At 39.9% G+C, this 58,761-nt stretch overlaps 8 protein-coding genes across 11 annotated transcripts in view; 2 read left to right on the plus strand and 6 right to left on the minus strand.

Moving 5' to 3' along the window:
• The window catches only part of LOC115743717 (alpha-galactosidase 3-like), a 5,926-nt gene extending 3,621 nt beyond the window's left edge, over positions 1–2,305 (minus strand). Inside the window, exons 1-6 of the mRNA XM_030678637.2 lie at positions 2,016–2,305; positions 1,689–1,747; positions 1,116–1,172; positions 1,000–1,034; positions 543–646; positions 365–437 (exon numbers count right to left, since the gene is read on the minus strand). Of these exons, the coding sequence (XP_030534497.2) occupies positions 365–437; positions 543–646; positions 1,000–1,034; positions 1,116–1,172; positions 1,689–1,747; positions 2,016–2,296 (609 nt within the window). The 5' untranslated portion in view covers positions 2,297–2,305. The remainder of the gene's footprint in view (positions 1–364; positions 438–542; positions 647–999; positions 1,035–1,115; positions 1,173–1,688; positions 1,748–2,015) is intronic.
• A 5,666-nt stretch (positions 2,306–7,971) lies between these two features.
• On the minus strand, positions 7,972–8,632 carry LOC115743719. Its single transcript, XM_030678640.2, has one exon. The coding sequence runs from the start codon at positions 8,522–8,524 to the stop codon at positions 8,129–8,131; it is 396 nt and encodes a 131-aa protein (XP_030534500.1). The 5' UTR covers positions 8,525–8,632; the 3' UTR covers positions 7,972–8,128.
• A 13,934-nt stretch (positions 8,633–22,566) lies between these two features.
• On the plus strand, positions 22,567–27,025 carry LOC115743676 (potassium transporter 2-like). The gene is made up of 9 exons (XM_030678571.2): positions 22,567–22,973; positions 23,150–23,381; positions 23,469–23,714; positions 23,814–23,867; positions 24,355–24,615; positions 24,828–24,880; positions 24,977–25,094; positions 25,314–25,568; positions 25,704–27,025. Exons 1-9 carry the CDS (start codon positions 22,935–22,937, stop codon positions 26,825–26,827), a joined length of 2,382 nt encoding a protein of 793 aa, XP_030534431.1. The 5' UTR covers positions 22,567–22,934; the 3' UTR covers positions 26,828–27,025.
• A 108-nt stretch (positions 27,026–27,133) lies between these two features.
• Positions 27,134–31,827, minus strand: LOC115743680 (uroporphyrinogen decarboxylase, chloroplastic). Of its 2 annotated transcripts, XM_048278486.1 has the most exons (7): positions 31,532–31,650; positions 31,084–31,147; positions 30,870–30,994; positions 30,239–30,349; positions 28,612–28,800; positions 27,970–28,095; positions 27,134–27,829 (listed from the first exon to the last, which is right to left on the minus strand). In XM_048278486.1, exons 3-7 carry the CDS (start codon positions 30,894–30,896, stop codon positions 27,314–27,316), a joined length of 969 nt encoding a protein of 322 aa, XP_048134443.1. In that variant the 5' UTR covers positions 30,897–30,994; positions 31,084–31,147; positions 31,532–31,650; the 3' UTR covers positions 27,134–27,313. The 2 variants fall into 2 exon arrangements, with proteins under 2 accessions (XP_048134443.1, XP_030534435.1); XM_030678575.2 differs by lacking the exon at positions 31,084–31,147 and having other exon boundaries at positions 31,532–31,827.
• A 1,144-nt stretch (positions 31,828–32,971) lies between these two features.
• LOC115743681 (5-amino-6-(5-phospho-D-ribitylamino)uracil phosphatase, chloroplastic) lies at positions 32,972–37,425 on the minus strand. Of its 2 annotated transcripts, none has more exons than XM_048279272.1 (11): positions 37,158–37,425; positions 36,944–37,117; positions 36,345–36,413; positions 36,140–36,244; positions 35,702–35,756; positions 35,096–35,169; positions 34,497–34,577; positions 34,270–34,410; positions 33,906–33,971; positions 33,450–33,559; positions 32,972–33,333 (listed from the first exon to the last, which is right to left on the minus strand). In XM_048279272.1, the coding sequence occupies exons 1-11, from the start codon at positions 37,302–37,304 to the stop codon at positions 33,162–33,164; spliced, it is 1,194 nt and encodes a 397-aa protein (XP_048135229.1). In that variant the 5' UTR covers positions 37,305–37,425; the 3' UTR covers positions 32,972–33,161. The 2 variants fall into 2 exon arrangements, with proteins under 2 accessions (XP_048135229.1, XP_030534438.1); XM_030678578.2 differs by having other exon boundaries at positions 36,944–37,066; positions 37,197–37,424.
• A 2,160-nt stretch (positions 37,426–39,585) lies between these two features.
• LOC115743688 lies at positions 39,586–42,111 on the minus strand. The gene is made up of 7 exons (XM_030678589.2): positions 41,699–42,111; positions 41,433–41,600; positions 41,041–41,128; positions 40,874–40,960; positions 40,386–40,430; positions 40,207–40,283; positions 39,586–40,019 (listed from the first exon to the last, which is right to left on the minus strand). The coding sequence occupies exons 1-7, from the start codon at positions 41,764–41,766 to the stop codon at positions 39,971–39,973; spliced, it is 582 nt and encodes a 193-aa protein (XP_030534449.1). The 5' UTR covers positions 41,767–42,111; the 3' UTR covers positions 39,586–39,970.
• Positions 42,112–42,410: 299 nt separating this feature from the next.
• Positions 42,411–46,754, minus strand: LOC115743679 (WEB family protein At2g40480). Of its 2 annotated transcripts, XM_048278631.1 has the most exons (3): positions 46,468–46,754; positions 46,109–46,383; positions 42,411–44,150 (listed from the first exon to the last, which is right to left on the minus strand). In XM_048278631.1, exons 2-3 carry the CDS (start codon positions 46,340–46,342, stop codon positions 42,669–42,671), a joined length of 1,716 nt encoding a protein of 571 aa, XP_048134588.1. In that variant the 5' UTR covers positions 46,343–46,383; positions 46,468–46,754; the 3' UTR covers positions 42,411–42,668. The 2 variants fall into 2 exon arrangements, with proteins under 2 accessions (XP_048134588.1, XP_030534434.1); XM_030678574.2 differs by having other exon boundaries at positions 46,109–46,754.
• Positions 46,755–52,559: 5,805 nt separating this feature from the next.
• Positions 52,560–53,255, plus strand: LOC125315057 (putative protein TPRXL). Its single transcript, XM_048278965.1, has one exon. The coding sequence runs from the start codon at positions 52,560–52,562 to the stop codon at positions 53,253–53,255; it is 696 nt and encodes a 231-aa protein (XP_048134922.1).
• Positions 53,256–58,761: the final 5,506 nt, after the last annotated feature.

The raw sequence follows: 58,761 nt of genomic DNA on the forward strand, positions 1-58,761 counted from the left end.
ATTAGAGGAAAGCATAGCCAGAAGAAAGGCTGCTGCAACTGCAAAGGAAAAATTACCAGACTAATCCAAGTGATGGGCGCAAAATTCTGGGAGCACCACATAAACACTTCATCTACTGGATATCATCACAATGGATAATTGCCTAGACTACATCTCTATGAGATTGTAACACATTAATGTTGAAATATTTAACATTAACAACCAATCAAAAGGGTTCCAGCTGTTTTTGGTCAGGCTAAAACCTACTATTTGTATGCCATAAGAAGCACGAAAGAGAAACAAAAATTCTAATCAGTGCTAGCATACCGACTTAGTGACTCACGGGAAAACACTAGTAACTTCCCCTGAAGAAATAAAGACTCACCCAAGAAGCGAACTGCTTTGCATCGTTTTCTTCATGGTAAAGTGATCCTGGTCGAACTTGACATGTATATATTCTGAAAGAGATGGTCAAGTGGGCAGGAACCAATGGGGTCAGTAGGCGGTCAAAGTATAGAAACAATGTTGTTACTGGTACCTCTTTCAGATGATAAACATCCTACCCAGCATCAGAATAGATACCAAGCTTGAGGCCTTTCTTGTGGACGTAGTCTGCAAGGGTTTTAATTCCTGAGGGAAAGGTTTTCGGATCAGCTACCAATTTGCCCTGCACAGCCATCAAAGCAAAATTAAGAAGAGAGAAGCAACAGCGCAAGAACTGTATTGCGTACTAAAACATTATAAAATCCGTCTCCCCAAGATGATTGAAATGACAATAATTGCTCAGAATAGTACAGATGTCTAGCAGAAAAGTGTAAGACTGAGACACAATGTTAATGTCCCATTTGAAACAACTCACCAAAAGATGACAGAAAGAATTAGAAAGGAGAAACATTGAGCCTGTTAACTAAATGTGTCGTGCTCACTTCAAAATCTAATGATTGTACAAGTAAAGTTCCGCACACTGAAAAGTTAAGATCGTAGTTGGAACTGAGCAAAACCAAAGGAACTGGAACTGACCTTAGCATTTCGTTTGGGAGTAGACCAGCAGTCATCTGCAATCCATTGGAATAAATAAGTACATAACCAGTTATATGAAACGCTATTCTGAGATTTAAAACATCGTAAAAGCATACCTATATTGACGTACACATAACCTAATTTTGCCAGTCCAGTTGAAACAAGTGCGTCAGCTGCACATGGAAGAAACACTCATCAGTACCCAATTTACAGAAGAATGAGTTAAGGGAGAACTTCACCTCTCTTAACAATGAAATGTATGCACTTCAGTCAGTCCATTCCACAGTCTTCACTCGAATGACATCCTAACTATTATTCCCATCAACCAGAACACTGCGACGACAATCCTCATGATAAATGTGTGCCTATCCCACTGACATAAGGGTATATCTCTGCATGCACTTCGCCGGATCCTATGTTCCTACTTCTATTCCCAATATGTCATTTCTGCAGTTGACTCGTTCAGCATGTAAGCTCGAGAAATTCAGATAAACTAGTCACTGCTAAGCCCATCAAATATGTAAATCCAATTCCTGCCCTTTCTCAAATATACTCGAATATTTCCTAAAACTTCTATTCCCCAAAAATGTTTTTCATCGGTCTTTCTTGGTAAGACTACTAGTCATTACATGTAATTCATCGATAATTGCCAACTAAACAAAAGTTTCTATGAGAAAGGCGAGGGATACCTGTTTCCTTGATGACCGTTTCGTTGATATTGCAGGCAAAGAAATTCCAGCTATTCCATCTGCCAAGACATAACGATTTCCCCACATCAGCAAACAATCTAAACAGTGCGCAGCTACTCTCGGAAGACGGAATCCTTCTACTATGTAAGGACCACGCCATCTCAGCTTATTTTCGATGGAAGCGCGATATCTTTTATTCTGTGTTAGCGAATACACTACAATTACTTTATGTATCCTTCTGTCAATATCAATGAGTTCCAATGAATCTTACAGTACACCCGATCGATGGGTTTTAGGATAGAAATAACCGAAGAGAAAGAGACTTGCCCCATCTGAGGAGTTCGAGCCAAGCCATTGTTGAGCTGGAAAATCCCATACTTGGAAGTATCGTAAATCCGATGAAACGACCTGCTGAATCCCGCCTTCTCGTAACCCTGCAGCAGAGGCAGCAGTCTCCCACCAGTCGCCACAAAGACCGCCGATAGAGAAATCACCAGGAGGAGGTGTACGGAGAGGGTGCCGCTCCTCGCCATGAATGCTCTGTGTTCTGTGGCTCTTGAAAGCTTCCTGTGTTGGTTTTTTTTTTTTTCCCCGTAGACGAGGAACATTAACTTGTACGAGCAGCAAGTGCCGTGTAAGAAGTACGAGATAAAAGCAAAGTTTTGTTTTCAAGGCACCTCCTTTATCCGTTTTCCTAATTTGACGGGTAAGCAAATGCTGCTTTCTTGCCATTTGTCTTAAACGACGGGATCCTGTTTCCAAATCTTCTTAATTGTAATTTCTGAAATTTGCAAACGTGCCCCTGTAATTGGCAGGACAATTGTGTTTTCATTTCTTGATTTTGTATCGATAAAAAAAACAAATTCGCAGATTACGCAACGGTGCTTGCATTCGCTTGTATCGGCATGCTTTTGGATCTGGATTTTACTTTTAGCATACTCATTTTTGACACCTCCTCCTTCTTCTTTTTTTTTTTGGTTAATGAGAAATAATAGTACCAATGCATAGGTTGGTAAAACCCATAGTAATAGAACGTAATAAATTTAAGGTTCGGTCAAGATTTGACGAAACCTCTCGAGATTAAATGGGAAAAAATTACCAAAAAAATCGTAAACCTATTGTATTAATGTCAATTCAATCATAAATTATTATTTTTTAATTCAGTCCTAGACTTTTTGTAATTATACCAATTCAGTTTATCCAGCGATATATTATTTTAACATTTTTTGAATTTTTTATATTTTACTTTTTTATCTTTCCTTTTTTTTCCTTTCCTTCTTTCTTCTTTGTTTTCTTCCTATCCTTGATCTGGTCCGTCATCCGCGAATCGGCGAGAGGCGGCCGGCGGGCGAGCAGCGGCAACCTCACCCGGCCAAGGCGAGGCTTGACCTCGCCGTCACCGAGCTAGGCCACGTTGGTCGCCTCTAGCCGGTTGAACAAGGAGAGGAAGAAAACAATGAAGAAAGGAAAAGAAAAGCAAAAAGCAAAATTTTAAAAAAAAATTACAAAATATTAAAATAATATGCCGACGGACAAAGAGCGTCCATGTCAATGTCGGCCGACCAAATATTGGCCGGATGTATTGAATTAATACAATTGTAAAAGATTTAGGATTGAATCAACAAAAAAAAAAAACTTTAACCGAATTGGCACAGTTGCAAAGGTTAGTAATATCTTTTTTTTTTTTTTTGGTTAATTGAAAATAATTGTACCGCTGCATGGGTTGGTAAAACCTATCATAATAGAACGTAATAAATTTAAGGTTGGCTCAAGATTTGATGAAACCTGTCAGATTAAAGGCCATGAATTCAAGGTTTATTTCACATTTGAAAACTAACATATGAAGGAAATCGCCCGAGCTTCTTCATTATAAAAAAGTATACCCATTATTGAGATCCGTATAATGTTGAAAGCATTCGAGGGGAAACATTAGAATTTTAACAAAAGGAAAATGTCGCAAATTCAAGGTTTATTCTAGAATTGGAAACTAACATCTAAATGATATTACCCACTACGGGCATGGCGCGTTTGGTGAGCTTTGAGCTCTTTGGCCTTAAGGCGTAAGCTGGTCGAAGGTTCAAAACCCTCCCAACGCGTTTCTCGGACTTAAGTGGGGGGCCCTTGCTGGTGGGTTGCGGGGCTAGCCTCCCTCCGGGTATAGTCGTCGTCGGAAAGGGTCTTCGCCGCCCTTCGGGTGGTGGTGAGTTGATCCGATTACGGCTGGCGGATTCTGGATTATAAAAAAAAAAAAAAACATCTAAATGATATTGTTCGAGCTTCATTGCTATTAAAAAGTACACCCATTATTAAGTTATGCATGGAACAAACGAAATACGAGATTAGCACGAAGAATGTCGAAAGCACTCGAGATGAAACATCGTAAATTTTAACACAAGGAACAAATGTACTTTATTTTTCCTCTTCTCTTTTTCGGTCAGACACTTATCTTTTTATCTTTTAACCGGGAGGTTTCTTCCCTTGAGAAAAATGTAGTGTTTAGACTAAATTCCAAAAGTTAGGTGCGATGGAGCCTCACTTTCGTCAAATGATTCGATTTTTCTTCCCTTTATTCTCAATGTTTTACGGTGGGAGTAACCAGCAAGCAACCACCCTTTCTTCCACAGAAGAGCGATGATAGTTCGATAGCAATGATAGTTGAAAGTGATCGAGGGTGAGATGGAAAGAATATCTGCTTCCGTGAGGAAAGTCCTAATTGAGGGACATAACGAAGATACGTAAGAGGATTGGGATTTGCAAATTGCAATCAATTTGACAGGAATGATGGGAGAAGAGAAGCGAATTAAGCCGATTATGACTATGTTTATTTCGTTACAAATAAATAATTTAAAAATATTACCCCCCGATAACGAAAACTTAACTGATAGTTAATAAAAAAATATTTTCATTATCAATAATAATTTATATTTAAAAATTTTCGTGGACGATGTAAATTATTTTTCTTTTATTTATTTTTTTAAGCGATGCTGGCAGTTATTTTAAGGAAAATGTCATCGCTTTAATTTTTTTCCACGGAAAAAGTATTTGATTGGTGATTAATTGTTGAGATCAGGGCTATGGTGGATGTGTGGTAGGTCCCACAAGGTCAAGAACGGGCCGCCTCACCAATGACATAAAGACAACAAAGCATAATCTAATCTCGAGGATAAACACGTGAAATCGGAAAAGGTGGCCCCATTCCTGGGAACCTACACGGTACACAAATGTGAGATAAGATAAAAGGAAGCTAATCAATTGTTGATCTTTTCGACCAAAAAAAAAAAAAGTTGTTGATCTTATCTCGATTTAAGCTTTTTGATTACCACTTCTACTTCCCATTTCTACTTCTCACAAGCTCCATGAAAACGAAAAAGTACGATTACCGTGTAAAATGAACACCCGTAAATGGAGGTCGAGCGATCGGATGTGCAATGCGACGAATAAATTGATGGAGTTATTCCTACCATCGGAACTCGGATTTATCGATATAATGACCCCCTTTCAAAATCCTCCTTTATTGCCAAGATACCTGCATTGGGAGCTTAACCCTATATCTAAACAATCAATACCATATTAAATTTAGGGTGTTTTTGTTTGGGTGAAAAGATTTTTCAAGAATAAGCTTCTTGAACTTTCACGCTTTTTGTTTGAGGAAAATGATCGGTCTATTGAAAATCATTTGTGATCGAAGAAATTATGCATGCTTAAAGTTTGAAAAATGAATTTTCTAACTTGAAAATGAGAAAATACATTTTCAGAAAAATGATTATTCAAAAAATATTTTTTTTTATCTTGAAATTTTTCCCAAAACAAAAAGCGGTTGGTGCAATGCTCAAACTCAAAGTCGGGACTCAAAAGTCAAGAGTCCGGCGGCCGGGATAAGATGGAATCGGACTGATTTCTCAACCTTCACGAGCTAGAAAACATGGAAAGCGATAATATAAATTCTACCAAACATGTCCCTCTCATTCTAGACTGGCACGCCACCTGGGGAGAAAAAAAATTTCTGAGCTCGCCATGTGGTCAACCAAAGTTTTTCTACAATTTGGCCGATTAATTATAGAGTATTCGGAGAGCTACCTAATGTACATTGCTATAGGATAATGCGAAATTATCATATCCGTGCAGCATGCGTATTAAACTGAATTTGGATCGTTCGTGATGGTGGATTTCATGTGAGTCTCGGCGGTCTAGATTGTGTTTAGTAAATATAATAAGTTCAATGACATATTTGCTCGTTGTTGACACTCAAAATAACTCGTCCGTTGAGGCACGTGCTGCATGCGCTGCACGCGTGGGAGATCAATATACGTGCGGAGCACGTGAGAGGTCAACACACATGCAAAGCACATGAGGAGTCAATACCTAGGTAGAACGCATGGAGAATTGATACACGTGATACACACATGAAGAATAGGCGTTTCGATAGGGAATGAAAAGTCTCATGCAAAGCACGTGACAGTGTCGATAGACGCTAATTGGTGAAATCATCAAATTTGAGCTCTAGCAAGAAGCCATCCCGCCAGATTCAAGGTGTTTTAAGGGCACCGAAGGATGCAAAAACAGTCTCCTTGAATTCCACGGTGGACGAGCAGTTTCTGAAGCAAAATGAATCCTTAATAACAGGTCAAGGAATCTGTGAAATGTGGGGAACATGAGTATACCTGCTAAAAAGCAGTTACCACCTCAACTATTATAAATACCACCAGGCAACCATAGAGAAAACCCCGAACAAATCAACAAATTTATCTTATCTTTATTTATCGCACTACATTTATTTTTCTTAACTGTAGCTTTCAAATTCTCATCGTCGAGTCAAACTCGGGCGTTTATTTTTATCCCGGATATTGTGCCATCAAGTCAAACTCTAGTGCATTATCGAAACGTATTCAAAACCTTGTCATCGAGTCAAACTCTGACACTATTTTGGGTATGTTGGTTCGTTACCTTTGAAAGGAATTGTGCTTGCCGGACCACTCCATCGAGTCAAACTCTGATTTGGATAACGTTTGTGCACTTTCTTTCAATCTCACCTGTATCGATTCCTTTGGATTTGTACTTGTAGATTTTCACCATTAAGTCGAACTCTGGTCAAAACAATATTTGTGTAATTTTATCGGATTCTGTACAAATTTTGCTTGTTGATTTTTCTGACTATCAAGAACTCTCTTGCCCAAAATCATTACATAATCCCTTATCACATTTAAAAGTCGAATAACAAATTTCGGTGAAAGATATTTTGTCGCAGAGCAATTCCGACGAAACACTCGTAGAATAATAACTAAGATCACCTCGTCGTGCATAATCTATCGTATATCAACATATTTCACGTAATTCTCCTCTATGTTTATCTTGTTACTGCTGACTGAATATTCTTCGATTATCTTACTATTATGAGCTAATGCGCTAACCTCATTTATCCAAATTGTCATTAACGGATGTGTTTTTTTCCCCTCAATAGATCAACTTAGCAAAACCGCAAAACTTGTGACTTGAATCTTGAATTTAGGAGATCCCTTTAATAGATGAGACATATAAAGGGGAAATTCTTCCCCGACAGTACTATTAGGAACGGTACAATTTCAATCATAGACTTACACCATCACCGCGTTTTTTCATAAAACACTCATTGATTGGGAGATCGTAGGGTTAGAAATAACCGATGCTCAGACTGTCAGGCTAGTAGTTTTCTATGTAAAACAAGTTTCTGTTTTTAGTATTATCTAATCTGTCATCAAGGTATGCGTATTCAATAGATTGATTTAACCAAATCATAAAACTCGTGATCTGAATTTTGGACTTAAGAGTGACCGTGATTGATAAATTTCGTTAGGGACATTGAAGTTTTAAATTACTAATAACTTAGTATGGATGTGTCTATTCATAACAGTCCATCGATCCTATAGACTAGGCCCATATAGACGATTGATTGATTATGAAAGGTGAATCCACCTAATTAATGCTTCAGTCGATATTAGTCCACATCATGCATAGATCATGTAATAACTTCTCGATCATTTTGATGCATGACAGGTCGATTTGCCTTTTTTAATATGTCGATAGTAATTGCAAGACATTTAACTGCAAAACAAAGATGTTAGAAAAGAGTGTCATGCAGAAGCAGAAGTCCTTGCAAGAAGAACAACACACCTAGCCTCGTTAGTCTTCGAGAACTAAACATGCCATGTCTACTCTCCCAGAGGGAGAGAAGAACGAAATCATAGAGGCACAGGGAAAGATCAGTACTGAGAAGAACACCCGAGAAGGACAACCAAAAACTGATTACCGTCTGAATAATCTGCTTCATTCTATAAAACTTCTAAAACAGCAAAACCATCTGTCTCTGTCCGGGTCATTATGTAGAATTCAAATGGAAAGCAAAAAAAGAAAAAGTTGGAAGAAAAATCAATCTATTGAGGGTGGTTTTCTGTAACCAAAGAGTGCTAGTTCTTGAGACTGTTGGTGCCTTTACTGGGTCCGGAAGGCGGCGGAGACCCTTTAGGAAGGAAATTCAAGAACATGGGTCCGAATGTTCTGGACCCTCCTCCTCTTCTCGGAAGACCGGAAGCTGTAGGGCTGGAGATCGACCTCGAACCCATCTCCTCACCGGGGACAATTATGCCGAGCTCAGTCACGAGGCCGGCAGGGATCACGACAGCCTCGACTGCGTCGCCGCGGCGGGGAAGAGCGAGATACAAGGCGGAGGCCGGCTCAGGATCAGGTGAAGTTGGCGGCGGAACGATGCGATTCAAGGGCCTGGCAGCTGATGCAACGGAAAGAGCTTGCCAAATTGTGAGCATGATCACGAGAAGGATCTGGGATTTGCATGAGGCTGCCATTGAAAAGCTCTTTGTTTTGCATACACACGAAGAAGTAAAATCTGAAGAGAGAGAGAGAGAGAGATCCGAAGATGGGGGGGAAGTGTTTGCTGTGAGGACGAAGGAAGGTTTGGTCGTTCTTAAAGGAGGAGATGGAGACAAACCCGTTTTATTCTATTTGGCTCGGAAGAAGATGTCAACGGTTGACACCCGCGGATGCTCCACGCGCTCTCGGTGGTGGCGCGGTCACCTAAGCAATTGCGCGTGGGACCAAAGGGTTTTAAATCCTGCGATTGGTCTCATCTTCCCTCTATATTTCCCAACTCTTATGCTTAACTGTTAACTTTCACATCGGAGCCTCAAATTTTTTGATTATGTGCATGAATCCCTGCGTTCATACCCTGAGCATTTACGGTGCGGTTCACAAAATATATATGTCCATATAGAATTTCAAATCGTTTTCTTGTTAAATGTTATTTAAAAGAGATTCTCGTCAAATGTTGAATGTGCGTTTCATACTCCCTTTCTACAGCAAAGCACGGGATCTCACTTCCCGATGAGGTAACTGGGGTCTTAAGCGAGCAGCTCCCTAGATACCATAAAGTTTTTATAATTTTAACCCATATTTCAGTTCAATTGGAATTTGGTTATTCACCAAATAAAAATGCAAAGGTAAACTACATGAGTAATACGAGATAATCGGCTGGCATGTAACATTGTGGTCTTGCAACTCGAGAGAAGATGAGCCGAGGAATTATGTAAAATAGAACTAACTAATACATTGAATGAAAAACTGGCGTCTGTGCATGTAATTTGTTTACTTGTATTGTTCCTCTGCGTTGTTATATTGTCTGACAAAGATTTTTTTTTCTTTTTATCGAAAGTTAATCACATGAACTAAACTTAACCCTAGAGCAAAAATCTTTTCTCCTGCTCTCACAAAACCCGTATCATCAATTCCACCCTGGAGCAAAAATCTTGTAATTGAGAGTTCTAACAAAGAGGTGCAAGGTGCTGATTATAATGATATTTTCTGTTGGATGTAACTCTAGTTTAAAGGTGAATCAAGACAATTCCCGTGTCTCGATTTCTCTTTTTCATCCTTATTTTCAATTTCCCTATGTTTATGCGACTAACCCCAACATTAATTATATAAAGACACATACATACATACATGTATTTGTAAGATATCGGGACGTTTCCATGCATTATAAAAAGCATTGAGAGTCGAAAGCATTCCCTACATTTTGAAGAACTTATGGTTTATTACTTGACTTTAGCACTTTCAACTGCATTATTCAAATCATTATGAAAATTGAGAATACGGCAAGGTGGTGGAACAGAAAAAACTAAAGAGGGCGCGTGGGGGGGAGGGGGGAGAGTTGGGGAATGAAGAAAGAGTAACGTAAGACGTCAAGAAATTTGACTCTCAAGGAACGAAGGAAGTGGACAGATGGGGCCCACCTTGGACTCGTCCACTGAACGACGCCCGCGTTGTAGACCCGCCACTAAACCGGGTCAAGCACACCAAAGCCATACCTCTCTCCCTGCCGTATTGATGCATCGACAAGTTAGGGGTGTGCAACCGGATCGAATTGAACCGGAACCGAACTGCCTAAAAAACCAATTCGGTTCTCGATTCCAACGTGAATATGTCCGCTTCTCGATTTCAAATTTTTGGAATCGGTTTGAACGAGTCCGGTTTTCGATTATAAGTAAAGATCCATCCGAGAAACCAGATCGGTTTTGGAACCGGTTCGTAGCTACAATAAAAAGACATAATTTCTCTAAGTTAAGCTTAACTTTGTCTCACCTCATTTGTTTTTTCTCCATTCTTTATCGCCTCTCTCTATTCCTTGGAGCAATATTTTTAGGGATGAATGAAGTATAGGTTTAAAAATTTATTTTGATGAATTGGGAACAAAGTTTTATAATTTATGTTTTAATTAGATTACGCGTTTGAAATTATTATTATTCATTGTTTATAGTTATGCATGATCACCTGTTTGGCGGATAGGAATTTATGTTGACCATATTTTACTTTGAACCGCTTTGTTGCTCGTATTATTATGTTGTATTAAATGAAATCACAAAAAGGAAAGGAAAAAAAATGTTCTCGAGTAGACCCTAAAATTGGATCGGAAAGACAAGGTAGGTTCTAGAGCCGGTTCCATAAAAACTGGGTAGATTCTATGCTCCAAAAACTGAGAATCGGTTATAATAAGGTAGGTTTCGGGTTCTAGGTTTGGAACCTACCTACCCAAGAACCGATTATCCCTAATTAACATGTCCATTGGCTTGGGATAATAGCGATCGAAAGAGGATTACTCATTTTGTTCTTTTCTTTTCCCCCCCAAACTGAAATCACGTCGCCAGCCAACGGATATCTAACTAATTCGTATTCTGGACATTTATTATCGTCCATGCAACTGTAATGACGATGAGGTCTTCAACCTTAGACGCGCATGTCTCTGGATGGATTGCATTTTTACGGCTCAGATTGAATATCTCACATGCCTAGCAACTCTTATGTTTAAGCACTTAAAAAGGTAGCAACGGCTATTTGTTTTCTCTGTCATTTTTACATTTTACGTTTGCTTGTCGGAAATGATGTCAAGCTCGCCAGCACAACCTTGTCATGTCGTCAATGTACCCGGGGCCGGAGATTTGTCGAATCCAGACATTTCGCAAATGGATTGAGGGTTTTTTTTTTTCTTATATCGACGTGTGATTGGGATTCAAACCTAGACTCAAACTTTTCCAAGAAACTTGAGAGGGAGCCTTGAATAAGCTAACCACAATCATACTTTACTTAATGAGAAGGAGAAGAGAACATAGCCTCCCCTCATGTTCTCGCAGGCGCCGATCTGATTCCATTAAATTAGAATTGGTAATTTTCAGTCCGGTTCCCGATTCTAAAGGTGGAACCGCTCACCGGGACAGACCGGACTGGATTGATTATTTTTCTTTAAAGGTTTCAATTTTATTTCTTGATTTTTTTTTTGTAAGGAAATCACTTAAACTCTTAGGCTGCGTTTGGTCGTCGGGATTTCTGGTCAGAATAGGATTGAATATGATAGGATAAGAAATCTAGGGATTTGGCCATATCCTATCTATCATTTAGTGAACTACGGATTTAAAGTTGGATATTCTCATATCCTATCATATCCCGCATTTGGTAGAAACCGTATATCAATATAAATGACATTTATGCCCTATGTGATGCTATGAAATATTCCGATCTTATTACTATAAAAATAATGTTCTCATACAAAAAAAAAAAATTGAAAATGTACACATTTTATTAGATTTTCAAACCTCTTTGTAAAAAATAAAATAAAATGAAAATAGAAACAAATGAGACAAGAAAGTTAGCTTTTATATGACGGATAAAAGAAATCTTATCCGACCTTATCCTACCCCCTCCCCTAGGATTTTTTTATCCGGGTTATATCCCCCCTATATCCGACATTATACTATCCGGGACACCTACCAAACACGGGATAGGATAAAACATATCATATCCCGAGTTTTATACGGACGACCAAACGCAGCCTTAGTTATTAAGGATACTTCTCAATGTCATGACGTAATTATTTAGCCAAAGATTGAGAAAGGAATGCTTTGGGCAGGCACATGGCTTGGCTTTTATTCACACCCTCTTTTACGGCGGTCTCTCCCTGCCCATTCGATGTGAGACTCTTGGCATGTCTGGATTGTCTCTGTTGTTGTGTCCAGCCTTCTATACGAACTCCTTCAACGTGGGACTCTCGGCTAGTCTCTGTTGTTATATCCAGCCTTCCAAGTGAACGCCTCAAGCCAAGAGTCCCACATGGAACGGCCACATAGAGATTGTAAGAGATGGGGGCCTTAAGCCAGGAGTTCTATATCGAACGGCCACGTAGAGATTGTAAGAGAGGTGGTGAATAAAAGCCAAGCCATGCGACTGCCCAAAGCACACCTTTCTCGGCCTTTTGGCTAAGATCAAGAGTTGTATTTGTTGAGTGAGGTCATGCTCAAACAATTTTTGAAGTGTCTTGATTTTTTTGAAGGTTAAAAGAAAAGACTTAACTTTAAAGAAAGTCGAAAATGCTCAAATAAAATGTAACTTGGTTCTTGAAATTCGGTGCATCACCGCAGTCTTCCATCGGTTTCCATTGGATCAATCCAGTCCTAGGATAAGTTGGTTTGGAAACCGGTCCTACTCATTCGATTCCCGATTCCTAGATGAGACCTAGGAACCAGACCGACTGACCACCCTTGATTTACATCACTATAAAACAAAACGAAGCTTATTACCAATGACTGGTCCATTCTTTCTTATGTTCATTTTTATAAGCTAATTTATCCTTTCGTTACTTTAAAATAGAACGAGTACGTTATGTAGGAGGTCGTTGCTTGAATGTAATTTGACATGATGACAAATAACTACAAGATTTGAATTCTTTGTAAATGTTGAATTGAATCCAAATAAAACTACAACAGTTTTATGTTCACATTTGCATCAAATGACATTTACTAATTCATAGAACAGATGGACAGGATAAGGGAGAGTTCATATGTGGATTTCCTAAGAGAAATGGAATCTGAACATGGAAAGAAAATTTTGCTCTAATTTTGGATGAGAGAGTAAGATTAAGAAATGACCAAAAAAAAAAAACTTGGTATGAAGACAGTTAAAAAGATTATGTTTTTGACATTATCCAAATTTCATCAACGGATGCATTTTTTTCCCCTCAATAGATCAACTCAGCAAAACCGCAAAACTTGTGATTCGAATCTTGGATTTAGGAGAGCCCTTTAACAGATGAGATATATAAAAGGGAAATGCTTCTCTAACAGTATTATCAAGGATGATACAATTTCAACCGTAGACTCACGCATCATCACCCCATGTTTTGCATAAAACACTCATTGATTGAGAGGTCATATGGTCAGAAATAACCGACAGTCAAACTGTCAGGCTAGCAGTTTTCTATTTAAGAAGAGTTTTTTTTTTTTGGCATTATCCAATCTGTTATCAAGGTATGCGTTTTTATTCAATAGATCGATTTAGCAAAGCCATGAAACTCGTGATCTGACTCTTGGACTTAAGAGCGACTGCGATTAGTAAATTTCGTCAAGGGCATCAAAATTTTAAATTACTAATAACTTGGTATGAATGTGTTTATTCGTAGGCCTAACACTCGAAAAAACCTCCAACTTTATCATTTATGATAATTATATCCATTTTTTTTCACAAAAAAACCTCAAACTTTGACTTTTATCCCAATTCTACCGGTCTAATACCCAAAAAAATTCAACTTTAGCATCCATCCCAATTATATGCGAAACTTTTTTTTAGTCCCAATTCTACCCCAAACTTTTATTTTTATCCCAATTCTACCACATTTAGCCTTCCATCCATAATCGCTATTAGTTAATCCTACGTGGCTCGACTTTTCTCGCCGAACTTACCAATGAATCTTCAAAATCTAAAAACAATAGGTTTTAGAGATGACAAGAATTTAGATCGTTCGTCCAAATATTTCCATGTTTAGCCGTTCTTTGGGCTGTTGAGTACCGAAGAGAATGAAAAGTGCTATTTTGAGCGACTCTATATCTCCCGGCAATATATAGGAAAAACAAATAACAAAAGAGAAGTTCGATAATTTTTTCATGTCAGCTTTGCTAAAATGTAATTCATTAACAACGTGAAAATGCCACGTAGGATTAACTAATAGTGATTATGGACGAAAGGCTAACGGTGGTAAAATTGGGACAAAAGTAAAAGTTTAAGGTAGAATTGGGATAAAAATAAAAGTTAGAGATTTTTTATGAGACAAATATTTTTTTGTTTGACATAATTGTCACAAATACTAAAGTTGAAGTTTTTTTTTTGGTATTGAGCCATATTCATGGTCATATAGACCAAGCCCATATAGACCATATAGACGATCGATTGATCATGTAGTTCTGAAGGTGAATCCATCTAATTAATGCTTATGGCCGATGTTAGTCCATATCATGTATAGATCATGTAATAATTTCTCGATCATTTTGAGATATGACAGGTCGATTTGCCTTTTTTTAACATGTCAATACTACTTGCAAGACATTTAACAGCGAAACAAAGATGTTTTAAAAGAGCGTCATGCAGAAGCAGAAGTCCTTGCAAGGAAAACAACACACCTAGCCTCGTTGGTCTTCGAGAACTAAACATGTCATGTCTGCTCTCCAAGAGGGAGAGAAGAACAAAATCATAGAGGCACAAGGCACAAGCAAAGCATCAGCACTGAGAAAAACACTGGAGAAGTCAAAACTAAAAACTGATTATCCTCTGAATAAGCTGCTTTTATTGTATAACTTGTATATCAGCAAAAACCGTCTGTTTCTGCCCTGTCATTACGTATGATTCAAATGGAAAGCCAAAAAGAAAAAGTTGGAAGAAAAATCTATCTATCGAGGGTGGTTTTGTGTAGCCAAAGAGTGCTAGTTCTTGAGACTGTCGGTTCCTTTACTGGGTCCGGAAGGCGGCGTAGACCCTTTAGGAAGGAAATTCAAGAACATGGGTCCGAATGTTCTCGACCGTCCTCTTCTCATCGAATGACCCCAAGCTGTCAAGCTGGAGCTCGACCTTGAACCACCCGTCTCCTCGCCAGACACAATCATGCCGAGCTCAGTCACGTGGCCGGCAGGGATCGCAATGGTCTCGGCCGCGTCGTCGCGGCAGGGAAGACCGAGATTCAAGGCAGAGGCCGGCTCGTGACCGGATGAAGTTGGCAGAGGAAAGATGCGGTTCAAGGGCCTGGCAGCTGATGCAACCGAAAGAACTTGCCAAACTGTGAGCATGATCATGAGAAAGATCTGGGATTTGCATGAAACTGCCATTGGAAAGCTCTTCGTTTGAATGCACTCGATGAAGCAAAATCTGAAGAGAGAGAGAGAGAGTGATCCGAAGATGGGGGGAATGTTTGCTGTGAGGACGAAGGCAGGTTTTTGGTCTTTCTTAAAGGAGGAGAGGGAGACGAACCCCGTTCTATTCTATTTGGCTCGGAAGAAGACGTCAACGGTTGACACATGCGGGAGCTCCACGCGCTCTCGGCGGTGGCGCGGGGTCACCTAAGCAATTGCGCGTAGGACCAAAAGGGTTTTAAATCCTGCGATTGGTCTCATTTTCCCTCTATATTTCCCAACTCTTATGTTTAACTGTTAACTTTCACATCCGAGCCTCAAATTTTTTTGATTATGCGTATGAATCCCTGCGTTCATACCCTGAGCATTTACAGTGTGGTTCACAAAACATATATGCCAATATAGAATTTCAAATTGCTTTCTTGTTTAATGTTATTTAAAAGAGATCCTCGTTAAATGTTGAATGTGCAGTTTATATGCCCCTTCGACAGCAAAGCATGAGATCTCACTTCCCAGTGAGCTAGTGGGGGGTCTCAAGCGAGCAGCTTCCTAGACATCAGATAATTTTTATAATTTGAACCCATATTTTATTGATAGTTTGTGATATATATATATATATATATATATATATATAACAGAGATGTGCAATGTGCTGATTATAATGACATCTTCTGCTGGACGTAACTCCAGTTTAAAGGTGAATCAAGATAAATCTCGTGTCTCGATTTTTCTTTCTTGTTTTTATTTTCAATTTCATGGTGTTTGTGCAACTAACCCCAATATCAATTATATAAAGACACATACAAACACGTATTTGCAAGGTATCGGGACGTTTTCACGCATTATAAAAAGCATTGAGAGTCGTAAAACATTCCCTACATTTTGAAGAACTTATGGTTTATTACTTGACTTAAGCACTTTCAATTGCATTATTCAAATCATAATGAAAATTGAGAATAGGGCGAGGTGGTGGAAAAGACTAAAGAGGGCGCGTGGGGGGAGGAGTGAGAGTGGGGGGGAATGAAGAAAGAGTAACGTAAGACGTTAAGAAATTTGACTCTTAAGGAAAGAAGGAAGTGGACAGACGGGGCCCACCTTGGACTCGTCCACTGAACGACGCCCGCGTTGTAGACCCTCCACTAAACCGGGTCAAGCACACCAAAGTGGCAAAGCCATGTCTCTCTGCCGTATTCATGCGTCAACAATGGGTGTAAAACCGGAACCGGACCGTCTGAAAAACCAATCCGGTTACGTGTCCAATTCCCGATTTCAAATATTTGAAATCGGTTTAAACAGGTCCGATTTTCGATTCCAAGTAAAGACCCTTCTGAGAACAAGACCGATTTTGAAACCGGTTCATAGCTATAATAAAAAAAACATAATTTGTCTAAGTTGGATTGTATTTTTACGACTCGGATTGAACATCTCATATGCATCGTAACTCTTACGTTAAGCACTTAAAAAGGTAGCAACGGCTAGTTGTTTTCCCTGTCATTTTTACATTTTACTTTTGCTAGTCGGAAATGATGTCAAGCTCACCGGCGACCCGATCATGTAGTCAATGTACTCGGGGCCGAAGATTTGTCGAATCCAAGCATTTCGCAAATGAATTGAGGCTGCGTTTGGTAGTCGAGATAAAATTCATGATGTGTTTGGTGCTTGCCCATAATTGGACAAAGTGAAATATAGCTAGGATAAAATTATCCTAAGGAAGAGGTGGGATAGAGGTGGATAGGATTTCTAACTACCTTATTATAAGTTTTTTTTTTCGAATAACAATTTTCTTGAATTAATAAAATTAAAATAGTATTAGAATATAATATATGATTTCTAATATAAAAAATTAAAATTAAAAATAAAAATAATTAAATAAATAAGTTAAAAAGAAAAGGAAAAATAGTGAAAAAATAAGCCAAAAAAAAAAAAATGAAGTAGGCAATAGTGTAATGAGATGTTATTACCATCTCTGTTTGTGTAATTTTTAGGACAATAGATAAAATAGTATGTGAAAATATCCGATTTTATTCACCAAACAATGGATATGATATAGCAAAATCCCCGCATTTCATATCCAATCCTATTCTGTCTAAAAATTCAGATGACCAAACACAGCTCGAGGATTTTATTTTTTTTTTATATCGACTTGCGATTGGGATTCAAACCTAGACTAAAAATTTTTCCAACAAACTTGAGAGGGAGCCTTGAATAAGCTAACCACAATCATACTCGCCTTGAATAAGCTAACCACAATCGTACTTTACTTAATGAGTAGGAGACGAGAACATGGCCTCCTTTATTTCTAGGGGTAAGCAAAAGGAACCAACCTCATGTTCCCGCGGGGGCCGTTCCGGTTCCATTAAATCGGAATTGGTGACTTTCAGATCGGTTCTCGATTCTAAGGGTAGAACCGCTTGCCGGGACAGACCGGACCGGATCGATTATTTTTCTTTAAAGGTTTTAATTTTATTTCTTGATCTTTTTTGTAAATAAATCATTTAAACTCTTAGTTATTAAGGATACTTCTCAATGTTGTGATGTAATTATTTAGCCACAAGATCGAGAAAGGAATGCCTTAGGCAGGCGTATGGCTTTGCTTTTATCAACAACCTCCCTCCTTGCCCATTTGATGTGAGACTCTTGGCGTGTCTGGATTGTCTCTGTCGTTGTATCTAGCCTTCCATACAAACGCCTTCGACGTGGGACTCTTGGCTTGTCTCTGTTGTTATGTCCAACCTTCCATGCGAGCACCTCAAGCCAAGAGTCCCACATTGAACGGCCACACAGAGCCACACAGAGACTGTAGGAGAGGTGGCGAATAAAAGCCAAGCCATGCAACTGCCTAAAGCACAGCTTTCTCGGCCTTTTGGCTAAGGTGAAGTGTAGTATTTGTTAAGTGAGGTCATGCTCAAACAATTTTTGATGTATTTTGATTTTTTTTTAAGGTAAAGAGGAAAGACTTGACTTTAAAGGAAGTTGAAAATACTCAAATAAAATGTAATTTGGTTCTTGAAATTCGGTGCATCACCATAATATTCCATCGGTTTTCATTGAATCGATCGGTTTGGGAATCGGTCCTCTTGGTCCGATTCCCGATTCCTAGGTGAGATCTAAGAACCGGACAGACCGATCACCTTGATTTATATCACTACAAAACAAATCGAAACTTATTACCAATGACTGGTCCATTCTTTCTTATGTTCATTCTTATAAGCTAATTTATCATTTTGTTACTTTAAAATAGAACGAGTACGTCATGTAGGAGGTCGCTGCTTAAAAAATAACTGCAAGATTTGAATGTTTCTTTTCTTCGCAAATGTTGAGTTGAATCTAAATAAAACTACAACAGTTTCATGTTCACATTTGCATCAAATGACATTTAATAATTCATAAAACAGATGGACAGGGATAAGGGAGAGTTCATATGTGGATTTCCCAAGAGAAATGGAATCTGAACTTGGAAGGAAAATTTTGCTCTAATTGTGGATGACAGAGCAAGATTAAGAAATGACCAAAAAAAAAAAACAGTGTCTTAGAAAATTACAAGTTATGATTAAATTAACAATGTTGCGACTTAGGAAAGAGTAATAATTGTTCTTGAAAGAAACAGTAAGTTGTGATTTTAAACCCTTCTATGAATGGAAAAGGATTTCGACCAAAACAAAAATTGAATGGAAAAGGATTTATTGGCCAATTCTATATCTTAAAATGTTGTGGATTAGGAGTGATTAGGGAAAATCGACACCTTGTTGTCCCTCTCCAAATGAAAAACCACTAGATGTAGTCAAAGGACGGAGAAGTCACTAAAAGATTGTTCATGCTATCGACACACGGTGTTCTATATGTACATTGAAACCTTTCTTTTTATACGAGTAGATATTTTTATAAAATCTCCGCCGTTCCAACAGGAGCAATCAATCGAAAAGTGATTCAATTGGACACTAAAAATAGTTTCAGTCCTTATAAACATTCAAATAATAGGTCCTTGAACCTATGTCACCACCATGGTGCGGCATATTAAACACCGTGCAAATCGGCAATTTCTTGATCCTGTGTAAATTCTTAGGTGCCCCAAACTTTATAAGCATGTGGAAATGTTATTTGAATGGGAAAAACCCTATTCCAATTTCCCCACCAAAAAGAGACTTGCAATCACTGACGTCACACTGTCACTCACACCACTCAACCGGTTCTCGTAGTTCTCCCAATAATGGGCCGCGACTTAATTGGACCGGGCCCAACATAAAAGGCCCACTTAATCTGTGTCGTTTAAGCCCCTCATTGATGGGGGCTAATTTCCGTCTGCAGAAGCATTTGGACAAAAGGCACTTTCATATGTAAAAAGTTATTATGAGTGCTATGGAAGTCGCTCTAACATTGATTTATCGGGTGCAAGGTTCGACTCCCCGCTGTCACGGCACTCTCTCGATCTCATTCGGTGGTTCGGGATAAGCTACATAGATACCCTGGTTGCTTGTCGGGGTCTATAGACCCGTTTGGTTCACCCGTATCCCATGATAAGTTTGCGATGATCCAATATTAAGGTACAGAGTAGAGGTGTCAACGGGTGGTTGGCTCGGGTCGACTATGGTCCGACATATATTGACTCATTTAACTCGTTTTGACCCATTTTCATAAGTAAAAACATAATGACTCATGCTCGACACAACCCGCACTCTATCTGTATTACTTAAACACTTCTAAATTAAACAAAATCATGGAATATTTGTTTTTTAGAACTTGTTGAGAAAAATGATATTATTAAAATAATTTCATGCAATACAAATCTATGGAAAACTTTGTAATTTTATTTTTATGTAAAAAATTAAATAAATTTTAAAAAATGTATTTTTTAATTATTTTATTTTATTTTCGTTTTTCTGTGGCTACCGGAAACGGCGACCAGCAGCAGATGATGGGTGGCAGTCGGCGGCGGCGGTCCACTTCTTGAATAGTTTTTACATTTTGTAATTTTAATTTTCTTTCTTTTTAAAATACATAAAATACAAATCAATATACTTGTGACCCAAGTCAAGTCAAACTCACTTAATTTTTTAGATGGGTCGAAAATGGATCCGACTGTGCGACCCATTTTTAAGCCATCAAATCCAACTTTAACTTTTTGGATCCATTTTCACTTGGCCTTTTAAAAACTTACAATCTATATATAACCCAATTGTACAAAATATGAGTAAGAAAATGGGCCATAGGCCCATATTCGCGGCTCCGATACAGAGTGATGCTGAGTCTATCAAATTCCAGTCTACGAAATGAGTAGTTGATGCGGAAAGGAGTGCTAGAATCAGAACTCCGTTTTTTCCTCTGAATCCCGCTTTTGCCGGAATCAATCACGTAACATTATGACTAAAGAAAAGGGCTAAAGTCCCGCTAAGACATCTGCTTTATCGAACTCCTATCACTCCGAATCCAGATCGGCATCTTCCCCACGATCTCTGTCGCCACAGATTCTCAGCTTTCCTCTCTTTTTCAAGAGAGAGATGTACCCACAAGGCCACAAGATAATATATATATAATTCATTATTCTCATCTTGAAGTTCATCCAGAAAGATATCCTTTTTCTCTTTGCTCATTCTCTTGAGAAGAGGGTACGGGCCGACCCATGTCGCGTAACGATCTGCGGCGAGCTCCTAGAACCTTTTGGATCGGGGTAAAATGCCCAGTAGAAGGAACAAGACGCGCGTCGGCAGCTGCGCAACATCCTCCCGAGTCATCGTTCTCACGGCCCATTGTTAAGAAAAATAGCATTATGCAAGAGGTTAGCAGTATGCAATGTGGATAAGATTGTGGATATCGGTACAAATATGTTAGCTTTGATGAACTCAGTGAAAGTCGTGGCGGCGATGCGGATCTAACTCTTGAGCGGCTGAGAAATGGCACCCTCAACATCAGTTATTGACTTGCTACATATCGGGTGGATGGAACTTAAAATCCTTTTTCATTAGTCTTTTTGGCTCATCATGGCATTGAATTCCTGGAAATGAGTTGCGAATGTGGCTTTTCCTTCGTGTTCGCTGGATCAGAATGAATGTCGCTGTCTTGGAGATCAAGGCCATGTGATGGAGGATGAGGCGAAAAAGGACAACTCATCGGAAATTGGAAAAGGACAACGTGGCCAGAAACAGAAGCAATGTCCCCGTCCAAGGACTTGACAGAAAACTGCTCCCTTCTGCTTTTGGCGGAAGCAGCAGCTGCAGCACCATGTTCTGTGGTCACGGGCTTTCTGAATGGCATTACAAGTCACATGGCCCCGTCCATACAAACAGTACCCATAGGTTGAAAATTTCCAATTTTTCTTCGTAATTCTTTAATTCGTAGTGGGTCTGCTTTTCCTCGAGGGACTTGTCTTGCTATGTCCTTAAAGCTGTGATCTTTTTCTTTCGCTTAGCCTGAAATCAAAATTTGCGCTCACTTTCATCTTCTTTTGTGTTTGGCCATGTTTGCTTTGCTCTTGCTCAAGTAATCGACCAGCCCCACTACCAAAAACCACCAGTCAACCAGTCATTCAGCCCGTTTTGGGCGAGCGAAAATGAAATGAAATGGCCACTCGGTTGGTGGGATTTGAATGATCATTATTGCGTCTGGAAAAGAGGAAGATCTCGATAATGGGTCGGCAAGAATCTACGAAAAGTCAATAAGATAAAGATGAAACCAAATAAGCAAAAACAACATGCGCACGGAGTGAGAAAGTGGGCGGTTTTCAATTTATCCCCCCCAAAAATCAGCTTCATTTGGGTTGCCGTCCGCTAGTTGGTGGTGATTCATTCCTTCAGTTTCATCCAAATGGAAATGTTGTTCGAAAACCGCATCGCGTGATGATACTGCGTTTCTGGGTTCATTCCTTCAGTTTCACCCAAATCGTCCTGTTCTGCCTGTGAACATTTTAACTCTGCAGAAAGGGCCCCCCCCAAAAAAATAAAAAAACATGCATTGGACTGTCAAAGTTTGGTTCGCCATTGCTCTTTGCTTTCCTACCTTTGACTTTCTTGTGCGTCGAATGATCATCATGTGGCCGCGTCTACACGTGTCACGTCGGTTTCTATGAGCATTGAGAGAAAAAGAGCAAGAATCTGGACAAGTACTGAAACAGGATTGAATGAGGGCCCTATTGCATTTATGAGACTTGCACCGAGTGTTTCTAATGCAGTTTTTTTCTTTCAAAGTTTCTAATGCAGTTGAGTTTAAATTATTTTGCTTATTTTATTTGTTTTTAACATTGTTCGGTGACTGTTGTGGCTGTGGCCTGGTTTCTTAATTTGCAGTCTTTATGAGCCTCATCTGGGTGTCCTTATAGGTGAACAAATTTGATCTGCTTTTGAATTTTTTGGCCTCTATCCGTGAGAGAAAAGATGGGTGAGACATGAATGGCTTCTGCATTTCAACCACAGTCCTACTCTGGGATGGTCTTATTCTGGATGAGTGCATCATCCTCCAGGAAGATCTAGTGCAGATCCGCAGCTAAGTGTATTAGTCCACATAAAGCATTGCGTACTGAAGATTGAAGAGCTTGAGCTTGACAAGCATGGATCTTGATTATGGGAATTGCTGGAAATCTTCCAAGGTTGGTCTGTTTACTTTTCTCTTGCAAATGACATGGGGGGTGGACTATGGATTTCGAATGCTATAATGCCATGTTGATTCTGTAAAACTTACAGATTACAATTAACAACTCTTTAGTTTACTATGAATGTTGGTCGGAGAATTCTGATATTGGTGCTTTCTGAGAGAAATTTCCAGGAGTCCTGGAAGACAATAATGCTGTTAGCTTATCAAAGCCTTGGTGTGGTGTACGGCGACCTGAGCATATCCCCATTGTATGTTTACAAGAGCACGTTTGCAGAAGACATTCAACACTCGGAAACCAATGAAGAGATATACGGCGTTCTTTCATTCGTCTTCTGGACGCTCACTTTAGTTCCCTTGGTCAAGTATGTGTTCATAGTTCTTCGAGCCGACGATAATGGCGAGGGTAAGCAGTTAGGACATTGCGATAATTCTCGATTAACTGATATTTCTGGATTTCTTATATGTGCAACGGCAATGGTATGTCTTCCAGGGGGTACTTTTGCCCTGTATTCATTGATATGTAGACATGCCAAGGTCAGCCTTCTACCAAACAGTCAGATTGCTGATGAGGAGCTCTCCACTTATAAACTAGAGCATCCTCCGGAGAATAAGAACAGCTCGAAATTGAAAATTTTGCTGGAGAGGCACAAACGCTTGCGCACGGCTTTGTTGATCTTGGTCCTCCTTGGAACTTGTATGGTCATTGGAGACGGGCTACTCACTCCAGCCATCTCTGGTCAGCTATTTCTTTTTTATGTTGATAAAGTTTAATGCTAGACACAGGAATAAGAATTGAAATCTTTCTTTTTTCTTACGTTTTTGTTTTCCGGTGTAGTCTTCTCCGCTGTTTCTGGCCTTGAGTTATCCATGTCCAGGGAGCACCATCAGTGTAAGGCATTCTCAGCTTACATATTATTTACGGAGTTTGCATATCCTCAGCTTGCACATAACATGTGCAAGCATCAGAATACAGCATCTTCCTCAAGCATTAATTAAACAGAACTTACATGTTACATCTTTTGGGAAATTTGTAAAAGCATACTTGTAGTTGAACACCCCTGGCATTGTTTCGACTACGCATGTTCTTGGCCATGTCTACATGTGTTCCCAGCCTAAAAACAGTGACCATTTACCTCGGAAGTTGTTTCTCACTGATGCCATGGCAAGGTCTTCTACAGTTTTCAAATTCTGGGCTCTAATCAGATTACGTCCCTTACAAATAATCTTATTAGTGGAGCAAGCATCTGCAGTTAATTCTCAGTTGTTCCATTCTCTCTCTTCTTTGCATCGTCAGCTGATGTTGCGTACTTTAGAAAGAGGATTAGTGGCTACATTTTTCTGTCTGGTTTTGTAAATCAATTCCCTTTATTGTGCAGATGCCGTCGTTCCTATTACTTGTTTCATACTGGTCAGTCTATTTGCTCTTCAACACTATGGAACGCATCGAATCGGGTTCTTATTTGCACCAGTCGTGTTGACCTGGTTGCTGTGCATTAGTGCCCTTGGCTTGTACAACATTCTGCACTGGAACCCACACGTCTATAAGGCGCTTTCTCCTTATTACATGTACAAGTTCTTGAGGAAGACCAGGATGGGCGGGTGGATGTCTCTGGGAGGAGTCTTATTGTGCATAACAGGTAGTCTTTTTTCTTTTGGCCAGATATAACATGTGTTTTTACTGGCAAAGGCACGGTTTCGATTCTTAAATTTGTTTCATGATACTTGTACGATTTGATGTTCCTTATTTTTGACATTGAACTGCCAGTTTTCTAGTATCTAGGGACTTAAAAGCTCGGTTCACTTTGTGTCTATGACCATCGGATGATGGAAATTGGTTAATTTTATGCAGGATCTGAAGCTATGTTTGCTGATCTCGGTCACTTCTCATACACAGCAATTCAGGTTCTCATCTGCTATTATCAGTCCACATCAATCTTTTGCTTGGGAAATGTTCGATTTTGCCAAAGAAGTCACAGTTCATATTTATTCTGGTTGCAGATTGCCTTCACCTTTCTAGTTTATCCAGCTCTCATATTGGCATACATGGGTCAGGCTGCTTACCTCTCCAAGCATCATGACACCCGAAACCAAATCAGTTTCTACCTCTCAGTTCCAGGTATAGCCCTCCCTCTTCTTCTGAAGTAGAGTTTTTTACCAGACTGTAGAATAAGCTTGTGTGCAGGTACTTGATTTGAACAGAGTATTCATTTTTCTATCAAACTAGTCATGATTCTGTCAAGAAAGTGGCATGAATGCTCATTGTATTGATCTATTTAGACCGTCCATTCTACTGTTAAAAGATGTATAAGCTTAAATGACACAAATTTATCTGCAGAAAGTGTCAGATGGCCTGTTCTTGTAGTAGCCATTCTTGCCTCTGTCGTGGGAAGCCAAGCGATCATCAGCGGGACGTTCTCCATCATAAACCAAAGTCAATCGCTCGGTTGTTTCCCGAGAGTCAAAGTCGTCCACACTTCGGACAACATCCATGGGCAGATTTATATCCCTGAGATCAACTGGATGCTCATGATCCTCTGCATTGCTGTGACCATTGGATTTAGAGACATAAAGCACATGGGAAATGCTTCAGGTAAATCACGGCTTGCATGCCTCCATCCGTGCCGAAAATTGCTTCGTCAAATTGTTTTAGGCCCTGGCAAAACTAAACCTGACCTTAGCTAACTCCTCGTTCAAATCGTGTCGAACTACTTTCTCGACAATGCAGGTCTGGCGTTAATGACAGTAATGCTGGTGACCACATGCCTCACATCCTTGGTCATAATACTCTGTTGGCACAAACCTCCCATTCTGTCTCTCTGCTTTCTACTCTTTTTCGGCTCAATCGAGCTGTTCTACTTCTCGGCATCACTGACCAAGTTTGCCGAGGGCGCATGGCTTCCCATCCTCTTAGCGCTCTTCCTCATGGCCACCATGTTTGTTTGGCATTATGCCTCCATTAAAAAGTACGAATTTGATCTCCACAACAAGGTTTCGCTAGAGTGGCTTCTAGCCTTGGGTCCGAGTTTGGGAATCGCTCGAGTCCCCGGAATAGGTGTAGTTTTCACCGATCTCATCTCAGGAATTCCCGCCAACTTCTCCCGCTTTGTCACCAACCTCCCAGCGTTCCACCGCATTCTCGTCTTCGTGTGCCTAAAGTCAGTGCCTGTGCCTCATGTGCCGCCTGCCGAGCGGTATCTTGTCAGCCGCGTGGGGCCCTCTTCACACCGTTCCTACCGATGCATCGTCCGGTATGGCTACCGAGATGTCCACCAGGATGTGGATTCTTTTGAAGCTGAGCTGGTTGACAGACTTGCTGAGTTCATACACTTGGACTGGACTCAAAGAAATGCAATTGGTTCTTGCGTCGAGGATGATTGTCCTAGTTCCACTGGATCTACGTCGAGCGAGTGTAGATTGGCAGTGATAGGGAAGATTTCCATCACCGGAGCCCCAGACTACGAGATTGGAGAAAGCCTGGAGCCTGCAAGTGTGTCTCTTGGCATTCCAAGCACAGAAAGTTTAGCTGATGTCATAGAAATGGAAACCGTGGGTGTTGTGAACAAGCACGTGAGATTTGCCCTCGATGATGTATCCGAGGCCGATTCAAGGACTGAGATGGCGAAGCAGATGCGGGAAGAACTGGGCGATCTGTTAGCAGCTCGGCAATCTGGGACTGCGTTCATACTTGGACAGTCGCACGTTAAAGCGAAACAAGGATCATCTATTCTGAAAAGGCTGGCCATCAACTTCGGCTACAATTTTCTGAGGAGAAATTGCAGGGGACCAGATGTCGCACTGAAAGTGCCACCAGTGTCTCTCCTTGAGGTTGGGATGGTATATGTTGTGTAAGAAATACCCTCTTATATGTACTAATCAACTCTAGCAGTTTCTCGTATGGACTAATACATTCTAGGAAACATTTTCAAAAGAGAGTTAAAGAAACAGCTAGTGGTTAACAAGTTAGTACACGAGTTCTTATATTATAGAGGAGAACTCTTGGACTGTACTAATCCAGAAAGAAATAACATTGGAGAGTTTCGGACCGTAGATATGCACATTAACAGACCTGAATGTCTTTTGCAAGCTCCTTCAAAACTCAAGCTTGAAAACAATTGCTTGAAACATAAGTTTTCATGGTAGATAGGATCTTACTTATGCGATTCACCTACTTTCTCCCTCAAAAAGAATTGTACAAATTGTATGTGCTCAATATGAGTATCATTTCCCTAAATGGACAGCTAGAGATTACAGACTACATCCAAAGAACTATGGTTGAAAATGAAAAGCAGAACAGTACCATGATCAGTAAGAAGGGATGCTATCTCACATTGGCCGCTAATATCGAATATCTTTTGCAACTTCAAAAAAGTGAGCAACGTTTTCCTCCGGTGTACCTACTTTAATGCCATGACCAAGATTCAAGATATGTTTCCCTTTACCAGCTTTCCTCACAGTATCATGTATCCGCTTGGTAATGAATTCCTTCGAGCCAAAAAGGACCCCCGGGTCCACATTACCTTGGACGGCCACGTCAGCTCCCAGTCGCCTTCTACCATCTGCCATGTCGACTGTCCAATCCAAGCTGACAACATCGACGCCTGTCAAGGCTAACCTCTCGAGCAAGCCACCGGATCCGCTAGCATAAAGAATCAGAGGGAGATTTGGGTGGCTTTGTTTCACAGAACTCACAATTTGCTTCAGATAAGGCAAGCTGAACTCCTCAAAATCTTCGGGACTGAGCTCTGTGGCCCATGAATCGAAGATTTGAACAACTTGAGCTCCACTGTCAGCTTGGTACTTGATATACTTTGCCATGGAGGTTGCAAATTTCTCGAGTAATGCATGTAGAACCTGACACAAATTTCTGTCAATCTGATCACTAGTGCCAAAGATCTCATTATACTGAGTGCGATGGTATTGCAAATGCAGCCGTCTTGCACAGCACTGAACTAAAGTAAATTATATAGGTAGAAGAAATATCCTGCGACTACCTTGGGTTGGGAGAAAGCTAATCTCTTTATCTTTGTGAAGTTCTTTGATGAACCACCTTCTATTACATAAGATGCTAAAGTAAAAGGAGCACCGACAAAACCCAAGACTGCCACTTCATTGTCCACCTGCAAATCATACACTTTGTTACCATAGCCCAACAATTCCAATGTGGATTGGTTTCCTCGAATCATTTTAAGTCCAACACATAAAAGTTGTTATATGATACTCTGTAGTTTGGTTGTGTCATGCACATAGAAGTTATCATGAAGAGAAGTGGCATTGCCAATGAAACAGTTGAAGTGAACTTAACAGCCAACACCAATAATTCTACTGGCATTTCGCTTAAGGCTTTTTTCCATCAACATATGTGTACACAGTTTGGAATATCTCCTTGGTTACTGTGATAGTCAATAGTATGACTAAGTATTCATGGCAAGCATAGCAAAGTCTTTGTTAAATATTGGAACTTTTTAAAACTAACCCTTGCATAACTTTCAAACAATTAGGTCTCAAGCTTAAAACCTGGGGCAACTATATCTAATGCATAGCACAACAACGGAGTGACGAGCTTCGAATAGGTAAACAAGCACAAAGATAGATCACAAAGATGTGGATAAATTCTAAGATATGCAGAGAAAGACCTCTTTTCGTAAAATCTTCAATGCTTCTCCCACATATGGCACTGAATCTTCAGGAGTAAACTCTCTCACTGGATCGACATCAGCAATTGTCTGTACCGGATTAAAGATGATAGGACCCTTACCTTTGACAATGTCAAATGGTATATTCATCCCTGTAAGAGGGGTCAGAATGTCCGAGAACAAAATAACCTGCATGAATGAATACGTATTGTTATATCAGTATAGGAAGATAGAGAAATGACACGTCACAAGCCAGTATAGATAGTCTTAGTTGTTCGAGCTGATGCGTCTGTTGATTCTGCTGCGTGCGTCTGTATCTGTGTCTAAAACGGCTTTAGTTTCTGCGTCATGGACCTGTGTCGGTTGATTCTCAAGTTGATTCTGAAGATTCGAATGCTAATGCTTTCCCTATGCCCTAGATTCTGTTCTATCTCTTCTCTTGCCCGCCTCCTTCCCGGGATTTGAAAAAGACAACAAACACTACACCCCTATGGCCCAATGAACAGATTTCAAAACTGCCCGCTGACACTAGTACTGAAGACTGACTTGAAAGAGGTACTGGCTAGTGGACTGATGGAGATGGAAATGTCTTCCTTGCGGGATGTGAGACTTAAAGAAGCAGGGGATTACTTATGTCTGGAAATAGCATAGTCAAAGTGCATCCAAAAGGAAAGGGATATTACAGAAGGAGTGAAAGAAGCTCGACTGATTAGAGAGGAGTGAAAGAAGCTCGACTGATTTAACTCATTCACATCCAGATCATACGATTCAGATCCAGTCTTGCCAAAATCGGATTTCCTTTGCGTGCCATATGCGAGGAGGCCTATTGTGTTTATGTACAAGGGTCCAAGGGTAGTTTCGTGCTCAGTAGGTCGTCAACTTCGGTGGAAGACTTTCCGCAAGACTGCATTGCTTCCTTATTAGTGGCTAAAAAAGGGAATAATCCAGAAGACACTAACTTAAATGAAAAGAAAGGCTATTTTATTGGTCTTTTTTACTTTTTTATCACAAATTAACCAGGTTTGTTGTATTCTTGGATCACGAGTAAGCACTAGTGATAGGACATGAATCGGGGATAAATGTTTTTTTTTTACTAAAAGTAGAGCTATTGTCGTTAGGAATCAATGTCGGAGAATGTGAGGTTGAAACTCCTCCCTTATAGTTACCGCCCCATGGGTCCTTCAAACAGACTTTTTTTCATTCGGAGATATGATATATGATCTAACTTCCATTTTTTATGAACAATGTACTCTTTCACCAAAAAAATCTAGTTAATTGTAAAGCCGAAAGTAGCTTTGCATTGGGCTAAGTTGTCAACTTAAGCACATCACAGCTTTTCCTTTTGAGTTGAACGGTTGTGATTCACTGATAATATTGTCATCTACAGTTCAATGTGGTTGCATCTCATTTTTAATGTTATCTTGACCAAATTACAAATATTCAGCTTAAATTTCACTAGCATGGCCAAGCATGAAAGTATCCCTTTCTGATAGTGCTCATCTAAGCTCAACAGCAGAACAGTACTTAAGAAGGATGTTTCTCACCAGAGGAGAAACGTAGCATACTCACTTTGAGCCGACTAATTCTATGTAGAAAATGTAGGGAAACATTCTTCGGAGATACTTACCCCGTCGGGCTTAAAGACATTCCATGGCTGCAAGGATATTTCCACTACAAGGTCAACATTCTCAGATCTTTCACGAAATGAGGGATACCTCTCACAGATATCTTGGTAACTCTGTAACAAGAAATTTTCAGCAAAGTGAAACAAGTTAGAAACTAGGAAATAACATAGCATTGGTAGGAGCAAATACCTGATACATACAAGAGAACCAGCAATACAAGATAATTGGCAACACTGACAGAGAAATCCATACAAAAGTAAATGCACCGCTTAGCAGTGCTATCTGATAATACAACCAGTAATGTAATTCTGAACAGTAGAAAGAGATAAGGAAGTATATGACAACTCTTCGCGGAGTTTTCCATAATTTTCACTCAGTCGAAGCGTACAAACAGTTTTATGATTATCTCACTCTCCCTTGAGAATTTATGAGCATTTCTTGGTCAGAAGGTTGCCCAAAACTTAAGTTGCTACTGCCAAATGCTGCTCAAGAAAATTTCACTAAGTAAAGACACGAAATACCAAGAAATGGGAGCTAGAGCAACCCCCCAAAGTCGCAAACGGAGAGAGAATCAGTAGACTGCAAAAAACAAATCCACTGCCTAAACAGAGATTCGAGTAAAGAAAGACCTGCCTTCATGTACCTCCCCGCTTGTCTCATGAGCCAAACCGGAGGTCTTTCTACCTCTTTTCCGCGAACAGCATTAAGCAATAACGGCTCGGATACGCATGTAGCTGCCGTTGGTTCTGCCACAACCCCTGCAAGTAATTTCGTATTGTTTGCACATCAGACGTAACTATTTCCAATAATCATCAAAATGATTAGGCATCTAGCATGTCTATCTCACCCTAGAAGAATCATCAGTGTGTACTAAAATGCAATCCATAAATCCCATTCCCGTAAAATTATCTCTGCAGGTGGCATGAAATGCAAAATCCCTCAGATTAAACTATATAATTTACATATCGAAGAGAATACCAGAGAAAAAAGTACAGCAAGCAGCTAAGTTATTCGACTAGGCATCCATTGGCTTTCCTGAAGGCGTACCACGTCTGGCATTGACATTACATTACTAAATATCAATATTTATCAGCTCACCGGTAACCCAAAAGAAGGTTTTAGACTTCAGCCACCAAGATCAGAGCTGGGCCTTTCAGGATAGACAAAAAGACTTGAAATTTTGCTTCTTCGTTATATCTCATAGATAGGTTTCAGCCATCAAACCAAAAAAAGAGTTCCATCCGAATCCCAGTGAAATTAGGGACAGAAAGAGAAGGAAATTAAGTGGGTATTACCTCCGAGAGCGCAGGCGACTCTGCTCCTGGGTTTTGAATTGGGGACGAGAGCGAAGGAAGAAGATGAGGATCTTGTTTGGGTGGTGGAGACAGCTGATAAAGAAGCCATTGTTGAGGAGCTATAGCAATGGAAGCAAGACATGTTTGACCGCGTAGAAGAATCACGAGGACTCGAGTGCGGAGCTCATCATTGCCACCATCATCATCCAGCTTCCTCGTAAATGGAACGGAGAGATTTGAGGACGATAAGATAAGGAGGCATATCCAGAAGCGTAATTTCGACAGATCCAGCAAGCATCCTCGTTCTTGCCACGTCAGCTTTTGAACATCTTGGGGTTGGTCCCACCAGCTTCCTCGCCTCAAAAATTGCAGGAATCTCCTCTTCCTGGAGAAATAGAAAACATGTTTAGCCCAGAGGACCCATGAGTTAGTTCCTAGGCTCTTTTCCATTTAGAAGTTAATAAAATAGCCAAAATATCTGTTAAACGCTAATCAGGCATAAGCCATTAATTCTGCAGTACCCGTAGATTTTATGACAAGATCTTAATTATCTAAGTTCCAATTGCTTAGTATGTAAAATAAATTAGAGATACATCACATGATCCTCCTAATCATGTTAGTTTTTCGCTTATCACATGATAATAAGGGTTTCTTATATAATTTATAAGAAATTGCAGAAAAATTTCAATTACAGACATTATAATATATGTATAAAATAATGACCATCTGTTTGAGCTTGAAAAAACAAGAATGGAAGATGGGATTATCCCCCTTGTTATTAAAATCCTACACATACTACTCCCAACGGTTTATAGTTGGCAAGCCTGTTACCACAACCTTACCAAGATTTAGCAACTAGGAAATCTCTCCATAAGAAATGTGCCCAGCTAGGCAATGCACCATAGAGTCATTTGTAGGCTTGCTCACAAGTAAATTCAATTCGTGAGCACATGATGAAGTCATTCGAGCAAAATTACCATTCTTTTTAAGTTCATCAACTAAAGTCGCATTTTCTTATTGAAGCTACGTAGTCGGGCTCGCCAATTTCGGACCTATAAATCGAGGATGGTTATTAAACCTTCTGCTCTCAAATTTTTTTTTTTTTTGGCCAATAAAAAGGCCCCATGGGGCATTCAACTACTACTCCCGGATCATCTTTTTTGAGGGAGACAGGGGGCACTTGAATTTTTAGGGTCTAGTCACGCTAATTTACCGATGGATTTTGTAAAGTAAAAAGGTAAGGCCTTGTGCTCATTTTCAAGCTCTCGTCCATGTGCCTTTCCAGAAGACAATCGAACTTATTTCCGAATGCGGCTTAGGAGAGGATTATCAGCAAATACGAGATCCCCAGATCTGACGGAAGTCAACCCCCACGAACACTACGATATCAAGAATGCTTTTCACGTCTATGGTTGAGTTCGAATCAACGACGAGGAATCGTAACCCAATTTTGATCTACGTAGACCAATGAGAATCCCCTACTGTTACAGAAACAAATGCGCCGTAGACTGTTAGCTGAACTTTTGAGATACGTTAACCAGGAAGAGCAAAGACTACATTTTTTTTGCATCTGACAAGGAAAAACCAAAAAATTATAGAGGATGATTTGCTTAATTACAGAAAAATTGAATCAAAAAATTGGATCCTCCACGGTGAGTTTCCTTTTGGGATGGTCTCTCTCTGCAATCTGCTTTTGTAAGTCCATGAAAGAGGATCCCTTGTGGGCAAATAATCTGCGGAGGTTAATCACTGAAAGCTCATTGAAGCTGGCGACCGCAAGATCTGCCTGCTCCAAATCGTACCTACACAGCCTCACAGCAAATCGTGTCATGTATATGCTCTTTCAAATCCAAAGCTAGAAGCAGGAAGAGAAATGGAGGACGCAGAGAAATGGCTAGGAAATTGAATAGATACATACGCTGGGTGTGCGCCTATCAAGGCAATGGCCATCATCGTACAGTTGTGAGCGGCAGTTACGCCTCTGGGGTCATCTTCGAATACTATGCACTTTGATGGTTTGCGGTCCAGCTGCAACAAATGGAATGGATGATAAGGAAGATTGACTTCCGAAAGTTCCATCAAAACCCCATTAGAAGTCCATCATACTTGTTAAAATATCCCATACGGTTTGTTTATAGTGTTTCGATGAGCCTTATATTCATGTAGTCTCCCTCAACCTATTGATTTAAGCCACCTTATATTCATTTAGTCTCTCTCAATCTATTAATTTCAAACTTTTGAGTTGGCTTTCTAACCATTCCGATGAGTAATGCAACAATCTCATAACAGCTCACCCAAAGCTGAAAACACCATGAGCTCTATACCTGGAATCAACCAACTACTGTAAAAGTAGACTGAGGATGTCTTAACGCACCTTCAAAGCAGCTGAAAGAAACCTGTGCGCTATCGACTCCATTCCATCTTCTTCTGTAACTATTGCCTGAAGATGATAGAGAGAGTAAATGCTGTAACAATGATAGATCCAGCACTGAGCTTTCCTGCTTTGGAATGAGAATGTTGCTCTTTCCTTTTTGTTTGTACCTTTTCTATAGTGCTCCTGTACTGGGGCTTTCTTCAGTGGACAGATAATAAAGAAACTAGCGAAAGCAATAAAATGTCGCTCAGCCTTTGAAGCTCACAAGAAAAATAATCATTTTGTAGCTAAAGCTCAAGTTCGTGATTAATGATTATCACACTTAATGGCAACCTCAAAAGAAACAAATCCTGCCATTGCTTACCTGAAAATACTTGGCTAGATTCATGTGGTCGAGCGCCTCAATCATAGTTTTCCGATCCAGACTAGAAACAACAGCACAAGGGACTCGAGCTGTATGTACTGCATCCATCCATTCTTTAAGTCCTTCCATAGGTTCTTTGAGCTGGATGCCAAAACACATCAATCGATTGTGATTACCTCATGGTCATAGAGACAAATGTACCAATAAAATTAACAACTTGCTCTCACTTCGAGAAGATTATCATAATATAACTGGGCAAGCCTCGACTTTAATCTATCTTCCTCTCTTTCTTCATCCAACAGCATAACCTGAGAATTTGTCAAGGCTTGTTATGCACCGCCATCGTCGAATATGAACCATAATTCCTCTAGAAGCAACAGCTTCAAAGGCAAAAAAGGCCTTTGCAGAGGAGTTGTCAAACATAATCATGATTTGATTGACATTCCACTTACTAAAGGGTAAAAAATTTCCAAAACCAAACAGGCATCCCATTTATAAAGGGAGCCGGCATATTTTAACAAGGTTCAATCATTAATCTCGTGTGATAAAAAAATTCAACAGAATGCCGCATCACTGACCATGCAAAGTTTCAACCCATTTTAACTAGATGAATAGATGCTCCATTTTGCTATCAGTAATGCGGGCATACAAGGAGAAAAGAGCACACAGTTCAGCAATTTGTTCAAGCACAAGCACATAAGATATATCTATTCTATTTTCCCCTTCTTGATTTCCATATTAATGTAGATAAGTAGATGTCAAAGAGAAATGTCATCCAAGGCAATAGGAAAATAAAAAGATACCCAAAGAGACCATGATTGCAAACCTTATGTAGAACATGATCAGCACCTGCATGAAGCATGAGCTTTTGTAATCGGATGTCGTCAGGTAACTCCTTGCCTGCAAAATGAAAAGCAATGAACTGCATTTTGAAATTTTCATTTCACCTGCTTCATAAAATTCTTAAAAGCAGCATCCTGTGTTCTAGAATAGTTGTATTTTATTTTGATCATCGATCAAAGACTTTAATATCTGTTGATGGCTTGTACAAGTAAAAGATGCCACAAAAACATCTCACTCAGACTTTGCAGTAAAAATCCTATCGTTCCAAAAAATACCAATTCCCTGATTCTAGGAGTAGTGAAAGTTATCACTGACAGGTAGACAATTTCACAGAATCAATCCAAAAGCCTTACTTACACATATTCCTTGTTATATATAAGAAAAGAGAAGAACCATGAAGTTAGAGCATGAACCCAAACTTGCTGCTTAAACTTGTTAAGAACTTCCATTTCAGGCACGAAGCATAAGTCCTCATGATAATCCAATGGTATTCCAAATTTATGACCAAGAGATGCTTAATGCCCATGCCGGAGTTATTCTACTGACACTGACAGTATTTAGGGCATGCTGGTGGGAAAGTAACACATACCCTCTTCGATGGCCAGCTGCTTCCATGCTTTCAACTTCAGAGACTGGGTATCTACCTGATATTGGAGTGCAATGCATAAGAACTTGAGTATTGGAGAAAATAATAACTCACAACCTTAACTAAGACATTAATCACCTAAGGTACGCAAATGTATGAACTCGTCAGGTTTCTAGTGTTTGATATTGAGTCCATTTTTTTTTTTTTTGGTCCAAATATTGAGTCCATTTGTTCACCTTCATTTTTGGGACTTTTTACAATAAAGAGAATTGACAATAGAAAATTAATTAGTTTGCAAGTTACCAGTAATCATTCATTCAGAAATCAATAATGTACTGAAAAGCTCCACATATCCGATTCTGACCAATCACACCCCAGATTAAATCAATTTAGCATCTTAAAAATATAATAGATGTACGATGCTGGAGTCAAAAGCGTTACCACCACATTGTCCCAGGAGAAAATAAGCCCGTAAGCTTCATCTGGTTTCATCGCATATCGTATGCGTTGAAGAAACCCTTCTTGTAGTCTGTCATTTAGAAAATCCTATCACAGGAAGACGGCTTATAAAACATAAAGAAAGCTCATCAAAACCCGAAAGTCACAAAACAGAGACAAATTTACACATGAAGCAAGAGAATGCTACCACATCCATCTTCAGAGGGCCATCCGTTCTAAACGTCTCAAAACCCTCCCCATATTCTGCTCCAATTGCCTGACAACCCCAAAATCAAACAAGCAAATCAAAACATATTTACCAGCGTGTCTACAAACCGAAGATCAAGAACAGTGCTCTAAGCACCTAAAAAATTCACCAACTTTGTGCCAGCCAATAAAATTGCTCTAAGCCTCCCAAAATCCAATAATTTGGGCCAATAAATATGTAAAACAAGCCCGCGAACATTAGAAAAAAGAACAACAAAGATTGTTCGAGTTAACTATCAATCCATTACAAGCTAATACAAGCATATAAGATGACGGCCTACCGTGTAAAATTTCCCAAACCAATAAACACAGCAGTATCATAGCACAGGCACAACACAGAAGGAGCTCAGAATCCCTTTTTCTATGTCCTCCTTATAATTAGGAAAAATGAACTCAGTTTCTTTCTTCTTTGCAGATAATTAGAATGAGCTCAGCTTCTCTACTGAAAATCGCACAACTTAGGAACCGATGCACTACGAAAAGCACAAACAATTAACCCCCCCAAAAAAGGCCTAAAATCTAAAGCAATGAAGTAGCTACCTCCTGCACGAAGAGCTTGTTGGGCGTAATCGGGAAGCCATTAACGGAGGCGTTATCTTCGGAGCCACCACAGGCGCTCCGAATCACCGAGCGATGCAGACACCGGCCTTTCGGCTTCCATTTCTGCCGCAACAAAATAGCAAGGATAAAACTCACAAGCGAATCGCCATCACAGCGAAAGTGAAGAATCGGACTCGACGAAACGCCATGAAGGAAAGGGGGGAGGGGGAGGGAGAAGAACGGGGGGACGCACCGATGAATTGAGCTCGAACGGGGGCCTGTATCGCGAGAGCTTCGAAATCGGCGTCGGAGGAAGCAGCAGAGAAGAAGAGCTCGCGAAGTTGCAGGAGCAGGACTCCATTGGAAGATCTCAAAGAGACGATGATGGTACGACAGAGAGAGCGAGCGAGCGAGCTCAGGATTTCATCGGCGATGGCTCCGCCCGACGAGGACGCGATGCTTCGAAATTTTTTCTCTTTTTCTTGGAAAAAAAAGAAAAAATAGTTTCGATTTTACAGTGAGAGAAAAGGGGAAAAAATAGGAGGAGTTGGATTGGGAGTCGGGGATTACGTCGGTGGCCACGTCATGCCATGGACCGTACATGCGGATAACACGTGACGCGATGGATTTTGATTTGATCTTCTTCCGTTTTCCCTGCCCGGTCACTCACCACTCACGGGATCCGATTCACTCTTGCATCATTTTTCCTTGTTCTTTTTTTTTTTTTTTCAAACCATCGAAAATCCTAAATTATGTCCGTTATTAACACCAAAAATTTCAAACTTTTATTTATGCGATATATTTACTTTAATTTTATTTTTTTGTGACGCAAAACTCCAAACTTATACACGTGCGATACATTTATCCCAAAGTATTATTTTATCACTCCAAAATTTAAATTTGTAGGCATGTGGCACATTTACTCTAAATTTTGAGATAAATATGTCACACAAATACAAATTTAAGATTTTTGATATTGCAAGAAAAGAATTTAGGATAAATGTATCGGGAAAAATGTTCAAAAAGTCTAAAACCCATTGCATTGGTGCCAATTCAATCCTAAACATTTTTTCGATGCCAATTAAGTCATAAAGATTTTGCATTGATGCCAAGTTAGTTCTAAATATTTTATTGATGCCAATTGGTCCTAAACCTTTTGGATTTATGCCAATTCAGTCGTACCATTTTTTGCATCTGAAATAATATTTGACATTGTCCACGCCAAGCGCCAATGTGCCACGTAGGACAATCGATGTTCACATCGGCGATTTTTTTATCAAAATTGATCAGATTAACTTAATTGGTACTAACGCAAAAAATTTATAACTAAATTGGCACAAATCTAAAGGGTTTATGACTCAATTGGCATCAATAAAATGTTTAGTCCTCAATTTGCATCAATAAAAGGTTTATGACTCGATTGGCACTAATACAAAAGGTTTAGGACTGAATTAGCATGAAAAAAATGTTTAAGACTAAATTGGCACAAATGCAATAGGTTTAAGACTTTTTTGACACTTTTCCCTAAATGTATCACGCTAGTACAAGTTTGAGATTTTTTGTGTTAAAAAAAAAATTTTGAATTGAAGGTTTCATAGTAGATATAATTTAAGATTTTTGGTAGCTTTTTTTCTTTCTTCTTTTTCCGTTTTAATGGATGGAATAGAAAATGCAATATTTGCAAAGGAAAATACTTGATTATTGGAGAAAAATCGATATACCTTTCGGTTATGTGTTTTTGCGGAAAATGAGTAGTTTGAAATTTTTTTTACAAAAATAATTGTTTATATTGCTTGAAATAATTAGTTAATAAAAAAAATTCATTTCGAACAGTGGCATATCTCTAAATATTTTCGTGGAAGAGGAAAAATGAATGAATGAAAAATATTTTTATTGTCCACAGAGATATTCAGATAGAAAATATTTTTTATTGGTTAATTATTTTAAGTGATATAAGTAATCGTTTTTACAAAAATATTTTTCAAATGATTTATTTTTTGCGATACAAACGAAACCTATCACTTATAAAAATGAAAAAACAATATTTTTTTCATCGACCACGAAAATATTTAGCAGTAATGAAAATATTTTCCTTTAACTAATATTTTAAACGATATAATCGATATTTAAAAATGATATTTTAAATTTTTTTTTTTTGCAAAACAAATGAAATTTTACCGTAGAACGAGGATCAACTAAGGTAGAAACAAAGCGTCGAGTCATTACACCAAATAAAAGTAGGCTTTCGGTTTCAAAATCTCGAAAAATACATGCGATGATCGCATGTAAAATTAGATGGGATGCTAATCACGTAGGCATCATAATTAACGCGCTGGACGTCGTCGATTGGTGCATAAAATACTCATTATTTTTTTTTTTTTAGTAAATTGTAAGTTGAACACGTAACTTGATGGACAAAGGAGAAAGGAAGATGAACACGCAACTGAATATGCATGTCCTTGAGCTAAAACTCATCTTGTCATGCATGAATCATTTGACTGGCATCTTTGGTCCAATGATGCTTCCGGTCCGATACGCAGATTAATTTTCACGAACAAGCTGCGAAAATGCATGAACACGTTCTCTTTGGTAATATGTAGGGCTGTCGAAAAAAACACCCGGTCCGAAACGAACTGAAAACATCGAGTCAAGCCCGGTTCTGGTTCGGGCAATAGCTGAAAAGACTTGACATTGTCAAGGGTCTAATTCGGGTTTGAAAACCTGCACCGAATCGAAATGCAATGAGCCCTACCCACTAATGGGCACCTTATCTGCGAACTTCAATAGTAGGAAATGGGAAAAGCACAGATTTGGCACTGAGTTCGACCATTCATGGGCTAGATCAACGAGTTTTGAGTGGAAGAATTTCCTGGCTGATAAAAACTATGGACATCAATGTTTCTTCACAATAGCCAAAATGACTCAGCCTTCACTGAACACAGTGAGTCTACCAAAATTCTGCAGCATCCACATTACATAGCACCACCATTAGTAAGTCGACCAGATCGATAACCTTTGAAGCAGCCATCAATCTTCAGCTTTGGGTTTCTTAACGACCCACGAGCGGACCATTCGCCTGGTGCCGAAGAGAGAGTTTCATGAAATTTCATGAAATTAGTAGCTGATTAAAGAGAATGAAGGTAAAGCAGTACCCTGGAGGAGAAATCTGAAGATTCACACGTGTTGGCTTTATGCCAATGAATGAAGTGAAGAATTACCATTCATGTGTTGGCTTCATGCTGGTGAATAAAGTGAAGAATTACCATTCATAGGTGTCGAAGCTAGGGAATGCTTCAAAGCTACCGGAGTCGTCGTTGTCATCTTCATAGTCTTCATAGAACTGCGACTGATCAAGGAAAGGACGTTGTTAAAGGCATATGCTTAGAAGATGGGTTCTGTGCGGGAGTGATTTGGATGTGTCAGCATAAGAAGATGCACGAACCAGATCGAATTTCCCAACCATAGCAGAGTCCGCCTCATCTTCCATCTGCAGAACATTTAACCAGCATTTGGGAGCTCGTAGAAACATCAATAAGTATATATCAATCATTGATGTGGAGATTCTATAGTGATCAGTCACAATGTCTCATCATCTCAAGGATAAGGAAAGTCCACCAATGCCGAACCGGTCGTGATAACACTTCCTCGCAGTTGTCAGAGTTGTAAAATAAGATAACAGTTCACTAAACTTCAGGAAAATCAAGTCACTTCAAAATTGCACTGTCTCTCAGGAAAATTCCTCGGAACCACACCGGACTTCTTCCTCTACAATACCATTTACTCCGAGAACTAAGCTGCTTAATCTTTCAACTGAGTATCATGGCTTACCACCAATATGTGCAAAACCACATGGAATATAAAAAGTCGACTAGCAAAGCGGAGGCCAAATGATGCAGCGATCAACAGAATCGATCAAAAATTGTACATTACCTCAGATGCATCATTTATCTCTTGGAGCAAAGCTTCCTGGTAAACTGAGTTTATCTTTCGCTCCTGGATGATGTATGGTTGCCTCTCCTGATTTAAAATCATAAAACCCAGTTGATCGGCATGCAGACAAATTGATAGGACTACAGAAGGGTATTATTTGCGGCTACCTCCACGGACATTTTCTTCCATGTTTCGAATCCCTCTCTTTCGATGTCGATCGAATGTATGCCCTCTCTGTTCCTAAGAAAACTTTCCCTGAGAACCATCACACAAAACAAATATGATTTTATTTGTTCGCCGAAAGAGGGCGATCATCGAGGAACACCCGTGACTGGCCCTAATAAATTGCACGCAAATATGCCATGAATCCACGTGCAAATAGAGCAAAAGGCAACATCATAAATGCTCATGCCCTCTTCCATCGTTCTGAATAATCTCAGAAAGGTAACAAGAGGCTCAAAGCATAACATTTGATAGCCCAAACAAAGAGCACAAGCATTGTGTCCACTTTTGGTCAAGAACACAGAGTATGACAGCAAACAGAGCCTCGAGACATTACATGAAGAAGCAAAAGGCCGATCTGGGCTGATCGGCTGTACTCTCTTCCCCAACATAGCTACTCTTTAGAAGGCCACAAAACCCTCTGAATCTCTTCACTTCCTTCTTGGGTTCTTCACACTCGTGCATGGCGGCCAAAGCGACTGCCACCGATACCCCACAATTGTCGCTGCATCAACGCGCGCGCACCCTCAAATAACACAACACAAGAAGGAAAGAAAGAGAGAATTAATGTACGTCCAAAACTGACTCAGGCTCTGGGAATACCATTTCTCGAATGCGCTTCCATCAGCAGCACGACGAGTCGCGCGAACCCTTTTCCTGGTTCTCGCCATCGACGTGCTCGATTCGAGCTTCTTGGTGCTCCTCTACAAAAAAGGTTTCGAGCTTTTGCTTTTCTTGCTCAGTGGAGGCACTTCGCACTGATCCCGACAAATGGGTCTCGACGAAATGATGATCCAAACAAAAGAATGGTCAAATTAATTGGTGAGCCGCGGACAAAATCTGTGTTCTCCAACCAGGCGAGGCGAATGGGCACTTCCAAATAAAATGCCGGAAGAATTGAAACTCGCGAACTGCACAGTCTTGCGCGGGACCGCAAAAAAGTTCATTTGAAAGAGTGAAAAGTTTTTCGCGCGGTGAGATGTTCTCTTTCTTCCTTTTGGTGAAGTTCCACTTGGCTAACCAGCATGGGACACGTAAGCGCCATGGAAGCAAATGTTCGGCGCGTGGCGCTTCTGCACTGCTGGGAAAATGGCTCATCCTGATTTCCTTTCGTTTTTTTTAACGTGAGGTTTGTTAAAAGAAGGAGAAAATAAAACGATGTTCGTTCATCCATTTTACGAATTGATGCCCCAGGAAAAATTATGAGACGACCCTTTATTTTGGGAAAAACAGAGCGACAGCTTCATATCAGTTAAAAGCTAAAACTGGCACTAAAGCTTAAAATCTCCAGCAGCTACAACACTACAGTACATAGAATCAATAAAGCTTACAATCTTCACTATACTGAATCTGATAATAAGATTACACACTATATGTAGTCCTCTCTGAAAGCCCAACACATCAACGAAAAAACATCACGACGCATTCATGAACTATGGACGACGAAATAAGACCCTGGATTCACACAATCAACACTAACAAACATAGCAAAAAACCATGTGGCGGGAAGGAGGACAACCACATACTAGAGAAAACAAAGCAGAGAGCAGAATCTATGGACCAACTAAGGACATCAACGCAGGTCCGAAGGTTGCACATTTTTCTTATTTTGTTTTGTCAGGGGCAGCGAGATATGTATGAAACCGAACTTTTTTCGCTGCGTTAGGAACTGCTTTTGACGGTTCCCTTCAGTCTTGGATGGGAATGTTAGATCTTCTCTCAGTTCATTAAGCATTTGACTTAAAGCAACCCTTCGGCCTTCGCTCTGTCTTCTTGCCACATATTCTTCTGGCAGCACTTGCTTCCTGCTCAGCACGTCGCGCATCGAAACCGTGGGCCTCAAAACAGGTTTTGGTTCCTCATCAGCAAGATCCGGCCTGCGCATATCTAAGAGCGGTGAATTTAGTGGATGATCAGATGGATCGGAGAGATTCACTCTCTTAGCAGGTCCCACTCCCATCTGATCATGCTTCGGTGTCCATTTTCGCAGAGCCTCACCAGCTGCGTGTTGCTTCTTGTTTGCAATCTCCACTCTGTTTAGAGCCTCTTCCAGGGCTTGCTGACTGAATTTGACTTCTTCTGTTGCATCCTCTAACTTCCTCAGAATAGCAACCTTAGGAGTATTGGCCCCATCATTTTGGGACAGGGCCTCTCCTATATTTTTCTTTAGCACCTTCACTCCGTTCTGACTCTTAGAGTTGAAAGGAGACGGCCTTTCCAAGAACGAGATCGCATTATCTGGCTCAGGAAGGAGGAAGTTAAACGACCCTTCATTGTTTGATAAAGCCTTTATCTCCGCAAGTGCAACCGCCTCTGCAGCCCTAGCTGCTTCCTCCATCTTTCTGGCTGCAATTAATCTCATCTCAGCGGTCTTCTTGCTAGCATTCATCTGCTGGACTGACATAACAGCCCTTGATACTCCAAAGTTTCTAGCTTCATCCACCTCACTATATTGCTCAGGCCTGTAATTCCCATTTGGAAGTAACTCCATGATGTTTTTGCAGTTCCCAAAGAGGTCAGCATCGTCCCCCAATAGTGGCTTTGTCCTTTGCCGTTCTGGTTCTTCCTTCACAGATGATGCCCCTAAAGGCTTTGATGTCAGCCTCTGGCGGGTTTTCTCGAGCATGGCTTTCTCTTTCTTTATTTTCTTATTGAGAGACTCAACAGATGTTTGAATCAGCCCAAGCTCGTGTATGGTTTTACCCAGGTTCAACTTCGCTTGATTCAATTCCATCAGGATTAAATCAGGAGATGGAGAAGGACACAGGCTGGAAGTTCCCATGGCTTGCTCGTGGTTGCTCAGAAAATACTTATGATTTTCCTTATTCATGTCCTCATTCATAGGAGTTGGCATCCGTTCTTGCGGTTCAGGGACTGTCATGGATTTCAGCGCTTCATGCTGCAGTTGCCACTTCAAATCTTCCACAATCCTTTTGGTTGTTCCCAATCCTTCTAATACATCAAGCGTCTCCAGTTCTTTCACAATCAGATTCTTCTCCAATTCTAGTGTCTGTTCTTCCACTTTCTTTAAGTCAACTTCTCCAATTCCCTGAAGCTAAGAAAAGGCAATACGCAGTGAAAAATCAGAAAGATCCAGCATCGTCGTTTCACTGCAAAATTCTGGGTAGGCAAAGCACGTGCAGTGGGGTTAGCAGAAACAAAATGAAGAAAACTGGATTTTCTTTCTATACGGTGAAATTGAATGCATTATTATGTATGTTTATAAGAAAGAAAAAAGAGTGGTTTGTCAACGTTATCTTGACTCTTGAAGGTGATGGGTTCTTTCTCATAAAGAAAATGGAAATAGCAAAAAGGCATGCTGCATTAAGAGGATCCAAAAAATAACTCCTTGCTTCCATGGAGATAACCTTTTAGTGTCACCACGCAACTCTTTATTACCGCTTAATGGAGATCCACAGTGTTGGTCATCTAAAAGTAATATGAGAAGAAGATGATTCAACATCAACATCAACATCACTTTTATCCCAAACTAATTGGGGTCGGCGGTTGATGAACCCAAAAATAAATAAAATAAAAGCAAGACAATATGAGAAGAAGATGATTATAAGCGTAAAATTAACATGAAAAGAAAATTATTTGCACGTGTCAGGCACACACCCGTCTCAGCACCTTGAGAAACAATTTCACAATGAGCAACCAACATCCTCCATTATGCCTAAAAATAATTTTATGTGGAAAAAGCGAGGCCACTATGTAGAAGTCTTCAATGCAAAAAGCACAAGAAGGCAAGACCTCCAACTCACTAGTGGATATACGTACGATAGATTTTGATGCTAAGGGTAATCACGCGTCTGTGTTCACGAGTCAATGAAATGAAAGATTGGAGGCTTGGTCTCTTGCAGGCAGCAGGAAAAGAAACTTAAAGTTTTCATCCAAAAGCAGATTTTAGCTTATAAAAGGCCTCATGCATGTAGAGGCTCCCACAGCTATCTTGCTTATAGCAGACTTTTTCTTCGGTTGAAAACTGAAAGAACCAAATTCGATCTTGGTGCTGATTATGTCCTTTAGGGTCATATCATTGGCAGATAATTCTCACATACGAGAATGCAGGGAGCGAGTGATTCATATAGCTCTTCACATGCAAATGGAGTAGCTAGTCAGCTCTTATTCAGGGTCCTTAATTATAAGTGGGGAAACTACAGTCCTGTGGCCTAAATCTTCTCCTAGAATTCAATTCATCTTGTCATTATCTTGTTTTCTGGTGAAAACAGAAATAGCATTTGCCGTCCACTATGAGCATAAAAGCAATTAATGTATGGCTATGGCTAGCTCTCCAACTTAAGAGCCAACAAAATACTCAGAGGTATTAGCAATTGCTAAAGAAATCAAACATATGGGAAAAATGATAAGCACTCTGCTAGGCTTGGCTGTCCCTGCGAACCCCATATGCATGGACCAATACAGATAAATATAATAAAGGTGCGTGGATTTATAATTAATATGTCATCTGAGGAATTCCAGTTCTGCTCAACGAAGCTACAGCTTAATAATAACAGAATGAGCACAAGAAATTCCTCGTAAACAATTGTGCATTGCGAATCTAATTAAAGGAAACGACAAACCGCTCCCAATAATGCATCTACAACACACAACCACATCCATAAAAGCATAATTTAACGGAACTAATCTGTAAGAAGAAAGACCACAGCTTACTTCCAAGTCCACACTATGTCATTAAGTTCTCATTGCTTATCAACTCCCTAAGAAAGACAACCGACCAGAACATGCATGAAATTGAAGTATCCAGCAACTACAGGACCTGCAACTCCCTGGTTTTGTTCCATATGTAGCAATTTATGATTTCGAACTTTATTTCCTAAAAAGCAGAGAAGCTTCTTTAGCATGAATGCCAATTCCAAACAAAGAAAACACTTCCCACGAGAAAGAAACAACAGCAGTTGACTGATTAAACTCGAACTGAGTAAAACAATCTATAGACTAATAAGGATTAATCAATCATTACACAAAAACAGCATGCATAAGCGAACTTACATAAGAATGTCTAAGTCCAAGGCCGTGAAGCGAGAACCAAGACCCACTTCCTTCAAAATGGGTCACCGCCTCCTTCACCGACCCGAACGGCGGCGAAGTATCAATCTCGACCCTCAAATTCACCTTCTTCGCACCCGGCATCTCGGTGCCGCCGGGCCCGAAATCGCCTTCCGGGCTCGGATAGTACTCTTTGGAACAACATTTGTCCGAAACACCATCCACGGTCTCCGCCATTGCCGGAGCAGAGGTGGATCTTCTCGAGCAGGATCAAGACCCTTTAAAGAACCCGAAGAAAAAGGACCCATCGTGGAAACGAAAAACCAGAAAAGCGAATTCTCGAGGAGCAACTTTTGAATTACCAAGAATAATAATGGGCCGTCATGATTATGCTGCTGCTGGCGTTGCAGAGAGGGAGAAAGAGAGAGAGAGAGAGAGAAGAAAAGGTAAAAACCAGAGTGGGGAGTGAAAAACGCGAGAGGGGCAAAAGAAGAAGATGGTCCACACGGGATGAGTGCACTGATTAAAGAGAGAAACAGGGCAAAAGGAAAGATGATAAAGGAGCTAACTTTTTCGGGTTTGATTTATTAAAAGCTCTCTGAGATGTGACTGCGGGGGTGGTGATTTGAGGGAGCTCTGCGGATGGTGAGCTTGGAGGGCGTCGTGGGTATTGGAGCTCCACTTCTTGGGTTCGTTGATGACGCCAAGAAGTCAACCGGAGAACGTTCCAAGAATCGATTTCATGAAATGTGCCAGCCACAGCGAGAGAGAGAGAGAGATTGCGGGTTGTCGGAGGTTGCTGACGAGTCTTTTCCTGTTTTTTCTTCTTTTCCGTTTGACGGTGATTGCGGTAGGAAATTCCGGAGCTTTGCTTAAAGTTTACGACTTTTCCTTTTCCCGATGATGATGGGCCGGGCTTTCAATCAGAGCCCGAATCTCTCACCGGTATTCCCATTTCAGCTTTTGCTTGGATGAGAGAGAGGAGTTTCCACTTTGAAATGCATTCTGAACTTTTTAAATGCGAAAGAGAATAATTAGTCTGTTCAATAACGACGAGTCGCTCACGTATCGAGAATTCATTAGATCTGTGATGATGCTAACTAAAAATGCACTTCCCCCTCTCAAATGCGATAGAAAATGAATAATCGGTTCGGTCATGACGAATCGCCAACGTATCGAGAATCTACGGGATCCATAACGATGCCAGCTTAAAAACGAAGTCTTCAATAGTTGTCCAAGACGAGGAACCTTTGGCTTTTCCGCTTTTGTCTTTATGATTCCATCTCCCGTCTCTTTCACTGCGAATTTCGATATGCGTCCATCTCATCTTATATCCACCGTACCCAATTGAATTTGGAAATCCGGAACCAATTGAAATTTCGATGAGAAAGGATCTTTGTCTCGATTGCTGTAACGTAGTTGATTTTATTTACCGCATGATCTACGCGACGCATATAAAAATTTTCTTTTTTTTTTTTTTTTTTACGTTGTTAGGTCTTCGAATGGAGAGATTATTATACCTTCTCCAGTATAGTATCACCTTTCCTTACATAATCGAGGACTCCATATATGTAGGTTTCGAATCTCATTTTACTTCGTAGACTATTATACTCCAAATTCGATGGAGGTGGATTCGCCAAAAAGCGTATGATCAAAAGGGGAAAAAGCAATACAATTTGGGTTTGACTTTTCTCGATGTAAATCAGAATCCAATTGACAACTCCGAAGTCCACGCTCTACTAATTTAGGATGCAAAGATGTCAAGAAAATTGCGTGAACTTTATCATTCAATCAATGTGAATTGAGTCGACAGTCGACAGATTGCTACGAGAGTATTCCGGACATCTAGCGAAAGTCCCATGTGATTGATCGAATCAAAAGTTCCATGTGATTGATCGAACCAATCCTCTCGAGCTTTGTTTAATATTTGTTCGTAGTGGAGTCAATGAAGTATGCTGACTTAAGCCAAAAAGGAGGCGGGGAAAAGCAGCTAAGCGAACATCTAGTATTTAAATACTTACGTGTTTGTAGTCTATCTTCACGTACATGAGTTTTGTGTTTTTTTCCGAGTCATTTGACTGGGCATGGGATATGGGTAATCGGTTTCAAAGTAGGCACATTCCGGATATGAAATCCGAAACCCGCTTTATCGGGATTAGTACCCATTTTTTTGAATGTGGAATCCACCTATTATATATTGAAATCAGGAAAATTTACCAAAAAAATCTTAAATATATTGCAATTATGTCAATTCAGTTATAAACATTTTTTTGGTCAATTTAATCATAAACCTTTTACATTCGTTCCATTTAGTCATAAATCTTTTGAATTTATGCTAATCTAGTCATTCCGACCAACTTTGACAAGAAATTGTTGACATGGGCGCGGCCGACTTTGACGTGGCCAATTTTAAATAATATTTCAATATTTTTTAGATTTTATTTTCTTTCTTTTTTTTTCTCCTTTTATTCTTCTTGCTTTGGCTGGCGAGGTCGACCCCACCAAGTGCGGGTGGGGCCGAGCTTCACCGACTAGAGAGGAAGAAGAAGATGAGAAAAAAAAGAAAGAAAAAAATTAAAACTTTGAAATTAATAAAAATATTATTTAAAATTGGCTAGATCGCACCAATTTGTCGTTAGCCGTGTTGCATCGATAATTTTCGATCAAAATTGACGGGAATGATTGAATTGAGACAAATGCAAAAAATTTAGGAACAATTTGACAAAAAAAAAAAGATTTAGAATTGAATTGGTACAATTGTAATGGATTTTGGACTTTTTTTTTTTTTTTGGAGTGTTTCCCTAAAATCGACCTTATTGGCCTGATCCGATTTCAAGGTATACCTAGGAACCGACCAAATCCTTTCTTTTTTGTTTCATGCTTCATATTCGTTAAAGTGACAAACTTTAATAGAACATCCCCCTATTTACAACCCAGACAAATAGTAGTTACAACAAAAATAAAGCCAGCAACAAAAGGTGCAAGGTAAAACTAGAGAATTAGGGTTTCTCTGTCTAGTACTACGGTCCGGTCCGGTTTAGCTCCCAAAATCGGGAATTAGACCGGCAATGGCCGATTCCAAAATTTGGGACCCGAGAGTCAGACCGATACCGTTTGGATAAGATAATTCCAATCCAGTTCCGAGGTCTACCGTAGACTGATGCTCACCCTCACGTGGGATGATAATAAATAATAGTGGGGGTCGAAAGAGAACCGAACCGTCGTTATCATTCCCAAGATTAATTTTCCTCGCGCATGCTTTTTATAGCTGAGGAAGTACAAGCGTGTAAAAATTAAACGTAGGGACCAAGTACCATAACTGTGATTACAATTGAGTTAACAGGAAGAAGATATCGAGATTTGAGGAGCTCGCACGTGGTTTGCGGTCATGTTGCCCCGTCTAATCCGCAACCGGACATGGCCACTAAATTGTTTCCTACTCAAAAGATTAAATGCTCGAACACTCTCCACGTCTCTAATCGACGCCTTGGCTTGTATCCTGGCCTAAAGCAATTATTGAAACGTACAGTACTTCCCATGCATGCTTTAAAATTAACGTTATACAGGAGACTGTGTTACGATGTTCGAGGACTCGAACACCAGATGATTTGTCATGCTCTCTGCTTATACCTTCGTTTAGTAACGTGTTAGGCAATTTCAAAGCGCTTGATGAGTTTGATAATCATGCTTAGTCTAAAATCATCCCCGATGAATCATTCGATGACTCTGGGCTTTTGATTGGAATACCCTACTGATCAAATACAGACATAATGATTAATTTATAAGGGTAAGTATCATGTGCCTCGTCCCGCGGAGGTTTCATTTGCTAACCGAGTTACGCACATAAAAGTCGGTAATTTAGCACGGAAATTGGCAATTTATAAACTGTTCAAGAAAGAGTTGATAATTCATATAAGAAGTATTGGCAAGGCACGGACGAATTAGTCGAACATAAATCGTGGTTCACCTTTTCTTACCAACACTTTTGTGAAACTTATAAAAAAAAATTTAATTGCACTTTGGTGATACGTTTTAGGGCTTGCAGTGCGCATGTTCCAAAAATTTATGAAACTCGTAACGATGAGAAAGAAAAGCCCTTATTTTTCGGGCACTAAACAAAGAGGTCTCTAGTCTCTACTAACTACCATAAGATATAATCACGGCTGTCTCGTCAATAATCGTGACCTCTGGATACTTTTAGCTTAGAACTACAAAAAAAAAAAGAAAATCAGGAAAGTATAATATTAGTCAAGAAGAATTGTTGTACCTTACGACATGCTTAACCCAGAAAATGACTGTTTTATCCCCAAAGAGAGAGAATTATGAAGGACCCTCTAGAGGTGGCCGGTTCGGCCGAACCGCCGGTTCCGGTTTAAGAACCAGCCCTTGAAGGAGCCGGTTCCGATTCCAGGTTCGAACCGCCGATTCCCAAGCCCAATGGCTCTTTCCCCTGTGCCTTCCCCTTAATTTTTTTTCTTTTTTCTTTTTAAACGGGTCGGAACCGTGGGCCCGGTCAACAGGCCGGTTCCGGGTCCCCAGGCCCATTTGGCCATGTCTAGGACCCTCTCTCAATTTTTTTTGCTTCTGAAATTCAAGATGGTGCTGCATTGAATGCTACCACCATGGGATCTAGTATCTTGCAACCACCTGCCATGCTTTTGCCTTAGTCCCACGATTTAATGGGAGAGGAATAAAGTGGCGGGGGGGATAAAAATGATTCAGCCGAAAAAGAGTCGGAAAGCATTTAAAACAATTCGTGCCCACAGGAATTGGTCCAAATCGATTTGTTAGTTGGACGCTTCATTGATTCTTTCTCGCGTGCGAAAAGGTTGGGCCACCAATTGTTGAGCCATCTAGTCTTCAATGCAGAGATCGCAGAGAGTGAGAGCTACTGGTGATAGTACACAGTTTGGGGTAGAAATTTTGGCCTCTAACATTTTAACTTCGCCAATTTAGTACTAAACTTTTGCTCTAAATTTCAGTGTGGTCATCTTTCGCCGTAAATTACCGATTCGGCGGGTCTAGTGATCGCTGACCATCCTACGTGAAATCGGAATAACTGCATGGAAATTTCGCTCAAAGATTCACAACTGAATTTGCAAAACCGGAAAGTTTACGATCGAATAGAAATCCGTACAATAAGTTCATGGCCGATTTGGATAATTTCTCGTGAAAAGTTGTCACCGATAAAGTTAAATAATGCGAAAACGTGATGGTATGTATAATTCGATCTATTTACAGTTTTTAAGTAATAAGATAATCATAATAACAAACATAATCGATCAAGGATTTGAATAAATGTCGACTCCTTCGGACTCTTATTTTATGGTTGATGTTTTAATTGTTTTCTCAAAATGGAAAACCTTTGAAAATGGACACCGCCGACAGCGATGACGATGCACTGTGGAAGACAAGGGAGGGTGTCGGGACCAATGCAATCGTCCATGTCACATCGATCCACCCGGAAGGCCATGGAAAATTGTTAAAGACTGATAGCACAAATAAACTATGCTTAAATCAAATCAAAAGCAGATGTTGTTTTATCCTTTTATATCCGTATATGTATCTATATATTTCACAGAAATAAATAACTTGAATTTTTTTATAAAAATAATCGCTTACATCTCTCACAAAAAATGAAAAAATAAATTTTATTTGTTAATTATTTCAAGCAATATAAGTGATCATTTTTAATAAAATATTTTTCAAATCATTTACTTTTCGTGAAAAAGATAGAGTCAGAACCAACTCTCGTTTTTAAAACAAGCAAAAAGTTAATAGTCCACCTTTTAAAGATTTTGTAACTTATAAGATTGGCAACTACTAGAGAATTAAATTCGACGGTTCAAATGCCGCACGTCGATCATTCATCTCCTCGTCAGTGGTCCACATTCGATGTCTTGCTACCATACAATGTTTCAACACTAATGGCCATGCCAATCTATATAATCTCGATTCATATACCTAAGTCTATAAAAATAGTCTTTTGCTAACGGTCCGTGAGGACATAATCAATCGGTCCAGAGATAAACATTCATCGAGCAAGGATATGCTTGCTGCATCTAACTCTAAAGATCGTCACTTTCCAACTTTAGGAAAAAAAGAAAAATAAAAAATCCCACATGAATACGTACCGAGTCAATGATAATTCCTTATTGAATTGCCCCAGAAAGGGTGGATGCAATTAATGAGAATGGCGGTTGAGGGGAGAGAAGCAGCTTAAATTATTGCGCAAATTACTAAATTCCCACGACCCTCGACCACACTCTCCTCAAAGATTTATTCTATTCCATTCCATTCTTTCCTCTCACGATCAGCTTCTTCTTCGGATCTTGAATCTCTTCAGATCTTGCAAGAGAGCCCAAGAGCCACCCCACCCCACCCCCAACAAAGACCTGAGAAGAAGAGACTCTTCTTCACCCCCCTCCCAAAAAGGAAACAAACAAGGAAAGAAATGACGAATCCTAGCCCTAACCCTAGGAGCCATCATCATCGTCCGGAGACCTCCTTCCAAATCAAGCAAGATGGCAAGTTCTTCTCTCGGCTCTTGTCTAGGGAAAGCTCCGCCGCCAACACCTCCTCCCGCCTCCCCTACTACGGCGGGGCCGCCCGCTCGGTGCCCTTCACGTGGGAGTCCCAGCCAGGGACGCCGAAGCACGCCTTCTCCGGCGCCTCTCCCCTCCCCCCACTCACGCCTCCTCCTTCCAGCTCCGCCCCTGTGCTCACCGGTCCCAGCTCCTCCTCCTCCTCGCAGTGCCGTTGTCGCAAGCGGAACGTGTCCATGAGCGCCGTGTTCTCGAGGCTCGCCTCGAAAAGATCCCACCGCGCAACGCCGTCGTCGTCGTCGTCGGTTTCTTCAGGGTCGACATCGTCGCCGTCGTGGTCGTCTTATAATTCTTCCCCATCCACTTCGAGGTTCCGCATCCATCGCCAGTTTATCTCATGTTCGGGGTCTTCCACGCGTTACGGGTCGAGCTGCTACAATGAAGAGATCGGCGACGAGAAAGAAGACGGCTATGGATCTCCGGATTCCACCCTGAGCTTCGGGGAGAGTAGGAAATATTCGAACAAGTTCAGGGGTTGCTATTCGATGGGGAACGTGAAAAAGAGGTTCTTGTCCATTTTAGGGCATAGACGAGGTACTTATTGAAGTCGTAGGATTTCGAGTTTAAGCTTGTGGGACTGTCTTCTTGAACTTTCATGTATTTGACGATGGCATGGACTCTTGGAACTCATGGAACGTCTTGTTCCATTTCTTTTCTTTGAATCGTCTGTCGTAAATCTCCTCCTCCTCCTCCTCCTCCTCTTCTTCTTCATTACAGCTGAAAATCAGCAAATTTGTACGATGTCAATCCACAGAGTTTTGGAATAAGTGATTGAATTCGTCGTGCCATCATCCCAACATGTCTGCTTTATTATATTTTCTTCCTTCCCTTCATTTCCTTTTTTTGGGTCAATATATTGGGGGTGGTTTTCAGAACAAGGGGGCATTAATTGGGGAATTGGCGTCCAATTCCATCTGAATCTGAACTTCAAGATAAACCTTAAATATTATATTTTTTATCTGTATCTACACGTACAAGGTGATGAAGCTAGTGCACCGAGACCCTCATCTCTTGACATGACACCATCAATCTCAGCACTTTGTCATTCGGCCTTTATCCTAAAAGAAGACAAATTAAAAAAAAAGGAAAGAAAAGGGGAAAATTTGTCATTCATCGTAAGATCTTGTCAGGCACTTCTCCACTAGTTTTGCTCAAACATATATGGCCAAACAGATAAGTCGTGGCCTAGAGGCTGAATAGGAAGTAATTGTTTGCATTTTGTTGCATCAACTACAGCCGGTCAACGGCTAATCTTGGAGGAGGCAAGCGGAAACTTCCGAATTTGTTGCTCGAATGTGGTAAAATATAAGTATGTTAGAACTGTTTTGCAGTGGCTATGGCATTTATTAATAATTGTGTTGGATGATTTTCATTTGTTTTCCATTTTCAATTTGAATAATGCTAATCACATGAGACTTACGTATGAAGCGAGACTTATATAGCCTACTAATTTATATATTCTTTATTAAGTGATTTGAATTGTAATCTTTGGTAAAATTAAAAAGATCGAAATAGTAAGCATAAATTTAGAATATGCCATGAAATGATATTGTGAAAAAAAATTTGATTTTGGAAAAGTGGGAGAGCAGTTAATACTTTGACAAATTTGTAGAATCGATGCATGTGAAGATAAACTGAGGTACACATTCTTTGATTTGTAGAATATGAGATTGCAAAAAGGGAAAATGCGAGCCAATTGAGAATTTTGACTTATATACATAACATAGTATCATTGTAACCAGCTGTGGGCGGAGAATCATCGAGGGTTTCATTTTGATTGGATTGGAAGTCCAAATCACTTTCATTTTCTTCTAATCAAATTCTAACTGTTCCGCGACCCTTGGCTTCATGGATCAATCCTAAGTTTTGAGCATTTGAGTTGATGTAAGATTGGCCTGGTTAACCTAATGACTCTTGTTCATAATATTGTTATGCACTTACGTGGGTGTTAGACGAAAAACTTAGCACGGTGGCAAAATACGGATTTTGAGGTTGTCCCATGGCGGATTTTGACGTTTCGAGTAAAGAAAACTCATCTCGCAAGTCATGCTTTTGCCAATCGCAACAAATGACATCGATCCAAATTCGAGCTACTCTTGTTAGCATCACAAAATTACAAGCATGAGATCGTGGAGAAGGAAAACACTAGAAGTGCATCAAACATTTTGTTCCTTGTTAGAAGTTTAATTCCTAGGCCGCATTTTTGAATATATTCTAAGGTAGGCAACACTTTCATGGACATGGGATTTGAGTACATAGGCGCGTCGGAATTTACTGGCGCACAATTTCTCTGATGGGTCATTGCCTTTTGCGAGAGGTGAATCAAGAAAACTTAGGGCCTAGGCCCACTAGAATGTTCATGATTTTCCCAACTTGAATGACCCGTTTACTGTGATAGCTGGGCCCATTTACGGCCCGATAGCCCAACAGAAAGACAACGAAGGCAGTTTTGTAATGCATGATATGACCTTGACTTTTGAACTTTCTATTATTTTTTGCAAGATCTTGCCATTCCCGCAATTTAAATTTTGTTTAGGGCGACATATCTAAAACTTTTTAAACACTTCATGTATGGATATGTAAATTCGCATGTAATGCATTTCATAATGTTTTAATTAATGTTTTTGGTTTCAGCGGAAAAGTCAACAAATAGTTGTATCACTAAAACGTGCCAAAATAAATGAACTTCGACACGCTATGTTGTTAGAATTTTAGTTTGCCCAGCGGCTCCACGAGCAGTGTCCAAACATGCAGACGGTTTACTTCGACCTTTAGTATCTACATTAAGAATTGCATATAGGAAGTACCATATTCTGGTTCTACTCTAAAGCCAATTAAATGAACAGTGGCAAAGGTTGTCATGGAGGACAACCTTGCCAGACGATTCATTAACTCTAGCACTCGCAATTTGATTCCAGGCACGCTGTTGGAGCGCTTTTCTTTTGAGAATGTTAGATTTCCACCAAGGTCAAGATCTCTTGATAAGTATCATTAACCACATCACTGAATTCTTGAGAAAATTGTCCCAATAGTCCTAAACCTATTGCATGACAGTTAATTCAGTCCTAAAACTTTCAAATTTTGTCAATTTAGTCTTAAATCTTTTGCCAAGTCAGTCATAAACCTTTCAATCGTGCCAATTCAGTCCTAAACCTTTTGATGATTTTGCAATTTGTCAACATCATCCTTGCAGCCAATTATCCAACCAATAGGTTTATGATTAAATTGGAAAAACTTCAAAAAGTGGTACAAATGAAAGGTTTATGACTGAATCGGTTGTCGTATAATAAGCTTAGGACTTCTTGCACAATTACTGCTGAATTCTCGACATAGCACAAAACTCGTTCAATAGACTTACACAATGTATACAAAGACCTCCTCCCCCCCCAAAAAAAAAAAAAAAAAAAACAAAACAAAAACAAAAAACAAAACAAGGGAAAAAAAAATTAGGGAGATGGCCTCATCAGAGACAGTATTATATAGCCTATAACGTGTGACTTCAATATTCTTAAGGTAGAAAAAGTCATGAGTGTAGATGTTATTAGATAGGAATTCCCTGACTCGACCAGCATCTAATCATTGACCATTCAGCCAATGCCTGATTTAACTTTTTTGTTGTTGACCAAAAGAAGAATACGACCATGGATTCCGAAAGATGGATAGGTCAAGTAACCACATGGAGGGGCGATGATAGCTACGCTGCATGGCCAAGTTCATGAACAGAGATGCGCGTTGCCCTAGCTCTCTCCCATGTACTATGTGTTGACCAAAAATTAGGAGAGGGGGGGTTTGAAACGAATGTTTGTTTGGTGCTGTGAAGTTGAAAAAAGAGGGGCGAGAGAGGCGACATGACTTGCTAGATCCGAGACTCGGGATTTGATTGGGCGAGACCCTGACCATGACCCTGACCATTCTGATTTAGATGGAGAGGAAGTTTTGGAATTGAAAATCAGGAGGAAAGGTCAAGTTTTTGACCGCCATGCAAATGCCTCTTTACAGTTGTTTTTTCTCCCCAACTTTCTTTTTGGGTTCTGGGTTTGGGTGCAAAGGACTGAAGGTGGTGCATGTGTATGCGTGTGTGCCAGAGAGAGAGAGAGAAATGGTAAGAAAATCTTTGGTTGGAGATGAGAGAACAATGGGGCGGCTTGTTAGGCTTAAAATACGGGTCAAACAAGAACAGGTGGTGGGCAATTTCTTGCAATCTAAGCAAGAAAGGAAAAGAGAGAGAGAAAAAAAAAGGAACAATTTGAGTCATAATTTAATGTCGTAAGAAACCCAGTTCCCTCCTTTTGCTTTCTCCCCTTTCCCTCACTTTCACCACCCACTCTTTGATATGAACGTCCTTTCAGATACCACTGCCAAGGCAATTTCCCCTTCTCATTTCCTGTGTTGTCGGCATCGTGGATGATTCGTTGCTAAACCTGTTTAAAGAGCGTTTTAGTGTGGTTATGTTTAGTTTAAGGATGTTAGCGATTATCGATGATCCTTTATTGATAGTTTGAAAAAGATATTCGGCACACTATTGAAAGGCAGCCATTACCATGTCATCGCCCTCAGTTTTTCTGAATGAGCTTAAGGAATATGCAATCGTATCTGAAAATTTCACGTGCAGATATACACTTACTTTAACAAGTGATGCGGTGGACTAGACTAATCACAACAGTGTTAAGTCTGTACTCTTGAATGGGACACGTAGTAAGGGTTTTGTAGAGTATTTGAAGTATGATTGGTTTGATCTGGTATAGTGAATCTATGCCATACTCCCTTGTGGTCATATGCTTATTGCAGTGGGACAAATAGCGGCATGCAAGAACACATTTTCACCATATCAATTGTAGGGTTTATCTGAAATTCAGTTTGGTGTCATTGTACGTGATTGAATAGAGATTCGAGGAGTGGGAGGTATTCGTGCATTTCACCCATGTAATACTTGACGTGATAATCGTACTATAATATTCTTCTAGTCCACATTCCATATATCTTCTTAAGGGCTAAAATATTATGCAAAGATCATCTGGGTTTGATGCAGTAAGTCTGCAACATGTTGAACCTGCTGGTTCATAATGTTACCAGCACAAAATCCAGAACAAAATTTGGTTGTTCCTCTTAATCTCTGACCAGTTAATCTGTTAAAGACAACACCCCACCCATACATGTGAGCAGAAAACCTAATTTAAGCTGGCTTAAACACTGTTAAAGCGACACCGACAGCGATTCCTCTAACCTCAGAGCTTTCCCCATATGATAAGATTGTGGGTGAGATGTCTCAAATATCATCACACATACCTCTGAGTCATTCCTTTACGGGGCTGTGCTGTGTGCTGTGTTCCTTAACAAGAAAAGAAAACTCAACCCTTATCTTGAAAGGTGTCCAATCTCTTTCTCTGGACTTCCCGAGAATTGCAAGCTCTTGCTCAGAAGTCAGAACAAGATCAAGTGGCAATGAAACCGATCAACTGTGACAGTTAGATTACAGTTAAAGAGAAGTAATTACCAAAGCTAATGACACTTATGAAGCTGTCTAATTACTGATGTTAGAGCAAAGGAATGAGTGCTTGCAAAGATGATATTTTCTTAATGAGCTCTCTCTCTCTCTCTCTCTACAGTTTAAATTGAGCCAACCTTTCAAAATATGAACAAGATTGCGGTTTCTACACGGTGATGTTGAAATAAATTTCGTTTTCGGGACTTGATCCCTAGATATGGTCATTTCAATGAAAGAGTGGTGGGTTCCTGATTTTGACAAGAAACTAACATGCCCTGGGTCTCTTCTCTTCCCCTTTGGAGAGTACAGCTTTCATATGATGAGGGCTTATGTCAGGAAGATGGTAATCATTCTTTTTGTTTGTCCTTTTTTTTTCTTATTAATAATTCCTCATTGTTCTTCTGTCTCAGCACTTAACCAAGGTCATTATTGTTTGGACTAAATTTACTGGATCAAGAAGAGAATTCAATCTCATTTTGGGAAAAAAGTGAAGTCTAATATGCTGTAAGAAGACATTTTTATGTACACTTTGATTGATTTTTTCCATTACGTAATACATATCGAGT

The sequence above is a fragment of the Rhodamnia argentea genome, chromosome 5, assembly GCF_020921035.1.
Source record: "Rhodamnia argentea isolate NSW1041297 chromosome 5, ASM2092103v1, whole genome shotgun sequence".
Taxonomy (NCBI): Eukaryota; Viridiplantae; Streptophyta; class Magnoliopsida; order Myrtales; family Myrtaceae; genus Rhodamnia; species Rhodamnia argentea.

Coding starts and splice junctions, on each gene's coding strand:
- LOC115743719 (XM_030678640.2), bottom strand. CDS start 8,524: ATGGCAGCCTCATGCAAATCCCAGATCCTTCTCGTGATCATGCTCACA.
- LOC115743680 (XM_030678575.2), bottom strand. CDS start 31,673: ATGTCTTGCTTCCATTGCTATAGCTCCTCAACAATGGCTTCTTTATCA. Junction 28,096..28,611: donor TGAAGATTTTACGAAAAGAG/GTCTTTCTCTGC, acceptor TATGATTTGCAG/GTGGACAATGAAGTGGCAGT. Junction 27,830..27,969: donor TAGCTTTCTCCCAACCCAAG/GTAGTCGCAGGA, acceptor AATTTGTGTCAG/GTTCTACATGCATTACTCGA.
- LOC115743688 (XM_030678589.2), bottom strand. CDS start 41,766: ATGGCGAGAACCAGGAAAAGGGTTCGCGCGACTCGTCGTGCTGCTGAT. Junction 41,601..41,698: donor GGAAGCGCATTCGAGAAATG/GTATTCCCAGAG, acceptor GCGTTGATGCAG/CGACAATTGTGGGGTATCGG. Junction 40,961..41,040: donor GGAAGAAAATGTCCGTGGAG/GTAGCCGCAAAT, acceptor ATTTTAAATCAG/GAGAGGCAACCATACATCAT.
- LOC115743679 (XM_048278631.1), bottom strand. CDS start 46,342: ATGGCGGAGACCGTGGATGGTGTTTCGGACAAATGTTGTTCCAAAGAG. Junction 44,151..46,108: donor TTGGACTTAGACATTCTTAT/GTAAGTTCGCTT, acceptor GCCTTTTCTTAG/CTTCAGGGAATTGGAGAAGT.
- LOC115743676 (XM_030678571.2), top strand. CDS start 22,935: ATGGATCTTGATTATGGGAATTGCTGGAAATCTTCCAAG. Junction 22,974..23,149: donor ATTGCTGGAAATCTTCCAAG/GTTGGTCTGTTT, acceptor AGAAATTTCCAG/GAGTCCTGGAAGACAATAAT. Junction 24,881..24,976: donor TCTCATACACAGCAATTCAG/GTTCTCATCTGC, acceptor TTCTGGTTGCAG/ATTGCCTTCACCTTTCTAGT.
- LOC125315057 (XM_048278965.1), top strand. CDS start 52,560: ATGACGAATCCTAGCCCTAACCCTAGGAGCCATCATCATCGTCCGGAG.
- LOC115743681 (XM_048279272.1), bottom strand. CDS start 37,304: ATGGAGTCCTGCTCCTGCAACTTCGCGAGCTCTTCTTCTCTGCTGCTT. Junction 36,245..36,344: donor GCCCTCTGAAGATGGATGTG/GTAGCATTCTCT, acceptor TTCCTGTGATAG/GATTTTCTAAATGACAGACT. Junction 34,411..34,496: donor ATTATGATAATCTTCTCGAA/GTGAGAGCAAGT, acceptor TTTGGCATCCAG/CTCAAAGAACCTATGGAAGG.